Below are 72,089 nucleotides of genomic sequence, written 5' to 3' on the forward strand. Positions count from 1 at the left end.
GGACCAAGACCAGCCACGTGTTCCTGATACACACAGCACCTAGCATTAGTGTTAGCATTAGTGTTAGTGTTAGCATTAGTGTTAGTGTTAGCATTAGTGTTAGTGTTAGCATTAGTGTTAGTATTAGTGTTAGTGTTAGCATTAGTGTTAGTGTTAGCATTAGTGTTAGTGTTAGCATTAGTGTTAGTGTTAGCATGTAGCATTAGAGTTAGTGTTAGTGTTAGCATTAGTGTTATTGTTAGCATTGGTGTTAATGTTAGCATTAGTGTTAATGTTAGCATTAGTGTTAGCAATAGTAATAGTGTTAGCATTAGTGACAGTGTTCGCATTAGTGTTAACATTAGCATTAGTATTAGCGCTGGGAATGTCGTCTCAAAGCCGATGTGGGGTCAGAGGTTGATTCTCTATCAGATCATGTTGTTATCGTTACCTTTCTGTTTTTCCATAAATTTACGATGTCAGTTACCTGTGATGATTTTATTTGTTTGTTTATTTGTATTTGTTTTTCATTTTTCCTGTGACTGAATTGAAGAAAAGCCTCGTTCTGTTTAAGTGTCTTCTGTATTTTCTTGTGTTGTGAACCTAAAGTCCAATCTGGGGGGGGGGGGGGGTGTTCACTGCCACTGGGTTGGTCATGGCAGCTGTCAATCACCTGACACCTGATCAGGTCATCTGTTAAACTTTATTGATCTCATTTCACAGTTAACAGCAGCAACAAACAGAGAAAGAAGGAAAACAAACAAACAAACAAACAAACAAACAAACAAACAAACAAACACACCAGTGTAAATGAAAAATATAAAGAGAAAAATCTGAAATATGGTATTTATAGAAATATTTATGTAAATACAGAATTTGAGTTAAAACTTAAATATTATTTACATCAGAAACATTTAGATCCACTCAATGAAATTAAATTGACTTAAAAAACCTGGAAAATGTGTGAGTTTGAGTCTCATAGACTGTTATGGAGGGGGCGGGGCTTATGAGCAGTACCTGAACCAGCCACCAGTGGAGATGGAGGCGTTCGAGTCCCAGACCCGAACAGAACCGAACCCAGGCCTGGCTCTAACTGCAGGCTTTCTGCTCTTTTCCACCTTTTGCGTCTTTAAACAGATTGTAACGCCACCTGGTGGAGACAATGACGTCACGGTCCGGCGTTGCTCAGATGATTCCAGGTGAGTCCCACTGGTACCGGGTCACCTCATGGCTCTGATTCGGTTCCTCTGGGTTCAGGTCGAATCCGGTGGGTCCGGTGCGCCCTCTGCTGGAGACACCCAGTTCAGTTCAGTTCAGTTCAGTTCGGATCGGGTCTGGTCTAGTCTGGTCCAGTCTGGTCCGTGGACCGGTCCGTGGTCTGAACATCTGGACTGGGTCTGGGTCCGGGTGTCAGAGCAGGTCCTGAGAGTGATCCGGATCCAGTCAGTGTAAAAGCCCGGATCAGCGGAGCCTCCTTCAGTCCGGGATCAGCCTCCGACACACGCGCACCTCCTGCCGCCGCTGCGCATCCAGCTCCTGCAGACCCAGGTCCTCTAGACCCAGGTCCTCTAGACCCAGGTCCTCCAGACCCAGGTCCTCCAGACCCGGATCCTCTAGACCCAGGTCCTCCGGTTCCGTAAGTACTTCAGCCTCGTTTCCATCCTTATTGATCGGTCGCTGTTTGGTCCGATCGGTGAAAAACTCTGTGAAACGGATGAAGTTTGTTCGGTTTCGGTTCCGTTTGGGCTGATCTTCGGTTATTGATCAGATCTGATCGGCTTTGACCGGAATAAGACGCGTTTGTGTGGTTTCTTTTTCTTTTTTCGAATCCACTTCAGTCGGTTTCATCATGGATCCAAATGTGTGTTTGAAAACGACTTTATGTCCGATTAAAACCGACCAGGAAAAGTATTTGATTTATTATTGATTTTCATCCGATCCGGAGTGAAAAAATAAAAGTGAGATGGAGAAAACAAACAAACAAACAAACAAACAAAACAAACAAACAAACAAACAAACAAACAAAAAAAACCAAACAAATAAAAAACCCAATAAAAACAGCTGATGAATCCAGTTCAGTTCAGCACATGGGAATGTTTGAATGTGTTTATTACACAGGTTCAGTAGTGGATCTGGTCCAGGTCTGGTTCCAGGTCCTGTGGTTCTGATCTGGTCCAGTTCAGGTCCTGGTCCAGTTCAGGTTCCTGGTCCTGTGGTTCTGATCTGGTCCAGTTCAGGTCCTGGTCCAGTTCAGGTCCTGGTCCTGTGGTTCTGATCTGGTCCAGTTCAGGTCCTGGTCCAGTTCAGGTCCTGGTCCTGTGGTTCTGATCTGGTCCAGTTCAGGTCCTGGTCCTGTGGTTCTGATCTGGTCCAGTTCAGGTCCTGGTCCTGTGGTTCTGAATCACACACTCATGTTGGTTTTAGAACAGGAACATGTTTCATCCATTAAAGGGTTTATTTTCTCTGCAACTGATGAAAATGAGAATGAATGAAAAACAAGAGAAAAATGAAAGTAGATCAAGTCAGAGAAATACACAACACACAACAACACACAACAAAACACAATACATGTGTTGTGTGTTATGTTGCGTGTTGCATGTTTTGTTGTGTGTTGTTGTGTGTGTTGTGTGTTGTTGTGTGTTGTTGTGTGTGTTGTGTGTTGTTGTGTGTTGTGTGTGTGTGTTGTTGCATGTTGCGTTGCCGGTTGCTCAGTGTGCACAGTTCCATCCACGCCCCCCTCTGTGTGACCCGCCCCTCTGTCCCCTCTGTCTCCATGGTAACGCTGTCATCAGCTGATCATCGCTCCTCATTAATCTGGAACGTCCCCCTCTGTGACCCGCCCCCCTCTGTGTGACCCGCCCCTCTGTCCCCTCTGTCTCCGTGGTTACGCTGTCATCAGCTGCTCATTAATCTGGGACGTCCTGCTCATTTCCAGGTTAATCTGACTCTAATCCTCTGCTGCAGATTTACTTCCTGTCATGGACACGCCCTTCTACCACGACGACTCCGGCTCCGGCTACGTCCCGGACTACCGACCGTTACCCCGGCAACAAGATGCTGATGACTAAGAAGACCGCCGGCGGCCACCACTTCCCTGGCGGGGGTGGGGCGGGGGGCGGAGCCTCAGGAGGGGGGAGGAACCCCGGCGGCTCCCTGATGGCGGCCCCGGCAGCGTCCTCGTCCGACGTGAACCTGCTGAAGCTGACGACCCCCGACCTGGAGCACCTCATCATCCACTCCAACCAGGGCCCCGCCCCGGCTCCGCCCCCACCTTCATCTACCGCGGTCAGGCCACCAATGAGCAGGAGGGTTTCGCCGACGGCTTCGTCAAAGCGCTCGCCGACCTGCACAAGCAGAACCAGCTGGTGGGCGGCGGCCACGTGTCACCGCAGCCGCCCTCGTCCTATCAGAGGGGCCTGATGGGCGGAGACATGCCGGTCTACACCAACCTCAGCAGCTACAGCCCCGCCCAGATGGGGTACGCGGGGGGGCAGCTGGGGTACGGCGCTGGAGGAGCAGGGGGAGGGGGCGGAGCTCCTCGCCTCGATGCCCCACAGACTGTCCCCGAGGTGCCCCACCCACCTGGAGACCCCGCCTCCCCGCCCTCGCTGTCGCCCATCGACTTGGAGACGCAGGAGCGAATCAAAGCCGAGCGCAAGAAGCTGCGCAACCGCATCGCCGCTTCCAAGTGTCGCAAACGGAAACTGGAGCGGATCTCCCGTCTGGAGGAGAAGGTGAGTCTAGACTCCGCCCACAGACACGCCCACACCTCAGAAACCCACAGACCTCATAAGTCCACAGAGTCCGGTTTAGGAGGATCCAGGTCACCTGGTCCAGATGACCAGGAAGTGGAGTAAGTTTAGAGTCACTTTGAATCTACAGTCCCACCAGTCACTAACCAGTCACTAACCAAACACTAACCAGTCACTAACCAAACACTAACCAGTCACTAACCAAACACTAACCAGTCACTAACCAAACACTAACCAGTCACTAACCAGTCACTAACCAGTCACTAACCAAACACTAACGAGTCCCTAACCAAACACTAACCAAACACTAACGAGTCCCTAACCAAACACTAACCAGTCACTAACCAAACACTAACCAGTCACTAACGAGCCCCTAACCAAACACTAACCAAACGCTAACCAGTCACTAACCAAACACTAACCAGTCATTAACCAAACACTAACCAGTCATTAACCAGTCACTAACCAAACACTAACCAGTCACTAACCAAACACTAACCAGTCATTAACCAGTCACTAACCAAACACTAACCAGTCATTAACCAGTCATTAACCAGTCACTAACCAAACACTAACCAGTCACTAACCAAACACTAACCAAACGCTAACCAGTCACTAACCAAACACTAACCAGTCATTAACCAGTCACTAACCAAACACTAACCAGTCATTAACCAGTCACTAACCAAACACTAACCAGTCACTAACCAAACACTAACCAGTCACTAACCAGTCACTAACCAAACACTAACCAGTCACTAATCAAACACTAGCCAGTCACTAACTAGTCACTAACCAAACACTAACCAGTCACTAACCAAACACTAACCAGTCACTAACCAAACACTAGCCAGTCACTAACTAGTCACTAACCAAACACTAACCAGTCACTAACCAGTCACTAACCAAACACTAACCAGTCGTCACTAACCAAACACTAACCAGTCACTAACCAGTCACTAACCAAACACTAGCCAGTCACTAACTAGTCACTAACCAAACACTAACCAGTCACTAACCAAACACTAACCAGTCACTAACCAAACACTAACCAGTCACTAACTAGTCACTAACCAAACACTAACCAGTCACTAACTAGTCACTAACCAAACACTAACCAGTCACTAACCAGTCACTAACCAAACCAGTCACTAACCAGTCACTAACCAGTCACTAACCAAACACTAACCAGTCACTAACCAAACACTAACCAGTCACTAACTAGTCACTAACCAAACACTAACCAGTCACTAACTAGTCACTAACTAGTCACTAACCAAACACTAACCAGTCACTAACCAGTCACTAACCAAACCAGTCACTAACCAGTCACTAACCAGTCACTAACCAAACCAGTCACTAACCAGTCACTAACCAAACACTAACCAGTCACTAACCAGTTCCTGATCCTCTGAAGCTTTAATGTCTGCTCATGTTTTACTGTGATTCCAGGAGACGATCTGAGCATGTGCAACCTGTCACTAATCCTTCCTGTTTGTGTGTGTGTTTGTGTGTATTTGTTTGTTTGTGTATTTGTGTGTGTGTGTGTACAGGTCAAAGTCCTGAAGTCTCAGAATTGCGAACTTTCGTCCACCGCCTCCGTCCTTCGTGAACAGGTGGCTTCGCTCAAACAGAAGGTCATGAGTCATGTGACCAACGGTTGCCAGATCGCCGTTGGCTCCAAGGCTGGAGGGGGCGGGGCCAGAGGAGGTGAGGGCGGAGACTCCAGCTGCTGAGAAGGCGGGGTTAGTAGGTGGAGGCGTGTCTTGCGGAGCTTGGAGTTTGGCTGCGGAGAGCGAATCAGCTGCTTGGGTTCAACCGCGACGGCCAGAGCTCCGCCCACAAAGAACGCTGTCAATCACACAATGGAGAAGGGCGGGTCTTCGTCCAGAGAGGCGGAGCCGAGGCCCAGGAGGAAACAGGAGTTTATTTTGAGACGTTCCACGTGGAGTCTTTTGATCCTGAAAGATGGATTTAGCATCGGAACGACCGAATCACAGCTCGGCTCCGATTGTTTCCTTCAGCGTTTTTTTCTTTTTCACGGAAATAGTTTGAAACGTTAGCGTCATGTTCCGCTTCGATAGTTTTACTGTGTGTTTCTGCTGTTGTTGAGCTTTTAATACTTTACATACGTTTTGGTGGAGATCGGAAACTAAACCCACGACTTCCTGACGCCCAACTCACACTGTTTCAGTTTTTATGGTGTTCTTTTTTTTTGGCTTTTTTTTTCAATTTTAATCCGATTTTATTTAAATCGGGGACAATGTCGTACAAGTCGACATTTTCCGCTCGGTTTTGTCGGAGTTTGGATTTTTTTTCTCAAACTTTCACATGGCGTGTGGGCGTGGTTTTTATTTGATTTCAAACACAAACTTTGAACGCTCAGATTTATTTGAACATCCCGATTGTTTTTTGTCAGATTTGCGAAGTTCGTGTTGGACGTCGTTTGTGTTGTTCACGTGTTTGTTTGAACTGAAGAATCGGAGCCTGGATTGAAGAACAGACGTGATCGGATCAGTCCGACAGCGAAGAAAACGTCCCCGTGCTTCGTATTCATGACGTCTGTTTAACGACGCTGACTGTTTAATCGACCAATCACAGAGAAGGATGTGTTGTTGCCGGGTAAAGAACATTATTCCATATATGGAAAGTGTTTTCAGCTTCTTTCCTTTAAATGTTCTTTTATTGATGATGCGATCGATGGCTTTCAGCTGAATTCTTTCCAGTTTAACGTCACATTTTTTCTTGTGTAATTTAATGGTCTTATTGATGTTTCCACACGAACATCTGATGCATGACTTTATCTGTTTATATCAAATATTTCAGGGTTTTTTTCTTGTAAATAAACAACTTTAATCTCAGAGAATATTTGAATTTTTTTTGTTGTTGTAGATTTTTCTGGTGTATTTATTACTTTACTGTCAGATACTTGTATGTTTTTTCCTGTACTTTTGTGATTTTCTTCTGGATTCTCCGTTTAATCTGAGATGTTTTCGTTTTTCTTTGAACTTCGTTGATGTCAATTAAAAGAGTCATCTAATCTGTACGAACAATGAGCTGTCTGCGAACATCTGTTCACACTGCGACAAATACCACGAACTGAGGCTTAGGGGTAGGGCTTTAGGGTTGAGGTGTGGGTCCAGGTTGACTCCGTAGGCTCTCATCGTGGTCCTTCTTTAGTTTCTTGTTGACTTTGTGAATGTGTGGCTGATGTTGAACCTGGTGGAAATCCACTGTTTGTTCATTATTTATTGTTTACTGTTTATTGTTTACTGTTTGTCCCAAACACTGTGTTCCCTTTGAATCCAAAACATGATCAATAAAGCATTCCATAGTATATATTCAATGGTTTTGTGTATTTACTTGGTTTTACTTCATTTTTCTTTGTATTTCCTGTGTTTTCTTCCATGTTTTTGTGTATTTTGTAGGTTTTATTCCATTTTTTTCTTTCATTTCTGGGTTTTATTCCATTTTTTTTGCTTTAGTTTCTGGGTTTTATTCCATTTTTTTCCTTTAGTTTCTGCGTTTTATTCCATTTTTTTCCTTTAGTTTCTGCGTTTTATTCCATTTTTTTCCTTTAGTTTCTGGGTTTTATTCCATTTTTTCCCTTTAGTTTCTGGGTTTTATTCCATTGTTTTCTGTATTTTTGGGGTTTTCCTCATGTTTCTTTGTATTTCGTCTGTTTTATTCCATTTTTTTTGCATTTCCTTGTTTTTCCTGCACGTTTTTGTGCATTTCTCTGCTTTTCCTTCATGTTTTTTTGTGTTTTATTGGTGTTTAGGATCGTGTTCGTCCCCAGTTTTCGCCGTTCCACATGAACTGACCCACTTTGCCGTCGGTGAACGCTGAAGGAGGAGCGGCTGTGTTCCATTTCTGGTGACTAATACCCTCCGCCCACACAGCGCTGCCTTCGTGTGCTCGTGTTTCTGATTCTCTGATGATCCAGTTTGTTAAAAATAAAGACGTGTGTAGTGACGGTGAACATCATGTTTTCAGACTTTAACAGAAAACTGACGCCGTCTTCAGCCCGTGGTCCAACGTTCACTTCAGCTCAAACATCTGCACTTTAAAACTGAAAACAGGAGGTAAAGGTCTGTTTGGGTTCAGGACCAGACCTGGGTCCGAACCAGACCTGGGTCCGAACCAGACCTGAACACCAGAACTTTTAAAGAGCCACAGAGCAGCGGACTCACAGCTGATTGAATCTGATCAGGGATTGGTGATTCCAGCTGTCAATCACCATCTGAACAACCCCTGGGATCAGATTAAACCTCATCCACAGATAAACCCAGATCCTCTGAGACCAGGACCTACCGGATCCTCTGAGACCAGGACCCACCAGATCCCCTGAGACCAGGACCTACCGGATCATCTGAGACCAGGACCTACCGGATCCTCTGAGACCAGGACCCACCAGATCCCCTGAGACCAGGACCTACCGGATCATCTGAGACCAGGACCTACCGGATCCTCTGAGACTAGGACCCAGACCAGACTGATCCTGATCCAGAACATACAGAATAAAAAAAACTTCAGATCCAAACAAACCTAAAATGAACCAAACTGTTCCGACTCCTTCAGTTTATTCTCGTGTATTTTGTCGTTGAACAGTTTTCTGGTATTTTTAGGTTTTTTTTTAGTTTTTTTTAGATTCGTTGTGTTCGAGTCGGTTCGTTGTGATGTTTCTCCTGTTTTTGTTTTTTTTTTCCAGTTTCTGTTTCAGCTTCAGGTCATGAATGTAAATCAGAGTCAGTTCATGGCCGACCTCTAAGCCCCGCCCCTCGCCCACAGGGAGGCCAAGAGGACCAATCAGACAGCTGCATTCAGCCTCATTAAATATTCATCAGACTCATCTGAGGCGGGGAGGGGGCGGGGTCACACGGGTCACGGCGCAAAAAACCTGAACTGACTGAACTGAAGCGAAGGGTTTATGTGGACCAGGGTTCATGTGGACCAGGGTTCATGTGGACCAGGGTTCATGTGGACCAGGGTTCATGTGGACCAGGGTTTATGTGGAGCAGGGTTTATGTGGACCAGGGTTCATGTGGACGAGGTCAGAATTTACAGAAAAACTGGACACAGTGTGTTTTTTTTTTACATTTTGGGATGCGATGCCCCCCCCCCCCCCCCCCCCCCCACACACACACACACACACACACACACACACACACACACCAGAGCTGAACTGGACCTGACTGTGTTTGAGTCCAACAGAACCAGGATTTACAGCCAGACCTGTAAGACCTGGACCTGGACCTAGAGTTGGACCTGGATCCTGACCCACACCTGGACCTACAACTAGACCTAGACCTAGACCTGAACCTAGACCTGGAGTTAGAGCTGGATGTAGTCCTGGATCTGGACCTAGGCCTAGACCTAGACCCAGACCTAGATCTTGACCTAAATGATGGACCTGGACCTAGACCTGGACCTAGACCTGGAGTTAGAACTGGATGTAGTCCTGGATTTTGACCTAGACCCAGACTTAGACCTGGATTGGGACTGAAACCTAGACCTGGAACTTGACCTAAGCCTAGACCTCAACCTGGAACTAGACCTTGATCTGGATCTAGATCTAGACCTGGCTTTTGTAGATGCCACTGACCCTATTGACCCCATTGACCACACTGACCCCTGATGACCCCAATGACCCCCTTGGTCTTTTCGTCCTCGTCTGTCCTCTGATTGGTCCTCTGTCCTGATCCAGACCTTGTGCTTTCAGTTATCAGCTGGGCTCTGATTGGCCGCCGTCCTCCCTCCTTCGCTGCGTTGCTGTTGTTGTGTTGCTGTTGTTGCATTGCTGTTGTTGTGTTGCTGTTGTTGCATTGCTGTTGTTGCATTGCTGTTGTTGCGTTGCTGTTGTTGCATATTAGGCGTCCACAGACTGAAAGTTTTCGGCTGGGCTTTGTTGTGCTGTTTGGGTTTGATGTCTCCATGGCAACAGTGAGTCGACAACACAAACAGAGAGAAGATGAAGAACCAAACAGGACAGAACCAACACACACGCACGCACGCACGCACACACACACACACACACACACACACGCACACACACACACACACACACACACACATACACGCACACACATGCACACACATACATACGGGGGGGGGGGAGTGTTTCATTGGCTGTGAGTTCGGTGGAGGGTGAGTCAGATGCTCCGCCCACAGATGCTGAGTCACCGTGCGTGATGTACCTGACTGAAATGTCAGGAAAGTGAGAATGTGAGTGGCTCACAGCTCCGCCTCCTCCTCCTCCGCCTCCTCCTCCTCTGATTGGACGTCCAGGTTTCAGCACAAACACTTGATGATCTGAAACTAAGTGCGTTCCCTCGGATCAAACCTCAGCAGAACCAACAGAACGCCTTTGATCAGAAACTCACACATGAAAACCCAGAGGAACGACATTCAGACGACAGCTGACACCAACCACGAAACCACCAAGAAACCAATCCACTAAAGGAGGAGGAACAACAGAAACCCTCCCTGTCTTCTGATTGGCCGGTTTCCACACAGTCTTCCTAGCCCCGCCCCTATCATCTACCATCACTGTAAACCAAACAGCAGAAGAACCAGACTGTGTCAAACTGTACGACCTGAAAGACTGGTTTATGACTTTAAATCAGTCACATGTTCCAGAAAAATCATCACATTCAGTCATGAACGATTCCGAACCAATTCATGAACGATTCAGAACTGATTCGGTGACTGGACTCTACTCGGCCGCTCTTTTGTGTTCGGTTCACTACCTCGGCTCGGTCCGTCCGTCTTGTCTTGTGATCCAGTCTTAGGTGTTGCCGTGGAGACGACCCGCTACACGGTGCGTCCCACAGCGCTTCCACTTCCGACCAAATGAGCGACTCTGACCAGGTCATGTGACAATAAACTGAATATGAACACAGAGCTGCTGAACTGATTCAACTCGTCCACTTAAATGAATTGATTCTTTTGAAGGATTCGTTGGTGAACCCCACATGTCCTGTGGTCCGCACAGACGGGGGGGTCAGAGGTCACCGCTCACATCACTTCCTGCAGGCGTTTGGTTGGTTTGCCTCTAAACAAACAGATGCACAATTGCATTATGGGATGTGTTCTGAGGTCAATGACATTTAAAGTCAGAGGGGTCCATCGCCACGGTTACACCGACAAACACACAGAGGTCAAAGGTCGTTTATCGCAGACAGACACTGGGTCGGTCTTGTTGAATCTGTCATTTCTTAAAGACGAGTTGTGGGTCCGAATCCTTCAGACGTAGAGATGGTCTTCTGTCTGGAGGTCAGAGGTCGTGTGCTGGGCTGTGATTGGTCACTGCAGCTGAGGACGATATTTAGTGTTCATGATCCGCAGGATTCAAACGTCTTTGGACCAAATAAACTCAGTTCATTCGACCGTTTGAAAATTCAAGGTTTAAAGTAAAAAAAAAAAAAAAAAAAACTGAAGAGAAACGAGTGCGAAGTCGAACGGAAAAACAATCAATAATTTAAGAAAAAAAAAAAAGACATTTGTTCTGGAAACAAAACAGTTCAAGGAGTTTGAGCATCATGACATCCGACAGTGGGAGCGCTTCTGGACCAGTGGACCTGGGTTTACTGGTTTTATGGTTTTACTGGTTTTTGTTTTTTTCTTTTGCAGGTTTTACTGTTTTCCTGGTTTTTCCGTTTTTCCTTTTGCCGGTTTGCTGTGCTTCCGTTGTCAGATTAAAGGTGCAGAACCGTCAGATTCCAACTCAAAGGAACGCTTCCATCTGCTTTAATTCCTTCCTCCTCCGCCTTCTTTTCCTCAAACTGTCTCCGTTTAAATCATCTGTCTCTTCCAGCTCCATGAATTATAGATGAGCGGTGCGGAGGATTAATTATAGCGCCGCTAAAACCCGCGACTAATGTGACACTAATGCTAATGACAGACGCTCAAACCGCAGATCTACACGGTGCAGACGGAGCTTCCAGTTCAGAACGATTTTACTGAAACTAGAGGAAGAACATGGCCAACAGAAAGAACACTACATATCCCATCAGCCCATGCACCTGATTAATAATAATAATAATAATAATAATAATAATGATAATAATAATAATGCTGGACCTGCCTAGTGGACCCCCCAGGCCCACCCTGGGCCCACTCCCCTATGAGACCACCAGACTGGTCCAGACCATTTGATCTGGTTCAGTCAGTTCCTCTGGTTTTCAAACCATCACACCAGTGAAAAAGTTAAAACCCATTCAATAAAAGTACGATCAAAAAGTGTCATCGTGGTCCTGTCACCATGGAAACGGGACACCGTCCTCAGACAAAGGAGACGTCGGTGTCCCCTCCTGCTCACAGCTTCACAGTCCATGACCGTCCTCAGACATGTCAGATTGGACTTGTTCTAGAACCTGTCCCTGGATGGACTCAGGTATACTGGCCTGTCTTCTGTAACCAGTGGACATGTCTTCTAAAACCAGTGGACGTGTCTTCTGTAACCAGTGGACATGTCTTCTAAAACCAGTGGACATGTCTTCTAAAACCAGTGGACATGTCTTCTAAAACCAGTGGACATGTCTTCTAAAACCATTGGACATGTCTTCTGTAACAAGTGGACATGTCTTCTAAAACCAGTGGACATGTCTTCTAAAACCAGTGGACATGTCTTCTGTAACCAGTGGACATGTCTTCTAAAACCAGTGGACATGTCTTCTGTAACCAGTGGACATGTCTTCTAAAACCAGTGGACATGTCTTCTAAAACCAGTGGACATATCTTCTGTAACTAGTGGACATGTCTTCTGTAACCAGTGGACATGTCTTCTAAAACCAGTGGACGTGTCTTCTAAAACCAGTGGACGTGTCTTCTGTAACCAGTGGACATGTCTTCTGTAACCAGTGGACATGTCTTCTAAAACCAGCGGACATATCTTCTGTAACCAGTGGACATGTCTTCTGTAACCAGTGGACATGTCTTCTAAAACCAGTGGACATGTCTTCTGTAACTAGTGGACATGTCTTCTGTAACCAGTGGACATGTCTTCTATAACCAGCGGACATATCTTCTGTAACCAGTGGACATGTCTTCTGTAACCAGTGGACATGTCTTCTAAAACCAGTGGACATGTCTTCTGTAACCAGTGGACATGTCTTCTAAAACCAGTGGACATGTCTTCTGTAACCAGTGGACATGTCTTCTGTAACCAGTGGACATGTCTTCTAAAACCAGTGGACGTGTCTTCTGTAACCAGTGGACATGTCTTCTAAAACCAGTGGACATGTCTTCTAAAACCAGTGGACATGTCTTCTAAAACCAGTGGACATGTCTTCTAAAACCAGTGGACATGTCTTCTGTAACCAGTGGACATGTCTCCTAAAACCAGTGGACATGTCTTCTAAAACCAGTGGACGTGTCTTCTGTAACCAGTGGACATGTCTTCTAAAACCAGTGGACATGTCTTCTAAAACCAGTGGACGTGTCTTCTGTAACCAGTGGACATGTCTTCTAAAACCAGTGGACATGTCTTCTAAAACCAGTGGACGTGTCTTCTGTAACCAGTGGACATGTCTTCTAAAACCAGTGGACATGTCTTCTAAAACCAGTGGACATGTCTTCTAAAACCAGTGGACATGTCTTCTGTAACAAGTGGACATGTCTTCTAAAACCAGTGGACATGTCTTCTAAAACCAGTGGACATGTCTTCTAAAACCAGTGGACATGTCTTCTGTAACCAGTGGACATGTCTCCTAAAACCAGTGGACGTGTCTTCTGTAACCAGTGGACATGTCTTCTAAAACCAGTGGACATGTCTTCTAAAACCAGTGGACGTGTCTTCTGTAACCAGTGGACATGTCTTCTAAAACCAGTGGACATGTCTTCTGTAACTAGTGGACATGTCTTCTGTAACCAGCGGACATGTCTTCTAAAACCAGTGGACGTGTCTTCTAAAACCTGTGGACGTGTCTTCTGTAACCAGTGGACATGTCTTCTGTAACCAGGGGACATGTCTTCTAAAACCAGCGGACATATCTTCTGTAACCAGTGGACATGTCTTCTGTAACCAGTGGACATGTCTTCTGTAACCAGTGGACATGTCTTCTAAAACCAGCGGACATATCTTCTGTAACCAGTGGACATGTCTTCTGTAACCAGTGGACATGTCTTCTGTAACCAGTGGACATGTCTTCTAAAACCAGTGGACATGTCTTCTGTAACTAGTGGACATGTCTTCTGTAACCAGTGGACATGTCTTCTAAAACCAGTGGACATGTCTTCTGTAACCAGTGGACATGTCTTCTGTAACCAGTGGACATGTCTTCTAAAACCAGTGGACGTGTCTTCTGTAACCAGTGGACATGTCTTCTGTAACCAGTGGACATGTCTTCTAAAACCAGTGGACATGTCTTCTGTAACCAGTGGACATGTCTTCTAAAACCAGTGGACGTGTCTTCTGTAACCAGTGGACATGTCTTCTGTAACCAGTGGACATGTCTTCTAAAACCAGTGGACATGTCTTCTAAAACCAGTGGACGTGTCTTCTGTAACCAGTGGACATGTCTTCTGTAACCAGTGGACATGTCTTCTGTAACCAGTGGACGTGTCTTCTGTAACCAGTGGACGTGTCTTCTGTAACCAGTGGACATGTCTTCTAAAACCAGTGGACGTGTCTTCTGTAACCAGTGGACATGTCTTCTGTAACCAGTGGACGTGTCTTCTGTAACCAGTGGACATGTCTTCTGTAACCAGTGGACGTGTCTTCTGTAACCAGTGGACATGTCTTCTGTCTCTGACATGTTCAGCTGGAGGAGAAAACCACCCACATGTCCACCGGCGTCCTCTGCCTGTGGACAGACTGAGGGTCATTCCAGTCCTGTGGTTTTCGGTCCCATTTGTAGTCCCAAAGCCCTGAAGGCACAGATCTCCCATGATGCACCTGTGAGTCATCCACTGAACCCTGTCCTGCTGACTTCAGTCAGAGCAGGTTCCTCTGCCTTTGAACATTGAACAGAAGATCTGCTGCTAAACGGAACAATTAAAGACACCTTCCACAGGACTGAGGGAGGACGTATGGGCGTGTCTATGTCCTCAGAGCCAATCAGATGTTGTCATTTGTCCTGTTCCAATCATGTTGTTGTCCCAGATCCAATCATGGACACTGTCCCATGAACTCATTGTCCTCTTGTGTCCACAGTTCTGTGATCATATATGGAGTATACCCCCCCCCCCTCGCCCCCCCTCGCCCCCCCGTCCACACCACACCCACATTATGTCAGTCCACTACAGTTTACTCTGGTTTGGTCCTTTGGTCACATGACACCGGCGTTGTCGGGGCCTGAAACGGTATTTTTGTCGAAAGGGTCCCAGCTCCGCCCCCCTGGTGTTGGCGTATGGATAGGACCAACACCACTGTATGGAAACCATGACGACCATAGGACCATGTGACCAGAAGAAGAAAACCTGGACCTCTGCTGTCCAGGTGAGTATATTAAACACACTCTAACCCTGTGGTGTCCAGGTGAGTATATTAAACACACTTTAACCCTCTGCTGTCCAGGTGAGTATATTAAACACACTTTAACCCTGTGGTGTCCAGGTGAGTATATTAAACACACTTTAACCCTCTGCTGTCCAGGTGAGTATATTAAACACACTCTAACCCTGTGGTGTCCAGGTGAGTATATTAAACACACTTTAACCCTCTGCTGTCCAGGTGAGTATATTAAACACACTCTAACCCTGTGGTGTCCAGGTGAGTATATTAAACACACTTTAACCCTGTGGTGTCCAGGTGAGTATATTAAACACACTTTAACCCTGTGGTGTCCAGGTGAGTATATTAAACACACTTTAACCCTCTGCTGTCCAGGTGAGTATATTAAACACACTCTAACCCTGTGGTGTCCAGGTGAGTATATTAAACACACTTTAACCCTGTGGTGTCCAGGTGAGTATATTAAACACACTTTAACCCTGTGCTGTCCAGGTGAGTATATTAAACACACTTTAACCCTGTGGTGTCCAGGTGAGTATATTAAACACACTTTAACCCTCTGCTGTCCAGGTGAGTATATTAAACACACTTTAACCCTGTGGTGTCCAGGTGAGTATATTAAACACACTTTAACCCTCTGGTGTCCAGGTGAGTATATTAAACACACTTTAACCCTCTGGTGTCCAGGTGAGTATATTAAACACACTTTAACCCTCTGCTGTCCAGGTGAGTATATTAAACACACTTTAACCCTCTGGTGTCCAGGTGAGTATATTAAACACACTTTAATCCTCAAGTGTCCAGGTGAGTATATTAAACACACTTTAACCCTCTGCTGTCCAGGTGAGTATATTAAACACACTTTAACCCTCTGCTGTCCAGGTGAGTATATTAAACACACTTTGACCCTCGGGTGTCCAGGTGAGTATATTAAACACACTTTAACCCTTTGCTGTCCAGGTGAGTATATTAAACACACTTTAACCCTCTGCTGTCCAGGTGAGTATATTAAACACACTTTAACCCTCGGGTGTCCAGGTGAGTATATTAAACACACTTTAACCCTCGGGTGTCCAGGTGAGTATATTAAACACACGTTAACCCTCTGCTGTCCAGGTGAGTATATTAAACACACTTTAATCCTCAAGTGTCCAGGTGAGTATATTAAACACACTTTAACCCTCTGCTGTCCAGGTGAGTATATTAAACACACTTTAACCCTCTGCTGTCCAGGTGAGTATATTAAACACACTTTGACCCTCGGGTGTCCAGGTGAGTATATTAAACACACTTTAACCCTTTGCTGTCCAGGTGAGTATATTAAACACACTTTAACCCTCTGCTGTCCAGGTGAGTATATTAAACACACTTTAACCCTCGGGTGTCCAGGTGAGTATTAAACACACTTTAACCCTCGGGTGTCCAGGTGAGTATATTAAACACACGTTAACCCTCTGCTGTCCAGGTGAGTATATTAAACACACTTTAACCCTGTGCTGTCCAGGTGAGTATATTAAACACACTTTAACCCTCTGCTGTCCAGGTGAGTATATTAAACACACTTTAACCCTCGGGTGTCCAGGTGAGTATATTAAACACACTTTAACCCTCGGGTGTCCAGGTGAGTATATTAAACACACTTTAACCCTCGGGTGTCCAGGTGAGTATATTAAACACACTTTAACCCTGTGCTGTCCAGGTGAGTATATTAAACACACTTTAACCCTCTGCTGTCCAGGTGAGTATATTAAACACACTTTAACCCTCAGGTGTCCAGGTGAGTATATTAAACACACTTTAACCCTCTGCTGTCCAGGTGAGTATATTAAACACACTTTAACCCTGTGCTGTCCAGGTGAGTATATTAAACACACTTTAACCCTGTGGTGTCCAGGTGAGTATATTAAACACACTTTAACCCTGTGCTGTCCAGGTGAGTATATTAAACACACTTTAACCCTGTGGTGTCCAGGTGAGTATATTAAACACACTCTAACCCTGTGGTGTCCAGGTGAGTATATTAAACACACTTTAACCCTGTGGTGTCCAGGTGAGTATATTAAACACACTTTAACCCTGTGCTGTCCAGGTGAGTATATTAAACACACTTTAACCCTGTGGTGTCCAGGTGAGTATATTAAACACACTTTAACCCTCTGCTGTCCAGGTGAGTATATTAAACACACTTTAACCCTGTGGTGTCCAGGTGAGTATATTAAACACACTTTAACCCTCAGGTGTCCAGGTGAGTATATTAAACACACTTTAACCCTCTGGTGTCCAGGTGAGTATATTAAACACACTTTAACCCTCTGCTGTCCAGGTGAGTATATTAAACACACTTTAACCCTCTGGTGTCCAGGTGAGTATATTAAACACACTTTAATCCTCAAGTGTCCAGGTGAGTATATTAAACACACTTTAACCCTCTGCTGTCCAGGTGAGTATATTAAACACACTTTAACCCTCTGCTGTCCAGGTGAGTATATTAAACACACTTTGACCCTCGGGTGTCCAGGTGAGTATATTAAACACACTTTAACCCTTTGCTGTCCAGGTGAGTATATTAAACACACTTTAACCCTCTGCTGTCCAGGTGAGTATATTAAACACACTTTAACCCTCGGGTGTCCAGGTGAGTATATTAAACACACTTTAACCCTCGGGTGTCCAGGTGAGTATATTAAACACACGTTAACCCTCTGCTGTCCAGGTGAGTATATTAAACACACTTTAACCCTGTGCTGTCCAGGTGAGTATATTAAACACACTTTAACCCTCTGCTGTCCAGGTGAGTATATTAAACACACTTTAACCCTCGGGTGTCCAGGTGAGTATATTAAACACACTTTAACCCTCGGGTGTCCAGGTGAGTATATTAAACACACTTTAACCCTCGGGTGTCCAGGTGAGTATATTAAACACACTTTAACCCTGTGCTGTCCAGGTGAGTATATTAAACACACTTTAACCCTCTGCTGTCCAGGTGAGTATATTAAACACACTTTAACCCTCTGCTGTCCAGGTGAGTATATTAAACACACTTTAACCCTCTGCTGTCCAGGTGAGTATATTAAACACACTTTAACCCTCTGCTGTCCAGGTGAGTATATTAAACACACTTTAACCCTGTGCTGTCCAGGTGAGTATATTAAACACACTTTAACCCTGTGGTGTCCAGGTGAGTATATTAAACACACTTTAACCCTGTGCTGTCCAGGTGAGTATATTAAACACACTTTAACCCTGTGGTGTCCAGGTGAGTATATTAAACACACTTTAACCCTCTGCTGTCCAGGTGAGTATATTAAACACACTTTAACCCTCTGCTGTCCAGGTGAGTATATTAAACACACTTTAACCCTCTGCTGTCCAGGTGAGTATATTAAACACACTTTAACCCTGTGCTGTCCAGGTGAGTATATTAAACACACTTTAACCCTGTGCTGTCCAGGTGAGTATATTAAACACACTTTAACCCTGTGCTGTCCAGGTGAGTATATTAAACACACTTTAACCCTCTGCTGTCCAGGTGAGTATATTAAACACACTTTAACCCTGTGCTGTCCAGGTGAGTATATTAAACACACTTTAACCCTCTGCTGTCCAGGTGAGTATATTAAACACACTTTACCCTTGTGGTGTCCAGGTGAGTATATTAAACACACTTTAACCCTCTGCTGTCCAGGTGAGTATATTAAACACACTTTAACCCTGTGCTGTCCAGGTGAGTATATTAAACACACTTTAACCCTGTGCTGTCCAGGTGAGTATATTAAACACACTTTAACCCTGTGCTGTCCAGGTGAGTATATTAAACACACTTTAACCCTGTGCTGTCCAGGTGAGTATATTAAACACACTTTAACCCTGTGCTGTCCAGGTGAGTATATTAAACACACTTTAACCCTGTGCTGTCCAGGTGAGTATATTAAACACACTTTAACCCTCTGGTGTCCAGGTGAGTATATTAAACACACTTTAACCCTGTGCTGTCCAGGTGAGTATATTAAACACACTTTAACCCTCTGCTGTCCAGGTGAGTATATTAAACACACTTTAACCCTCAGGTGTCCAGGTGAGTATATTAAACACACTTTAACCCTCTGCTGTCCAGGTGAGTATATTAAACACACTTTAACCCTCTGCTGTCCAGGTGAGTATATTAAACACACTTTAACCCTCTGCTGTCCAGGTGAGTATATTAAACACACTTTAACCCTGTGGTGTCCAGGTGAGTATATTAAACACACTTTAACCCTGTGCTGTCCAGGTGAGTATATTAAACACACTTTAACCCTGTGCTGTCCAGGTGAGTATATTAAACACACTTTAACCCTGTGGTGTCCAGGTGAGTATATTAAACACACTTTAACCCTCTGCTGTCCAGGTGAGTATATTAAACACACTTTAACCCTCTGCTGTCCAGGTAAGTATATTAAACACACTTTAACCCTCTGCTGTCCAGGTGAGTATATTAAACACACTTTAACCCTGTGCTGTCCAGGTGAGTATATTAAACACACTTTAACCCTGTGCTGTCCAGGTGAGTATATTAAACACACTTTAACCCTGTGCTGTCCAGGTGAGTATATTAAACACACTTTAACCCTGTGCTGTCCAGGTGAGTATATTAAACACACTTTAACCCTCTGCTGTCCAGGTGAGTATATTAAACACACTTTACCCTTGTGGTGTCCAGGTGAGTATATTAAACACACTTTAACCCTCTGCTGTCCAGGTGAGTATATTAAACACACTTTAACCCTGTGCTGTCCAGGTGAGTATATTAAACACACTTTAACCCTGTGCTGTCCAGGTGAGTATATTAAACACACTTTAACCCTGTGGTGTCCAGGTGAGTATATTAAACACACTTTAACCCTGTGCTGTCCAGGTGAGTATATTAAACACACTTTAACCCTCTGCTGTCCAGGTGAGTATATTAAACACACTTTAACCCTGTGCTGTCCAGGTGAGTATATTAAACACACTTTAACCCTGTGCTGTCCAGGTGAGTATATTAAACACACTTTAACCCTGTGCTGTCCAGGTGAGTATATTAAACACACTTTAACCCTCTGCTGTCCAGGTGAGTATATTAAACACACTTTAACCCTCTGGTGTCCAGGTGAGTATATTAAACACACTTTAACCCTGTGCTGTCCAGGTGAGTATATTAAACACACTTTAACCCTGTGCTGTCCAGGTGAGTATATTAAACACACTTTAACCCTGTGGTGTCCAGGTGAGTATATTAAACACACTTTAACCCTGTGGTGTCCAGGTGAGTATATTAAACACACTTTAACCCTCTGCTGTCCAGGTGAGTATATTAAACACACTTTAACCCTCTGCTGTCCAGGTGAGTATATTAAACACACTTTAACCCTCTGGTGTCCAGGTGAGTATATTAAACACACTTTAACCCTCTGGTGTCCAGGTGAGTATATTAAACACACTTTAACCCTCTGCTGTCCAGGTGAGTATATTAAACACACTTTAACCCTCTGGTGTCCAGGTGTGTATATTAAACACACTTTAACCCTCTGCTGTCCAGGTGAGTATATTAAACACACTTTAACCCTCTGGTGTCCAGGTGTGTATATTAAACACACTTTAACCCTCTGCTGTCCAGGTGAGTATATTAAACACACTTTAACCCTGTGCTGTCCAGGTGAGTATATTAAACACACTTTAACCCTCTACTGTCCAGGTGAGTATATTAAACACACTTTAACCCTCTGCTGTCCAGGTGAGTATATTAAACACACTTTAACCCTGTGGTGTCCAGGTGAGTATATTAAACACACTTTAACCCTGTGGTGTCCAGGTGAGTATATTAAACACACTTTAACCCTGTGGTGTCCAGGTGAGTATATTAAACACACTTTAACCCTGTGGTGTCCAGGTGAGTATATTAAACACACTTTAACCCTGTGGTGTCCAGGTGAGTATATTAAACACACTTTAACCCTCTGCTGTCCAGGTGAGTATATTAAACACACAGTTGTTCATTTGTGTCGATTGTTTAAATTCTGATCCATCCACTAAATCCATCCCATAATAAACAGTGTTAAATCCTACACTAACACCTTCTACCAGTGAGTACAAATACAGGGTGTCCCATAAGTCTCCATATGTAGGAAAAATAAACGTTTCTTGACATAAACCATTTTTATTTCTAGAATATTCTCTATATGACTGCCATTTGTCAGGAACACATTTCCATGTGTGTCCTCCACTGCTGAAGAACTAGAAAGAAGAACTATAAAGAAATCCACGTTAGAACCACAGATGTGTGGAATGGGTTATGTCTCCTATGGATGGAGACTGATGGGACACCCTGTTCACACTGACACACCGAACATTTGACCTAAACAATAAGAATACGACCCAGTGTTGGAGTGAATCCTTTGTTCTGTGAACGTCTGTTTCGTCTGTTTTTGTTGTTTTCGTGGTTATTTTTTTTCTCCCTCGGTCGTTTTCTTTCAGTTTTGTTGTTTTTCCTGTTGTTGTTTTCCTTCAGTTTCATGGTAGTTTTCCTTTGGTTGTTTTTCCAGTTTTTGTTTTTTTGTTGTTGTTTTCCTTCAGGTTTGTTGTTTTTTTTCCTGTTGTTGTTTGTCGTCGTTTTTCCGTCCGTTCCATCGTCTGTCTGATGTGGGTCAGCGTTGACCTTCCGCTCCTCCGACTCCACATCTTCTCTTTTTATCGTTGGTATTTTTAGACGCGCTGCGACGGCAGCGCTGGATGACATTAGTGTGTGTGTGTGTGTGTGTGTGTGTGTGAACGTGCGCACACTGATCAGATTTGATCACTTTACGCTCAGATGGTTTTGGCTCCTTCATCAACACGAAGCGGCAGCAGAATCTATTTATTTACAGAGTGCATTTGAACGCAGCACAACAGCTGGAGGCAACAGAGAGGAAGTGTGTGTGTGTGTGTACAAATGTGTGTGAGGGTGTGTGTGTGTGTGTGTGTGTGTGTACGAATGTGTGTGAGGGTGTATGTGTGTGTGTGTGTGTGTACGAATGTGTGTGAGTGTGTGTGTGAGTGTGTGTGTGTACGAATGTGTGTGAGGGTGTGTGTGAGTGTGTGTGTGTGTACGAATGTGTGTGAGGGTGTGTGTGTGTGTGTGTGTACGAATGTGTGTGAGGGTGTGTGTGAGTGTGTGTGTGTACGAATGTGTGTGAGGGTGTGTGTGAGTGTGTGTGTGTGTACGAATGTGTGTGAGGGTGTGTGTGTGTGTGTGTGTACGAATGTGTGTGAGGGTGTATGTGAGTGTGTGTGTGTGTGTGAGTGTGTGTGTTTGTACGAATGTGTGTGAGGGTGTGTGTGAGTGTGTGTGTGTGTACGAATGTGTGTGAGGGTGTATGTGAGTGTGTGTGTGTGTGTGAGTGTGTGTACGAATGTGTGTGTGTGTGTACGAGTGTGTGTGGGTGTGTGTGTGTGTACGAGTGTGTGTGTGAGAGGGTGTGTACAAGTGTGTGTGAGTGTGTGTGTGTGTGAGAGGGTGTGTGAGTGTGTGTGTGTGTGTGTGTGAGTTTGTGTGTGTGTACAAGTGTGTGTGTGTATGTGTGTGCATAAGTGTGTATGTAAGTGTATAAGTGTGTGTGTGTATAAGTGTGTATGTGTGTATAAGTGTGTGTGTGTGTGTGTGTGTCAGATTTCTTTAAATACTTCGTGTGTTCTGCTCTGACCACAGCTGACTGACCTGTGACAGGAGGAACCAACAAATAAACAACAGAATCTACAGGAACAACATGCATCTGTGTTTGTGTTTGGTACTGTGTAGTTTTCTGTGCACGTGTTGGGACCCGTCTATTTCCTGGGCTGCAGTGCTCTGGTCTTCGTTCAGGGTCGACACAGATGCACCCACAGACTCTTATTGTGAAAGTCCTCGTCCGTGTCATTGACCAATGAGGATCCAGGACCCGAACGCCAGGGTCCGGTCCAAAGGCCAGGGTCCGGTCCACAGGGTCCGGTCCAAAGGCCAGGGTCTGGTCCACAGGGTCCGGTCCAAAGGCCAGGGTCTGGTCCAAAGGCCAGGGTCCGGTCCACAGGGTCTGGTCCAAAGGCCAGGGTCCGGTCCAAAGGCCAGGGTCTGGTCCACAGGGTCTGGTCCAAAGGCCAGGGTCCGGTCCACAGGGTCTGGTCCAAAGGCCAGGGTCCGGTCCAAAGGCCAGGGTCTGGTCCACAGGGTCTGGTCCAAAGGCCAGGGTCCGGTCCACAGGGTCTGGTCCAAAGGCCAGGGTCCGGTCCAAAGGCCAGGGTCTGGTCCACAGGGTCTGGTCCAAAGGCCAGGGTCCGGTCCACAGGGTCTGGTCCAAAGGCCAGGGTCCGGTCCAAAGGCCAGGGTCTGGTCCACAGGGTCTGGTCCAAAGGCCAGGGTCCGGTCCACAGGGTCTGGTCCAAAGGCCAGGGTCCGGTCCAAAGGCCAGGGTCTGGTCCACAGGGTCTGGTCCAAAGGCCAGGGTCCAGTCCAAACACTAGGGTCCGGTCCAAACACCAGGGTCCGGTCCAGATACCAGGGCCCGGTCCAAAGGCCAAGATCTGGTCCAAACACCAGGGTCCGGTCCAAACACCAGGGTCCGGTCCAGATACCAGGGTCTGGTCCACAGGGTCCGGTCCGGTCCACAGGGTCCGGTCCAAACCTGAACCCTGTTTGGTTAAATGTCAGCTGGTGTTCTCATGACATCAGGCGGGAATTAAAGTGTCAGACGTGACTCAAACGTACACGAAGGAGGTGAAACCACGTCGCCATGGTTACCGCCTGTCACAGCGACGCCCTGCAACCCCCGAGGAGTGAGGTCACATGGTCTCCACCCAGCGTGCGTCACCGTGACGACAGATACACACACACAACAACAGGTTTGGATGTGGGAGCGCCGAGGTCACAGGGGCGGGGTCTGCTCTGAAGCCCCGCCCACACCGGAGCAGGTTCTGGATCATCCTGGGGGGGCCATTTAGGGTCCAACACCGAACTGTGGAGTCAGGTCCCTGTGACGGTGGTGAGATGGTCCTGGTGGTCTACGGGTCAGACCTGGTCCTGGTGGTCTACGGGTCAGACCTGGTCCTGGTGGTCTACGGGTCAGACCTGGTCCTGGTGGGTCTACGGGTCAGACCTGGTCCTGGTGGTCTACGGGTCAGACCTGGTCTGTGGTTCTGGTTCAGTCCATTCAGCCTCTAAAAGATGTGATTCATCCAGACACAGACGACCAAGAGAAAGAACAGACCAGAACAGACCAGAACAGAACAGACCAGAACAGACCAGAACAGAACAGACCAGAACAGACCAGAACAGACCACAACAGACCAGACCAGAACAGAACAGACCACAACAGACCAGACCAGAACAGACCAGAACAGACCAGACCAGAACAGAACAGACCACAACAGAACAGAACAGACCACAACAGACCAGACCAGAACAGAACAGACCAGACCAGAACAGAACAGAACAGACCACAACAGACCAGACCAGAACAGACCAGAACAGACCAGACCAGAACAGAACAGAACAGACCACAACAGACCAGAACAGAACAGACCAGAACAGACCAGACCAGAACAGACCAGACCAGACCAGACCAGACCAGAACAGACCAGAACAGACCAGAACAGAACAGACCAGAACAGACCACAACAGACCAGAACAGAACAGACCACAACAGAACAGAACAGACCAGAACAGAACAGACCAGAACAGACCAGAACAGAACAGACCAGACCAGAACAGAACAGACCAGACCAGAACAGACCAGACCAGACCAGACCAGACCAGAACAGACCAGAACAGAACAGACCAGAACAGACCAGAACAGACCAGAACAGACCACAACAGACCAGAACAGAACAGACCACAACAGAACAGACCAGAACAGACCAGAACAGAACAGACCAGAACAGAACAGAACAGACCAGAACAGAACAGACCAGAACAGAACAGAACAGAACAGAACAGAACAGAACAGACCAGACCAGACCAGAACAGAACAGACCAGACCAGACCAGAATAGACCAGACCAGAACAGACCAGACCAGAACAGACCAGACCAGAACAGAACAGACCAGAACAGACCAGACCAGAACAGACCAGAACAGAACAGACCAGAACAGAACAGAACAGACCAGACCAGAACAGACCAGACCAGACCAGACCAGACCAGACCAGAACAGACCAGAACAGAACAGAACAGACCAGACCAGACCAGAACAGACCAGACAAGACCAGAACAGACCAGAACAGAACAGAACAGAACAGACCAGAACAGACCACAACAGACCAGACCAGAACAGACCAGAACAGACCAGAACAGACCAGACCAGAACAGACCAGACCAGAACAGAACAGACCAGACCAGACCAGAACAGACCAGACCAGAACAGACCAGAACAGAACAGACCAGAACAGACCAGAACAGACCAGACCAGAACAGACCAGACCAGACCAGAACAGACCAGACCAGAACAGACCAGAACAGACCAGAACAGACCAGACCAGAACAGACCAGAACAGAACAGACCAGAACAGAACAGAACAGAACAGACCAGAACAGACCAGACCAGAACAGAACAGACCAGAACAGACCAGAACAGAACAGACCAGAACAGACCAGAACAGACCAGACCCTCCCCTGGTGTTTTGAACCTGGACTCCGTGGACGTTCTGTCGTCTGTTTTCATCAGATTCTGATCAAAGCTGTTCTTTCATCTGTTCATGTTCCTATTGATCAGGTTCTAAAGCTGAAGAACCACCAGGACGAAAGGAACATGTGAGGGAACAGTAAAGAGGACCAGAACCTGGAGCTGAAGAAAAGAAAACACAACCTCAAATACACACTGACCTCAAATACACACACACACACACACACACACACAGTGTCCACATTAGTCCTGTATAATCGTATATCCTCTCTCCTTATAGTTTATATTTTGTATTCAGTTGTTCTAAGTGTACATAAACTCCTGTATATACTTTGTATATGTTCTATATGTTCTATATTTTCTACAGAACCTGCTTCTATAACCACAGGTTTTTCAGTCTGAGTGTTCTTCTGTTTCATATAAACTGACTGAAGGGGTTAAAGGTCAACAGTTGGGAGTCGAACCATCGCTCTGCTGCCTTGCTCTGCAGTCGTCTCCTCTCTCCAGTGGGATTTGAACCGACAGCCGTGCCCCGGGGGCGGAGCTGAGTGTATCTGAGGAGGCGGATTATTGGCTCACAGTCCAGACGCCGTCACTGATCTGAGCGTCGCTGACGGGCGGATTATTCCACCGCTGCACACGCTCATTTACATACAGCCTCAGCCGCACCGACGCCGCAGGCCACGCCTCCACTTCCTGTGGGAGGAGCCAACGGCACCACAACGTTTGGATGGAATCTGGGTCACAGCGCATCCACTGAAGACCTGGACCCAGAACTGGACCCGGACCTGGATCTGAACCTGGATCTCAACCTGGACCTGTACCTGGACCTGGACCTGGATATGGATCTGAACCTGGACTTGGATCTAGATCTGAACCTAGATCTAGACCTAGCCCTGGTCCTAGTCTTGGTCCTGGTCTTGGCCCTGGTCCAGGTCCTGGTCTTGGTCCTGGTCTGGGTCCTGGTCCAGGTCCTGGTCCTGGTCTTGGTCCTGGCCCTGGTCTTGGTCCTGGTCCTGGTCTTGGCCCTGGTCCAGGTCCTGGTCCTGGTCTTGGCCCTGGTCTTGGTCCTGGTCTTGGCCCTGGTCCAGGTCCTGGTCCTGGCCCTGGTCCTAGTCTTGGTCCTGGTCTTGGCCCTGGTCCGGGTCCTGGTCTTGGTCCTGGTCTTGGTCTTGGTCCTGGTCTTGGTCCTGGTCTGGCTCCTGGTCTTGGTCCTGGTCTTGGCCCTGGTCCAGGTCCTGGTCCTGGTCTTGGTCCTGGCCCTGGTCTTGGTCCTGGTCCTGGTCTTGGTCCTGGTCCTGGTCTTGGTCCTGGTCTTGGCCCTGGTCTTGGTCCTGGTCTTGGTCCTGGTCCGGGTCCTGGTCTTGGTCCTGGTCTTGGTCCTGGTCTGGGTCCTGGTCTTGGTCCTGGTCTTGGTCCTGGTCTTGGTCTTGGCCCTGGTCCAGGTCCTGGTCCTGGTCCTGGCCCTGGTCTTGGTCCTGGCCCTGGTCTTGGTCCTGGTCTTGGCCCTGGTCCTGGTCTTGGTCCTGGCCCTGGTCTTGGTCCTGGTCTTGGCCCTGGTCCTGGTCCAGGTCCTGGTCCTGGTCTTGGCCCTGGTCCAGGTCCTGGTCCTGGTCTTGGCCCTGGTCCAGGTCCTGGTCTTGGTCCTGGTCCAGGTCCACCAGTCCTAGTATACTGACTGCAGACCCATCGCTGTAAAAACCCCACCTGATAAAACCCAAACAGACTGAAGTCCAGGATCAGACACAAATCGCTGCAGAAACTGAAAAAAACACAAATGAATCCCAGCGTAAACTGGTCCCTGACCTCCAGGGTCAAAGCCAAACCCAGACTGAACCTGAACAACACCTCTGTGCTCCGGACGGACCTGCAGCCCCAGTGCACGCCGGGAGGCGCTCGGTCAGACGGTCGGCACGGCGACCTTGACGCCGCGCCCGGAGGCGGAGCTTCAGACGGCCGTGTTTGGACAGACGGCGTTCTTCAGGGCAGACGTCAGGACGATCACCTACAACACCGGCTGACCTTTGACCTCTGGATGTCATGGACACAGTGAGGGCTCCACCCCCTGGTGGGCGGAGCCAGAACTGCAGGACAAAGGCTCTAATGTTGGGTTCATGAAACCGATACAATATATAAAAGAAAAAAGAAGGTAAAAAAGAAGGTGAATATAGAAAAGAAGAAAGAAGAGAAACATAAAAAAGAAAAGAAAAAAAAAGATAAATATACAGAAAAAAAAGAAAACATCATGTCACCTGAACACACTGTGTACCTGAACACATCATGTCACCTGAACACACTGTGTACCTGAACACATCATGTCACCTGAACACACTGTGTACCTGAACACATCATGTCACCTGAACACACTGTGTACCTGAACACATCATGTCACCTGAACACACTGTGTACCTGAACACATCATGTCACCTGAACACACTGTGTACCTGAACAAGCCTCTGATTGGATAAAAACATCCACAGTTCAAGGACAGTTCCAGAATGTTGGTGTCGACTGTGACAAAGGTTTTGACCTGTTGTTATTTTGAGGTTTGGAGCCAGTGAACACTGATGCGTTCACAGACCTGATGCGTTCACGGACCTGATGCGTTCACAGACCTGGTCGTGCATTAGTTCATAGAAACTGAAACATGGATGAAAACTGATGAAAAAAGGAACTGAAAGAATCCACAGTTTCAGACACAGACCAGCAGCACCACCTGGTGGACACACACAGAAATACACACACACAGAAGTACACACACACAGAAATACACACACACAGAAATACACACACACAGCAGCACCACTGAAGGCAAACCATACTACTACTGATACTACTAATACTACTAATACTACTAGTGATACTACTAATACTAGTGATACTACTAATACTACTAGTGATACTACTAATACTACTAATACTACTAGTGATACTACTAATACTACTAGTGATACTACTGATACTACTAATACTAGTGATACTACTAATACTACTGATACTACTAATACTACTAGTGATACTACTAATACTACTAATACTACTGATACTACTAATACTACTAGTGATACTACTGATACTACTAATGCTAGTGATACTACTAATACTACTGATACTACTAGTGATACTACTAATACTACTGATACTACTAATACTACTAGTGATACTACTAATACTACTAATACTACTGATACTACTAATACTACTAGTGATACTACTAATACTACTAATACTACTGATACTACTAATACTACTAGTGATACTACTGATACTACTAATACTAGTGATACTACTAATACTACTGATACTACTAATACTACTAGTGATACTACTAATACTACTGATACTACTAATACTACTAGTGATACTACTAATACTACCGATACTACTAATACTACTAGTGATACTACTGATACTACTAATACTAGTGATACTACTAATACTACTAGTGATACTACTACTACTACTGGTACTACTAATACTACTAGTGATACTACTGATACTAGTGATACTACTAATACTAGTGATACTACTACTACTACTACTACTACTGGTACTACTAATACTACTAGTGATACTACTGATACTACAAATACTAGTGATACTACTAATACTACTAGTGATACTACTACTACTACTACTACTGGTACTACTAATACTACTAGTGATACTAGTAATACTACTACTGATACTATTAATACTACTACTGATGCTACTAATACTACTAGTGATACTACTAGTACTACTACTGATACTGCCACTACTACTACTCTATAATATCAGTACAGTACATCCAGTACTTCCAGTAGACTAGCTCAGAGTTCTGGGTAATTCACCCCTTGGCCCCTCCCCCTTGGCCCCTCCCTCTTGGCCCTCCACATGAAGGGGTAGAGGTGTCCCTATTCTCCATGAGTCAGAGGGGAGGGGCTAAGGGGGAGGGGCTGTTTGACCCTCCAAACAGAGACATTTCAGGACCAAACTACAAACCACTGCCACTTACAACTGTGTTTAAAGGGGGAGGGGCCAAGGGGGAGGGGTAAGGGGGAGGGATCAAGGGTGAATTGGGATTGGGCCACACACTCGTCTGCTGTTTTTAATAACGGCGTTAACGTTGGTTTCCATGTTTTCATTAGTTTTCTGAAACTCTCTGAACTCCAGCTGAATTTCAGTTCAACTGTGGATGATGGAAATTTAAACTGATTCAACTGTGAGTCTATTCAACACAGAAGAACAGTGGAAATAAAACCAGACTCTTTATTTAAAAGGAAGAACACCACAGTTTGAAAATATTCAAAATACAAACATCCCAACGGAATCATATAAAAGAGAAAACGCTTCAACTTCAAATCCCTGGTAGAAACCACAGACACACGTTCAACAGGAAACAGAATGTGGAAGAAAGTTCACAAACTGGATTAAACGGACACGTCTGTCTGAGGGCGGCTCCCGGTGGTCGTCGCCGGTACCACGCCTTCACGTCGTCTCGGAGTGAATGGTCTCGATGATCTTCTTCTTCAGTCTTTTGACTTTGTCCGGCGGCGTCTCGTTCAGACACTCCTCCACGTACTTCAGGAAGCCGGCGTGCGGCGACGGCGTCTGATTCTGACACAACGTCCTTATCAGTTCCAGTGCCTCGACGGCGGTGGGCGGAGCTGGCTGAGACGGCCTCTTTTGCGCCGACGCTCTGCCGGCGACGGACGAGGAGGCGGAAGGCGACGAGGACGGGGAGCAGGGCTGGGAGTCGGGGGGCGTGGCCGAGGGCGGGGCGGCGAAGGCGCCGCTTTGAGGGGCGCGGCTGTCCGGGCAGAGGAGGCGGAGCTGTTCGTGCTGCTCGTCCTCGTCGCAGGAGTCGCAGAGGAACATGAGGTCGCGGTAGTGTCTCCACCGCGGCAGGTAGAAGTCCTCCGAACCACACGTCTTATTGGAGCTCGCCGCTCTGTGTTCGCGCCGGAAAATGGTCCGAAGATTCCGGAATTTGGTTTTGATGTCATCGACTGAAGGCGGAGGAAAGAACGGGTTAGACGCGGAGGAGGGGTTTACCTGGGGGCGGGGTTTGTGTGGGTGTGTCTTACCTGTGAAAGGCACCGGTTGGTTCTCGGACAGCAGAGCGCTCAGCGTCTCCAGCAGACTCCGCCTCAACAGACGGTTACTGTACCGCTCCGACCGCAGGTTCCACAGACAGCCGTGTTCTGGAAAACAGGACACGCCTTCACTTCAACCAACCAAACACCCACTGACGTGACCCCGCCCACCTGGTTCGTCAGGTTGCAATTTCATTTCTTAAGATCCCCATTAGCAAGTGAATCATCCGTCGCTGTTCTTCCTGGGGTCTCCTGTACATTATATTAAAATTTACATTAATCATACACCATTCACTCACACACACACACACACACACACACACACACACACACACACACACAGGACATATCCAACAGCCAAATGCAATAAAAATAAATAAACAAACAAAATCAGGACTATTCATTGGTACTCCTTCACCAACCAACACATGTCTGATACAAATCATGAGACATCTTTCTATATTATCGATACTCCTTCCATTTCATATCTGCTGTGTAAACAAAAAAGTTTTAATTTCCTTTGGAAACATTTTCTATTATTTTCCAACAACACAAACCCTGACAGCCCATTCCATTCAACCATGGCCTCATAAAAAAACGTTCTCTGGAACTGTTGGTTGTGTCTAAAGGCAGAGCACACCGTGGTTACCTGGTTTATCTTCTACAATAATTATGATGATCAGCAAAAAATGACAGTTTTCTGTGAGTAGTTTCTGGAGTTTGTGTTCCTATAATGTTACGAATAAATGATAATAAAGAATATTTCAATCTAGATGCTACAGTTAACCATGTCAAACTGTTGTGCACTGTGGTTCTATTAGTTCTGTTTGTTCAACCCAAAAGTATTCATGCCGCTTTATTCTGTGCGACTTTGTGTAAATTATTTTCATTAGTATTTGACCAGAACACTGAAGCAGAATCCATGTGAGATCAGACTAATGACTGAACTAACCGCTTGGTCAACCACTGGGGAACACATTTCTTACAGTGTCTAATTATTCCTCTACTCCGACCCAGTTTTTGCAATATACTATTTATTTGGCCGTTCCACGACACGTCGTAAAAGGTCAGACGCGTACCGGAGTAAAACCTGATGAGCTGCTCCACTTTGTCCTCCGTCCAATAGCAGCGGGATTCAGTGCTCAGAGGGGCGGGGTTTGTGGGAGGGTCCTCCGGTGGAGAGGCGGGGCCTGTCTCAGTTTTGAGTTGATCTGGAGACGCAGAGATGAAGACGTGGTATGGAGACACGGCGGCGGCGGAGGAGGTGGAGACAGCGGTGGCGGAGGAGGCGGAGACAGCGGTGGCATCAGCTCCTGAGGTTGAACCGTTGGATGCGCTGCTGTTGACGTAGGTGGAGCTGCAGTAGGTGGAGGCGGGGCTTGGGTCTGCGTCCTTCTCATCGGAGGCGTCGTCCTCATCGCAGGACTCGCAGAGGAACATCAGCTGCTGGTAGTGTTTCCATTTGGACACGTAGGGTCGGTCGGACGCTCGGCCGAACTGAACCGACTTCAGCTCCCGGTTAAAGACCGTCCGAAGGTTCTTAAACTTGGACTTTATGTCGTCGACTGGAAAACACAAACACAGCACGAATAAACATGAAAACAAACTGAATCCACACGACGAGGACGAGACGCTCCGAAACAGAAACAGAAGGAAAAAACTGAACACACGTTTGATGCATTTCAAATCCAACTTATTCAGGACTTTGGTTCTGGTCTGATCCGGTTCTGGTTCACATTACGACTGTGAAGACTAGGGCTGTTAGAAAATATCAGTTCTGCCACATGTCACGATATTTCATTTCACAATACTGCATCGATATTAAAAAGTACTGTATCAATACTTTTAGGTATTTATTCAAATGCAGATGTTGTGGAGGTTCATTTTTGTTTTCGTTTTTTCTTTATTTTATTCCCTCCGCCAGGAGGTACTGTGATCACTCTGCTTTGTGTGTGTGTGTGTGTGTGTGTGTTCATCTTTAGTGTAAAACTCTTCCATCCATCTTTCCCAGATCTTCCCCACAGATAGGCCTAGGCCCTGGGACCAACCCAGTCCATTTTGGTCCCAGTAGGACACAGTTCAAGGTCACAACATCTACAGTTTTCCATCTGTCATCATCGAGACATTTTCCAAAATTCATCCAAAATTCCAAACGACTCCGATTCTCCTCCAGTTGGATCCACCTGTAGCTTAGAACAATCTCTTGTATGTGGAACTAAATTGTCCACATCCACTGTGGAATGTGGACTCTGTGGACATTTACACTGAACACTGAAAATCCCATTTCCCACACATTTAAAATTAGAACTCAACTAATATTGATGTGAACTGAATCTAATTGGACAGACACATGACTGGGACCAGATTCAACTGTTTCTGTGTATGGAACAACCTGGAAACTGTGGAATTACCTCCGCCAAGGAGGTTCTGTTTGTGCCAGTGTTTGTCTGTTAGCAAGATAACTGAAAAAGTTATGGACGGATTTGGATGAAAATGTTCAGGAAATGTTGATACTGGGACGAGGAAGAAATGATTAAATTTTGGTGGTGGTGGTGGTGGTGGTGGGGGGGGGCACTGATCTGCCTTGGCAGAGGTCTGCGCTCTCCAAGTGCTTTTGTAGTTTATTATTATTTAACACTCTTTTATTAAATAATGGTTCTTTGAATCGTCCTAAAAGCACTTTTTTCTGTCTGAGAGGCAGATGGGAGTTCCTTTGTTTGGATTGAACTCAAATCCTGTTCTGATGTTAGTTGTGAACTAATAGAATCTGAACATTTGAACAGGATCTGAAACTGGAATGTCTGGAAAACAGAATTTCAGTTTGACCACAGTTTGAACATTTAGTGATAGAACATTAGATCCTGTTGGGATCAAATAAAAATAAGTTTAGTATTTGTGCAGATTTCTGCTGGAGTTCAATTCTTCAAGGAAATAATCATTTAAAAGAAACAGAAAAAATTGCCTTTTCCACAGTATCATGATATATCATGATATATCGTATTGTGATCCTAGTGTTGTGGTTTGTATCCTATCTTCAGATTCTTGCCCTAGTGCAGACATTTCAGATCCAGTGTGGGCGTGGCAGCGTTTACCTGAGAAGCTCACTGATTGGTCGGACAGCTGCTGCCTCAGCGTCTCCAGCAGCTTCATCCTCAGTAAACGGTTGTTGTGGTTTTCGCAGCGTTTGTTCCACAGACAGCGATGATCTGCAACCACCACAAAACACCACAAACACAGCGGCCTGTTCAGTGCGGGGTCGCACAGGTCAAAGGTCGTGTGTGTCTGCTGTGGCGTCGGCTGTGTTTTCACCTGCGTAGAAGGAGATCAGCTGACGTTCACGCTCCTCCGTCCAATAGCACTTCACCGCCACATTAAAGGTGTCGCAGGGGGCGGAGCCGGGCAGGGACGCCGAGGTGGTGTGAAGGAAGGAGGGCACGATTCCAGGGGAGGTGGGCGGGGCCTCCTCCTCCTGTGGGCGTGTCTGCGGAGACGGCGGCGGCTCGTCGTCGTCCTGCAGCAGGAACATGAGCTGCTGGTAGTGTTTCCACTGAGGCTGGAAGACGTCGCCTCCGGACGCTCGGCTGGCCGTCACCTGCTTCACCTGACGCTGGAACGTCGTCCGCAGGTTCTTAAACTTGTTCTTGATGTCGTCGACTGAGAAGAAACAAACACAGACATTATCAACCTGTGTGGGCGGTCCTTACCTGTGTGGGCGGTCCTTACCTGTGTGGGCGGTCCTTACAGGTCAAAGGTCACATGATTTTAGACAAGGTCAAGGTCATTTGACTGGGCATATTTACACTGAAAGTGTGTGGCCCTTTTCTGGAAAAAGAAATCTGGTACCTGCTGAACTGCAGAAAGGGGAGGGTACCAGATGGGTAATCTAGGATCACATGTTCTCCAGTGAAAGCCCTGAGTGCATGTCTGTGAAATAAGACTAGGGAAGAAAGAAATCAGCAAAAACATGTGATTTGACCCCTTTTTCAGTGTCAAATGACCTTGACCTTGTCTAAAATCATGTGACCTTTGACCTGTACATGATCTGAGACCTTCATAAATGACAGGAGCATCCCCCAAAACCTCTAATATGACATTTGCATGAGCAAATATGGCAGAACTAACCCACAAATGCAGGATTTTCTATTGAAAAATGGGTTTTCTGCACTCGGCTGACGGGCACCCTAAAGATGGAGGTGGGGGGGGTCTAAAACTTTTCGGATTGGGACGAAATTTATTTTTTGGGAGTTACTGATATATAAGAGATGAACTGGTCAAATTAAGAGCTGGATCAGAAAAGAAGTCCCAAAAATGAGACGCCCTACTGTGTAGGTCGTTCTTACCTGTGTGGGCGGTCCTTATCTGTGTGGGCGGTTCTTACCTGTAAAGGGTACTGCAGGGGGCGTGGCCGACAGCAGCTGTCTCAGTCGTTCCAGAGTTTTCCACCTCAGGTGTCGGTTCTTGTAGTTCTCGGAGCGGTGGTTCCACAGACAGCTGTTCTCTGAAAACCAAACAAACATCTGCTGTGAGAACACGCACACGCTTCACCTGAAACCACAGGTGTGATGACCTCCAACCAGCTGATGGGCGGGGCTTCTACTCTGGTCAGAACTGATTGGTCAGTAAGTTTGCAACAAGGAATCTGTGTATCATTCGTTCATTCATTTCATTCATTCAATTTAAACTAAAAATCAAAAAACAAAAAAACGACTCTTTCGTTGTTTTTTGATTTTTAGTTTGAAATTGAAAAACAAATAAACGAATGATACACGGATTAACAAGGACTATTTATTGGTTTCAGTTTCTTTGGTTCAGTTACTGACACCTGTGGTCAATGGAGTTATTCTGATAAAAGTTGGATTTTTCTGCAGATTAAAGTGTGTTTATCAGTTCTTAGTGTAAGTTTAGTGACAGAAAACACATTAGACTGAATTAGTTCAAAATCTGATGGACTCATGAGCACATGACAGAGGAATGATGGTGATTATTGTTATACATCAGACTGTACAACTCATCACTGAGTGGTCATGGGGGGTCTGGGTCTCGGCCTCAGCCATGACCATACTAGGACTGACCTAGTCAGACTTTAAAACCACCAAGCACCGTCTGTAGTTGGACTACACCCACTTTCCAAACCACCGTAGAACACTTAAATAACTGTGCCTCTTTATATCATTTATATATATATATATATATTTGTACTGATGTGCCTCTTAGTCAGGTCTCCCTCGAAAAAGAGATTTCATCTCAAGGGACTTCCTGGTTAAATAAATAAATAAATCATGGCTACACTTTTTATTACTTTCACTTTTTTTTTTTTTAAATCAATGCCCTGAAATGTGAATACAGTCAGAAGTCTTTCTGCACAGTACTGTACAGGAAGCACTTTTACAGTAGTTTCTTTAGCAATTGTCTCTTAGAGTGTATATACTAACCTTTTTGTCAGCCTGGTACTAACCCACTTTTGGGTTGGATGTAAACTGCTGAATACTTGAATTTCTCCCAGGGATCAAGAAAGTATCTATCTATCTATCTATCTATCTATCTATCTATCTATCTATCTATTATTATTATTATTATTATTATTATTGTTGCCACTATTACTACTATTATAACTATTATTATTAACTATTATAATTATTATTAATGTTATTGAAGTGAATGAGTTCACTTTTACTGTTTAACTCTTTCTTCCGTCTGTAGTAGATCTTTCTTTTTCAGTGTCAAACAGCTGGACTTTCATCTGCCTCTGTGTAACACTCTGTGTTAAACACTCTCAGTGTTAAACACTCTCAGTGTTAAACTAACTGCAGAATTCAAACCTTAAACTTTATTTGTTTCTTTTAGACTTTATTTATTTAACTCTTAAACTCCTTCTTTTTTCTGTTTTTTCCTCCTCTCATTAAACCGGGTTCATCCGGTACCGGTACCGGTTTAACGGCTCTGTTCTATGTTTGGTCTCCGTTGCTCGTCGCCATTGCTGTTTTCTGTTGCCGTTTCCATTAGTTGTCGGTTGCCCGTCGCCGTTGCGGCTCGTGCCGTTGCTCGTGTCGGTGAACCCGGTGTTTCGGGGCCGGTAAGTGTTTGAGTTCCAGCCCCGGTGTGTGTTGGACTCACGGTAGAAGAAGGCTATGAGGGTCCGCTCTTTGTCGTCGGTCCACGGTCCTTCCGCCGAACCCACCGGAACCACCGGAGCCGCCGCCATGTTGGCCGTTGCTGGTTTCTTCTTCTGCTCCGCTCACAGGTCACGTGCTCTGAATGCAGGGCTGTGATTGGACCGTCCGGCAGTGCCTGCATTGCCCTGTAGATGGAGCTGTTGGTCTGTTTTCACAGGTTTGGCTTCGTTTCAAAAGAATTTATTCCGTGTTAAAATAATGTATTTAACCTCCTCAGACCCAGCTATGTGGACAAGTTTCACAGCTTTATACAAAAAAAGAAAGAAAACTGTCCACCAAAAAGGACATTCCATAAAAATGTAAAAACTGCATCTGAAAAAACTGTTGCATCAGGATGTTTCCAATCCAAGCAGTGACTGAAGAAACCAAACAGAGCTGGTACTGGGCGACATGTCCTGGGTCTGAGGAAAAACACAAACCTGTCATTACTAAAACTCTCTGAGGTGATTGTTATTTTATGTAGATCTCAAATCATACAAAACAATATGTTTAAACTTACAATTGAATATGATGTAGTTAATAATGAGTAATTCATTAATTTATTCCTTGTTTAAATCAAGTCCAGCATTCAATGTTGACCTAACTCTCAAATCCATAAAAAATTTAATTTTAATGTTTTTTTTTTTTCTTACAACAGAAACCGGTTCAAGGAGTTCAATGAATATTTTAAAACAGAATCAACAATTACCGTTTTTTTTTTATTTATTTAATTTTAAATAACAGTTTGAATTGTCTGAATTCATTCATTTTTCAAACCACATACATGTTGATGAAGGTAAATTAAATTATTTTTCAATAACTGAACAAAACACTATACTGTGTATTTGTGACGTTACCTCCACCATGGAGGTTCCATTTTTGCCCGCGTTGGTTTGTCTGTCTGTCCGTGTGCCAGATAACTCAAAAAGTTATGGATGGATTTGGATTTCAGGAAATGTTGATACTGACACAAGGAACAAATGATTACATTTTGGTGATATGGGGGGGGGGGACTGATCTGCCTTGGCGGAGGTCTGCGCTCTCCGAGTGCTTTTCTAGTTTAAAACATGCATCATGTTCTTTAAAATGTCTGTTTTTGTTTCAGACTGAACTCACAGGAACCAAACCAGTGTTTGGAGAATTCCACTTTTTACAGAATGTTGGCTCATTGTTCTTCGTTTCATTCTAAACCTGTAGTTTGTCTGCAGGTTCTTTCCTGTATATTAAATATAAAACAGTGCAGTTGTTGAAAACAGTGGCCAGACCAGTGTGTGATGTATTTGACTTTTATTTCCTGTCTGCTTCAACTCCACACAAACACAGTGTATTTACATGTCAGCCCCTCCCACCTGCCCAGGCCACACCCACTATTTACACGCCTTCAGAGCACCTGACTGCCATCGCGTTCACAGACTCAACACTTTAAACATGTTTAGATATGAAGAGACTCCGCCTCCTGTCAGTGAACTGGGTCGAGTGAGCATCAGACCTGATGGGAGAGAGAGAGAATAACTCCATTTTCTGAATTTCTTCACAACAGTTTCGTTGAAAACACGCCTTCGTGGAACGGTTTTCACATTTTTCAGCTGAGAATGAAACTAGACAAATAGAATATCTGAGTCTTGTGCCATGATTTTGGAAGTTTGAGGAAATTCAAAGTGTCTTCATTGAAATATTTTCTTTAAGTATTGTCATCTGTTCTAAGTTAAACCTTTTATAATCCGGTCCAATCCGCTTTGTAAACTGAGTTTCTCAGACTGAACTGATGACGGCAGAAACAGAGAAGAGGAAGAGCAGGCCCCGCCTTGTTTGGATATGGCCACGCCCCCATGCTTTGATTGGCTGGAGGTACAAACTCCCTCTCGAAGGTCGACGCCCACAGACTTTGTGAACAAAGTAAAAGAAGAAGAAAAAGTGACTCCACTGCCAAAGGTCAGAGGTCGACAGATTGAACACGTCCAGTGTTTTTAAAGGAACATTTATATATTATACGACCCTGGTGTTAAAAAAAGAACAAAAGTAAAAAAAAAAAAAAAAGTATTTTTAATATTTATAGAGTGGACTTGAATAAACACATCCAACCTGTTTCTGTGTTCAACTGTTGACTTCAGTCCTTTTAACACCAGGGTCTGATCAGGTTCATTCATGTGGGTTCTGTTCTCACTCATGTGTGGAAATAAATCTGACAGAGCACAAATCAGATGTACTATAGAATAGAATTAATATGGCAAAGAATACATTTAGCCTTAATGTTCAATAGAATTTTACAGACTTGTAAGATTTTTTCACATTTTACAAAAACAAAAGATAATACCATTGTAAGCAGGACATTAATCTGTATGTAAATGTTCTGGATAATTATCCAAAGAAACATGATTCATTCTAATATTAATAGTCTTCATTAGTAATAAAATGATATTAACAAATATTTGGGTCATTATTTAACGTTATCTAAATGGAGTAAGGCTTTAGTTTCAGTTACACTTGGACTCTTCCATGTTCTTCGTACACGTTCGTAAACTCGAAGGCCTTTACAAACGCGTGAACAAGGACGCCGTTTGGTGAACTACACAGCCCGGCTTCGGTTTGAGTGTTTCCGTCACGTTGTTAGTGTCGGGCTGAAAAACCACCAAAGATATGAACGACATGAAGTCTAGAAGTGTGTCCATGGACTGGGACGGCAGGAGCCTGCTGAAGCAGAAGCAGAAGCAGAGTGTGTTCAAGGACTCTGCAGGCGGCTTCAGTAGGGTCCAGACACCCGCAGCTTCAGCAGGGTCCAGACACCCGCAGCTTCAGCAGGGTCCAGACACCCGCAGCTTCAGCAGGGTCCAGACACCCGCAGCTTCAGCAGGGTCCAGACACCCGCAGCTTCAGCAGGGTCCAGACACCAGGAGCTTCAGTAGGGTCCAGACACCAGGAGCTTCAGCAGGGTCCAGACACCCGCAGCTTCAGCAGGGTCCAGACACCAGCAGCTTCAGCAGGGTCCAGACACCAGGAGCTTCAGTAGGGTCCAGACACCAGGAGCTTCAGCAGGGTCCAGACACCCGCAGCTTCAGCAGGGTCCAGACACCCGCAGCTTCAGCAGGGTCCAGACACCAGGAGCTTCAGTAGGGTCCAGACACCCGCAGCTTCAGCAGGGTCCAGACACCAGGAGCTTCAGTAGGGTCCAGACACCCGCAGCTTCAGCAGGGTCCAGACACCAGGAGCTTCAGTAGGGTCCAGACACCAGGAGCTTCAGCAGGGTCCAGACACCCGCAGCTTCAGCAGGGTCCAGACACCAGCAGCTTCAGCAGGGTCCAGACACCAGCAGCTTCAGCAGGGTCCAGACACCAGCAGCTTCAGCAGGGTCCAGACACCCGCTGCTTCAGCAGGGTCCAGACACCCGCAGCTTCAGCAGGGTCCAGACACCAGCAGCTTCAGCAGGGTCCAGACACCCGCAGCTTCAGCAGGGTCCAGACACCAGCAGCTTCAGCAGGGTCCAGACACCAGGAGCTTCAGCAGGGTCCAGACACCAGGAGCTTCAGCAGGGTCCAGACACCAGCTGCTTCAGCAGGGTCCAGACACCAGCAGCTTCAGCAGGGTCCAGACACCCGCAGCTTCAGCAGGGTCCAGACACCCGCAGCTTCAGCAGGGTCCAGACACCAGGAGCTTCAGCAGGGTCCAGACACCAGCTGCTTCAGCAGGGTCCAGACACCAGCAGCTTCAGCAGGGTACAGACACCCGCAGCTTCAGCAGGGTACAGACACCCGCAGCTTCAGCAGGGTCCAGACACCCGCAGCTTCAGCAGGGTCCAGACACCAGCAGCTTCAGCAGGGTCCAGACACCAGGAGCTTCAGCAGGGTCCAGACACCAGCAGCTTCAGCAGGGTCCAGACACCAGGAGCTTCAGCAGGGTCCAGACACCCGCAGCTTCAGCAGGGTCCAGACACCAGCAGCTTCAGCAGGGTCCAGACGCCCACCGAACAAACACCACAGCACACAGGTATCAAACATGAGGACCGGGGCCCAAAACTGGCCCACCAAAGTGTCCAATCCGGCCCACGGGATGAATTAGCAAAGTGTCAGTTAGGGCATCGAACTCAAAAATAATATCATAATAACCTATAAATAATGACAACATTTTTTTTCTTTGATTTAGTGCAAAAAACATTAAATTATGACAATTTTTACATGAACAAACAATAAAATGTGAATTATCTGAACAAATATGAACCTGAAATGTCTAAAGAAAATAAAGTGCAACTTTACCAATATCCTGCCTGTTATTAAATGTTTTGTTTATTTGTAATTGTAATGTAAGTTTTAACGCACATGTGTAAATTATAAACTGAGACAGAATATTGTTAAAATTGCACTTATTTTTCTTAAGACATTTCAAGTTGTTCATATTATTCAGATTTTTAAGGAAACGTTGTAGAGGTAAACTTGATCATAATAGAATTTGACTTTTTTCACTGTTAGTAGTTTACTGGTCCGGCCCAGTTCAGATCAGATTTAGCTGAATGTGGATCTGAACTAACATGAGTTTGACAGCCCTGGACTACATAAACCTGACTGATTTATTTTATTTTTTAAATTTTAGTCAAGTTTTTAGCTTTTGTTTTAATCATCTCTTATTCCTGTTTGAATTTCCTTCTTTATTTTGGATCTTTTCTGCACTTTCCTTTCATTTAATGTTTTATTCTCTCCGAATTAAATGTCATTTCTTTGTAAAGCACTTTGAACGGTGCTCAACTAATACATAATGAATAAAAACAAACATAATTATCATTATGTCAGTTTTACATGGTCATAGTTAATCATCAAAACAGAACTAGAATTATCCAGATGTACGTTCAGTTATCTTCAGGGTTAATTTTCTTCACGACAAATGTGTTTTCTGACGAACATTTTACAGTTCCGGTCGTTGTGAATGTTCGACTGTAGATCTTAGTTTAACGCCAGCCTTTAAATTCATCCATATGATGGTGGGACATTTATTGTAGTCAATATATTAATCTTACTTTTATAATTATTTTGTTTTGTCGTCTGGGTCAGTTTCCCAGTTGTTCTAGTTTACAGATCTGTTGGTGTGGTTTTCCTAAAGTTGGGTCAGAAACGCTGTTGTTCTTTCACCGACACGTGACGGAAACGTAGATGTTTTGGAACTGGATCGGATCGGCTTCTGTTTCGGACTCCTGACGTGTTTTTACCACCTCCAGCTCCGATAAAGTGACTGATATCAAATAAAAACTGTGAGACTCCAGGTTGAAACTGAGGCTGATTCGAGGTAGAGAACATGAGGGAAAAGAAAAAAAAAAAAGGAAGAACCAGCGTCGTTTCATCACATTCAGAATCCGTCGACTCGGTGACGAATAAAAACACCAGAAAAACACAGGAAACACCGACGTCAACTGACGAAACGCACAGTATGAGTGTCTGTACAACCATGAATCCAAATAAAAACACTGCATTAAAAACCAGTGAAGGTCCAAATGCCTTCACAAGAAAAAAACAATCCACCATTTAAACCAGAATCCTTCAGATCGATCCTCAAAAATATTCTTTTTCTCTTCAAGTGATTTTTTTTGTGGGTTTTCCCCAGTACTGGCCACGCCCCCTCTCATCAACCCACCCACTTATCAATCTCTTTGCTCCGCCCATTCTTTAAAGAAGCATCCTGATTGGTTGAAGTGGGAGACGCCTCTCAGCTGTGAAGCAAAGGGATGATGTGACTGGTGCTCGTCACTGTCAATCACAGCCTTCTAGCAATCGAAGAACAGTTAGTCCCGCCCCCTTGGCAAAATGAAAACATCCAACTGGTTCTTTGTCATAAAGGTAACACTGGCCCCTCCCTCAGCGGCCTGTCCACCTATCAATCACACGATGCTGTCCTGCAGCAGCGGCTCAAAGTCCTCGTCGCTGGCAGTGGGCGGGGTCTCCTCATCGCTGCCTGGGAGTGGCGTGTTGATGTGAATGCCAGCCAATGAGGACAGAGACTCCTTACTGTCTGGGCGGGGCTTGTCGCTGAGCGACAGCTGAGAGGCGGAGGAAGAGGAGGAGGAGGGTTTCTCTGGAATGAAGAGAGCGACGAGGAAGGCCACGACCACGGTACACGCCCCCAACAGGAAGGGCGGGCCTGGGATGAGCGCCCGCTACGACAGGGACACAAAGGTCAAAGGTCACCACAGGGTTTACACATGGTTCGCCTACAGCGGGTCTGAACACTGAGCCGGGTCCATGGTGGACCTGGATCTGACCGGGGTTAGATCCAGGTCCGACCTGGATTGAACCAGGACTGGACCTGGGTCAGACCCAGATCTGATCCAGATTGGACCCAGGTCTGAGGCGTTCCGGTTCCGTACCTCAGTGGGCCCGTGCAGGGGCAGCGGGTCGATGCTGTACTGGTCCTGGATCGGGTCCATGGTGTTGAGTTCCACGTTGAACAGGAAGAAGACGAAGCCGTAGAGCGCCGGACCCAGACCATTACAGAGACCGCGGATCCCCGTGATCATCCCCTGGACCACACCTGAGGACAGAGGTCAGAGGTCATGCCCATGCGCTGCTGTGTTTACTCATGGGGGAAGGGGGTGGAGCTAAGGGGGCGTGGTTGGACTCACCCTGTTTGTCAGGATCGGCCGACTGCGACACCAGAGCAGAGACTGCTGGGAAGGTGATGGACGACATGGCCGCCACGGCGCCGGCCGCCCACATCATCCTGAAAACACAGAGCGGGCTGTCAGCCAATCAGAACGCAGAACGGCGGTTAGAACGCAAGAACCTGAGGGGGGCGGGTCCTCACCAGGGCTCAGATCCGAAGCCGTACCAGGCCAGCTGGAGGATCTGGAAGCCCAGACCCAGCAGGACCGTGTTCTTATTTCCCAGAGTTCTCATGAGCAGCGTCAGGAACAGCGTCTGACAAGACACAAGGGGGCGTTAGCACACGGGTCTGGGATCGGTTCTGTCTATTTACTGTCCAGTCACTTTAACCAAGAACAAAACCACAAGGACGATGTCAGAGCAGAACATCAGCCCAGTGGTCATGTGACCTGTGGTTCTGGTCTATAAACAGGACGGGGTCACAGGTCTATTGGACCAAACAGGACCATTTACTTGGGTCGGTCTGTGGTTTAAGATCCAGTTTCATGAAGAACTGAGACTGAATCTGAACTGAACTGGATCCATCTGGACTTTATACCCACCAGACCCACAGAACCGCATACTGGACCCACAGAACCACATACCAGGCCCACAGAACCACATAGTTTCAATACGTTACTGCCATTCAGAGCAGGTTCTGGTTCTGGTTCAGGTTGGTTTTACCTGAGCTACGATGGACAGGATTCCAACGACACCGATGAAAACAGCGATGGTTGTCGAGGAGAAATTGATGACCTGAGGAGACAGAGACGGTTAAAGGAAAGGAGACGAGGAGATAAGGACACAGACTCAGACCAGGGTCAGACCCAGACCCAGACTGGGGTCACACCCAAACCCAGACCAAGGTCAGACCCAGACCCAGACTGGGGTCACACCCAAACCCAGACCAAGGTCAGACCCAGACCCAGACTGGGGTCACACCCAAACCCAGACCTAGACCTAGACCCAGACCCAGACCAGGGTCAGACCCAGACCAGGGTCAGACCCAGAGCGGTGGCCTTACCTGTCTCAGGTAGAGGAAGAAGCTGGAGTACTGTCCGGCCTCGGGCAGGTAGGACAGGAACACAGTGATACAGATGAGCAGGACCGTGGAGTCCTGACCCACCTTCCTCAGAGACTGGAGGACAGAGACAGAGAGACCTGGGTCAGGTCCGGTTCAGGTTCATCCATAGAACCCGTCCTCGGATCAGATCTCTATGTTTACATGATATAGTTCCACTCTTTAAATGGGTTCTGTGCATCACTTGGACCTTTTAAACTGACTGTCCTTGTTTTGTGGTTTATTGTTACTTTGATTTAGTGTGAACTTTGCTGAATATTGGGCTTGAACTGATGTGGAACACACTCATAAAGGTACAAATGATGCACAGAACCCGTTAAAAAGGTCCAAATGATGCACAGAACCCGTTCAGAACTCATTCAACTGATTTTTGTGTCGACGTCAGTGAATATTTCAGATCAACTGTTTGTAGAAAATGTCCAACAGTGACTTTAAATCTAGACGTGACAAATACTTCAATTAAAGGACTGAACTACTGGACACAGGTCAAAGGTCACTGAAGCATTGTCTGGGTAAAGGTCAAAGGTCACTGAAGTGTTGTCTGGGTAAATGTTAAAGGTCACTGTAGCATTGTCTGGGTAAAGGTCAAAGGTCACTGAAGCATTCTCTGGGTAAAGGTCAAAGGTCACTCACAGCGAAGGGGTCGGCCTGCTCCCAGGTGAACGGTGCCCCCCAGGTGTTCAGCCTCATCTTATCTGGCAGCGACTCGGGCACCGCCAGCAGGATGAAGCAGATGTCTGCCAGGGCGATGAGCGTGGCCACCAGGACCACCAGGTTGTCCCCATACCACGCAGACAGGTACGCCCCGATGGCCGGGCTGGTCACCAGGCTGGCAGCGAAGGTGGCAGACACCTGAGGACCACAGAGAACAGCAGCTTAGAACAGTCCAGGAACCACACCTGCAGGGCCCAGGTCCAGGCTCTGGTTGAGGTCCAGGCCTTGGTCCTGATCCAAGCCCTGGTCCTGGTCCTGACCTAAGCCCTGGTACAGACCCAGGTCCTGGTTCTGACCCTGGTCTGGGTCCTGGTTTCTGACCCTGGTCCAGGTCCAGGCCCTAGTCCTGGTGCCTGTACATATACAGTGATCCCTTATTTTTCGCGGTTAATGGGGACCGGCGCCCCCGCGAAAATCGAAAATCCGCGAACTGGAGCCGGAGCCCCCCGAGCCTATCCTAGACCTAGGTACATGTATGTATGTATCTAGAAATAGTATATAAGTACTGCAAATGTAATAATTATGAAATAAATGAGATATATATAAAAGAAAACAATGATTAGTACATGTATACATGCATATATATAGATTGGATACATGTACGTACTGTAAAACATCTGAAAGAAAAGAATGTAGAAAGTAAACAAAACACACACGTGCATATGTACTAACAGCTGATACGTACTCTCTCCTCTCTTCATTCGTGACGCTTATCCATCGTATACGTACACACGAACACACGCACATCTACTCCCAGCTCTGTTTTCCTCTCATACGCACAAGAAACGAATCAGTTCTCTCTCTCTCTCTCTCTGGTCTCAAGCATCAACACACACAAACACACGTACATGCATGAACTGACATTTCTACATTCTCTCTCTCTCTCTCTCTCTCTCTCTCTCTCTCTCTCTCTCTCTCTCTCTCTCTCTCTCTCTCTCTCTCTCTCTCTCTCTCTCTCTCTCTCTCTCTCTCTCTCTCTCTCTCTCTCTCTCTCTCTCTGGCAGCTGCGGCCTCTCATCTGCTGTGGGGTGGATTTTCGCGGAATTTCCGCGATTTTTTCTTGATTTTTTATTTTTTGGTGAATATTTCTGAAAAATCCGCGAATAACTAAAACCGCGGAACTTAAAGCGCGAATTGGCAAGGGATCACTGTACGGGCATGGGGGGCGGGGCTCACCAGGCCGTAGGCGGTGCTCCGCTCCCGTTCCTCGGTCACATCGGCCACGTATGCGAAGATGACGGAGAAGGTGACAGAGAAGGCTCCAGACATGGAGATCATGGCGAAGTACCACCTGGAGGACAGAGGACGTGACATCAGCGAGGGGGCGAAGCCACACTCCTCTGTTGTGCATTGTGTGTTTAAACCTGTTTAATGTGGGTCATGTGACCTTTATCTTTATTTCCTGGTAAATGAACTGGTGTTGGTCTGTGGTTTGTGTTTGTGTTCCGTTTGTTCGGATCAGAGTCGTCGTTTCCTGTCGTTTGGATGCTTTTCTGTAAATCTGTCGTGGTTTGGTCCAGGTTTATTCACATGGACACAGACAGAAAACCACCAGAGGAGACGGAACCGACGGAACCGACCAGTTCACACGCACCATGGGAGTAAACATGGAGGGTTCCACCAATCAGAGCTCAGCACACAGCCCCGCCCACAAGAATGACCAGAATCTGAAAAGGTTGAAGGTCACATGTTCTTTTACTGACTCTGTAAAGGTTAAAGGTCATGTGTCCTTATGTAGACTCTGTAAAGGTTAAAGGTCATGTGTCCTTATGTAGACTCTGTAAAGGTTAAAGGTCATGTGACCTTTTATTGACTCTGTAAAGGTTAAAGGTCATGTGTCCTTATGTAGACTCTGTAAAGGTTAAAGGTCATGTGACCTTTTATTGACTCTGTAAAGGTTAAAGGTCATGTGTCCTTATGTAGACTCTGTAAAGGTTAAAGGTCATGTGACCTTTTATTGACTCTGTAAAGGTTAAAGGTTATGTGTCCTTTTACTGACTGAAGGTTAAGGGTCTGATGTGTGTGCGTGTATGTTTGTGTGTGTGTCATGTGATGGGTCGGGTCGGTACCAGGGGCTGAGTCTCATCAGGGGGATGGGGGCGCAAGTGAAGAAGACGGTGACCAACAGGAAGGAGCGCCGCCCCCACACATCAGACAACGCACCAATCAGAGGAGCCGACATGAAGGACAGCAGCCCCTGAAGGAACAGAACCAACAGAACCGGGTCAGAGGCACTCATGAACAGAACCAGACACAGTTTAAAGACATGACAGAACTACTGGTGAAATAGTTCACCAGTTTAACACTAATACATTATGAACAGATGCACAGACATAAACCCCGCCCCCTTCACCAGCAACCTCAGAGGAATGAGGTCGACAGACATAAACCCCACCCCCCTCTCAAGAATGTCCAACTACAAGAGTTGACAACGTCACAGTTTCAGAACCTTTGATAAATATCAGTTGCGACACTTCCGTAGACTCCCACTGTAAAAAATGTCAGACCAAATATGGACGTCCTTCCTGGTTCTGGAGGCGGGGTCAATAGTTCCTCCATTCAGTGCTCCACCATCTGAACCAATTCATTCGTATTTGTGCTGATCTACCAACTCCAGCTCTAAGGTGATCAGATATGGTCATCTTTGCACTGGTCCAGTGTATTTCCTGTATTAGTGACATTTCTGTTGTAAATTCTGTTTTATTTGGTCTGTGTTTGTGTTTGGATCCATTTACATCTGATCCAACTGTTCTGTTAGATTTTCAGCTGTAGTCCTGTAGTTCCACAGTTGGACTGGTCCAGCTGTTCATAGAACCACTAGAACTACAATGATGGAGGTTCACATGGAACCACTAGAACTACAGTGATGGAGGTTCTAAGGTAAGGGACCGTTAGTCCAAATGTGGTTCTGTGCGTTGGATTGGAGTTGTTCTGTTGAACCTGCTGGTGTTGGCTTCAGTTTGTCAGCTGAGGTCATGTGATCATTAGGACAGTTAGTCGAGCTGAGCTCTGATCAATAAAAGTTCATTCCAGTTCTTATTCATGAGTTAAAGAAGACAAATTTCTGTCGCTGCGTTTGGAAGATCCCACTCATCTTAGAAGAATTCTGTTCAGTTTGAGTTTGATAATGTTGAGTTTTGAATGAGTTTATGGACCGTGCTAATGCTAACATGCTAAGTTACCCTGCATGCTATCCTGTGGTAAATGCCTTATTGTGTGTGTGCTAACGCTAACATGCTAAGTTAGCCTGTATGCTATCCTGTGGTAAATGCCTTATTGTGTGTGTGCTAACGCTAACATGCTAAGTTAGCCTGTATGCTATCCTGTGCTTAATACCTTATTGTGTGTGTGCTAATGCTAACATGCTAAGTTAGCCTGTATGCTATCCTGTGGTAAATGCCTTATTGTGTGTGTGCTAACGCTAACATGCTAAGTTTGCCTGTATGCTATCCTGTGGTAAATGCTTTATTGTTTGTGTGCTAACACTAGCATGCTAAGTTAGCCTGTATGCTATCCTGTGGTTAATTCCTTATTGTGTGTGTGCTAATGCTAACATGCTAAGTTAGCCTGTATGCTATCCTGTGGTTAATTCCTTATTTTGTGTGTGCTAACGCTAACATGCTAAGTTAGCCTGTATGCTATCCTGTGGTAAATGCTTTATTGTTTGTGTGCTAACGCTAACATGCTAAGTTAGCCTGTATGCTATCCTGTGGTTAATGCCTTATTGTGTGTGTGCTAATGCTAACATTATAAGTTAGCCTGTATGCTATCCTGTGGTTAATGCCTTATTGTGTGTGTGCTAATGCTAACATTATAAGTTAGCCTGTATGCTATCCTGTGGTAAATGCTTTATTGTTTGTGTGCTAACGCTAACATGCTAAGTTAGCCTGTATGCTATCCTGTGGTTAATGCCTTATTGTGTGTGTGCTAATGCTAACATTATAAGTTAGCCTGTATGCTATCCTGTGGTTAATGCCTTATTGTGTGTGTGCTAATGCTAACATTATAAGTTAGCCTGTATGCTATCCTGTGGTAAATGTTTTATTGTTTGTGTGCTAACGCTAACATGCTAAGTTAGCCTGTATGCTATCCTGTGGTTAATGCCTTATTGTGTGTGTGCTAATGCTAACTTATAAGTTAGCCTGTATGCTATCCTGTGGTTAGTGCCTTATTGTGTGTGTGATCAGAGCAGAGCTTGGCAGACACACAGTGTTCACAGATAAACACTGTTTTCTGATTGGACCACCGTCCTCCAATAGGAAAACTCAAATGGTCTGTTGTCTATCTCCGTACCAGTCCAGTCCAATGACAGAATGAATGAACTGGTAAAGTTAGCACCACTCATGGAAATAGCCTATCCAATTTAACACCCACCTTTCAGTTTCCACCGTAAAAAAGTCAGTTTAGTTTGTTTGGAACTGTTCAGACGTACATGAACCATGTGGTCACCAGAGTGGCGCCATCAAAGCGTGTTGTAACTCTCTTTATAAGGCTCTGACCAGTTTGAGAAAAACAAATGGATCAAACATTATTTATGTCCCACTGACTGTGATGTGCCAAAGGGGGCGGGGCTTAATATCTACTGTCACCAACTGACAAACGGCCTTTTGGACGGTCCTGTATTTTCGATATTTAATTCACTGATCATTAAAGTGTACAGAGTACAGACAGACACAGTTCTGCTTCTGGTGAACCTTGGTGCTTTTAGTGAACCGGCTGATGTTCGCACCAGTTTAAATGAAACCAAAGTGGGAGGAACCTAGAATATGACACGCCTACCGATGATGTCACCATTTACCAGGAAGAACCAACTGAATCAAATGTTCCGGTGCTGAACCAGTTTGTTTCTGATGTGAACGCGTCGGCTGGTTCAAACCGAGGTTCAGGGACCAGAACCAGAACTGGACCGACCAGTGACAGCAGAGGGTCATGTGACAGACGACGGTACCTTGACTCCCTGGATGAGGCCGTTCATCAGGAACGTGTGCTGAGGAAACGTTTCATGTAAAACCTGAAAAGACAAAAGACAGCCATGTTACTGTGACTGCACCGGTGCGGTCTAAAGCCTGGACACCAGTGCAGTCTAAAGCCTGGACACTGGGTGTGGTCTAAAGCCTGGACACTGGGTGTGGTCTAAACCCTGGACACCAGTGCCATCTAAAGCCTGGACACCGGTGCAGTCTAAGCCCTGGACACCAGTGCAGTCCAAACCCTGGACAACGGTGCGGTCTAAACCCTGGAAACCATTGCAGTCTAAACCCTGAACACTGGTGCCATCTAAAGCCTGGACACTGGTGCAGTCTAAACTCTGGACACTGGTGCCGTCCAAACCCTGGACAACGGTGCCATTTAAAGCCTGGACACCGGTGCACTCTAAACCCTGGACACCGGTGCCATTCAAACACTGGACATCGGTGCCATCCGAACCCTGGACACTGGTGTTGTCTAAACCCTGGACACTGGTGTCATCTAAAGCCTGAACGCTGGTGTCGTCTAAAGCCTGAACATCGGTGCAGTCTAAAGCCTGAACACCAGTGCAGTCTAAACCTTGAACACCGGTGCAGTCTAAAGCCTGGACACCAGTGTCGTCTAAAGCCTGAACACCGGCCTGTCTGCAGTACTGACCGTGAGCATGGGCGTGGTCAGCAGACCCCAAGCAAAGAACTCCAGGAAGATGACGACCACTGCGTGGTAGACGCTGGGCCGCCCCACGCCCTGCTGCAGCTGTGAACGACAGGAACAACAACAACGCCATCAGGATGCGACACATCAAAGAGTAAAACATCTGGAACAAGAGTCAAACTGAACTGGTTTAATTATTGACCTGATCATCGTAAAACCCCGTTTCACCTTCTATCAAATGTTCTGAAACACAAATAACTGTTCAGCTTCCTCAGGATGAAAAACCTGCCTTTAGACGTAATAATAATGAATGTAATGAAATAGCAAATGAAATAATGAGTGCATGTGTACGGACAGAATCACTGACTGTGGAATTCATCTATATTTAATATTAATTTTAACTCTGTAACTGAACCTTTTGGTCACTTTCATTGGTTTCAAGTCTCTGATAATCATTGAAAACTTATTAACCCTCCGGTGTCCAGGTGAGTATATTAAACACACTTTAACCCTCTGGTGTCCAGGTGAGTATATTAAACACACTTTAACCCTCTGCTGTCCAGGTGAGTATATTAAACACACTTTAACCCTCCGGTGTCCAGGTGAGTATATTAAACACACTTTAACCCTCTGCTGTCCAGGTGAGTATATTAAACACACTTTAACCCTCTGCTGTCCAGGTGAGTATATTAAACACACTTTAACCCTCTGCTGTCCAGGTGAGTATATTAAACACACTTTAACCCTCCATTGTCCAGGTGAGTATATTAAACACACTTTAACCCTCCGGTGTCCAGGTGAGTATTATAAACACACTTTAACCCTCTGCTGTCCAGGTGAGTATTATAAACACACTTTAACCCTCTGCTGTCCAGGTGAGTATATTAAACACACTTTAACCCTCCATTGTCCAGGTGAGTATATTAAACACACTTTAACCCTCCGGTGTCCAGGTGAGTATATTAAACACACTTTAACCCTCTGCTGTCCAGGTGAGTATATTAAACACACTTTAACCCTCTGGTGTCCAGGTGAGTATATTAAACACACTTTAACCCTCTGCTGTCCAGGTGAGTATATTAAACACACTTTAACCCTCCATTGTCCAGGTGAGTATATTAAACACACTTTAACCCTCCGGTGTCCAGGTGAGTATATTAAACACACTTTAACCCTCTGCTGTCCAGGTGAGTATATTAAACACACTTTAACCCTCTGGTGTCCAGGTGAGTATATTAAACACACTTTAACCCTCCGGTGTCCAGGTGAGTATATTAAACACACTTTAACCCTCTGGTGTCCAGGTGAGTATATTAAACACACTTTAACCCTCTGCTGTCCAGGTGAGTATATTAAACACACTTCCTGTTCTTAAAGATCAGATTATCTGAATTCAACAGTTGTTCATTTGTGTCTGATTTGTTTAAATTCTGATCCATCCACTACATCCATCCCATAATAAACTGTTAAATTCCTATACTAACATCCTTCGACCAAGTGAGCAAAAATACACACTGACACATTTAACATTTGCCCAAAAATAATGAGAATATGACCCAGAGTTGGAGTGAATCACTGACAGATGACAGGATGAAACTACATCTGTGTAAGATAATGAAATGTTTCAGGTTTTTTTTGTGTCCAATAACAAACCTGTCATTTAAAGAGTTAAAATACATCAGTTATTGAGTATTTGGTATTTTTGTTTATGGCTCAAGTTGATGAAATACATGTTTGTTTGTTTTTTGTAAGTTAAAAACAAACTGTATAAAACCATTGTGACGCTGGTACTCCTCTGTGCATATTATGGGCTGTAGGCGATTGATTAACCCAGTGGTTTCCATCCTTTTTTTACTCCTGACTCCATTTTAACATCACAATTTCTGGCAACCCCAGACATTCAAAACAGAGACATTTTAATTTGCTAAAATTAATTTGTTTTTGATCACGTAATAGTTTGCTATACTATGCTGCAAATAAATGTTAATTTTACACATTTAGGTTATATAATGTAAATTTTTATTAGTAAGTTTTAATTTTTTAAATTTGTTTTATCAATGACTATAAATCTCAGGCGATCCCATTTGAATTCCAGGCGATCCTACGTTGGGTCCAGACCCTAAGGTTAAAAAACACAGCATTAACTGTTCCCAGTCTCCTTTTTCAGTTGTGTGGTACAGTCTGTTCTTTCTCAAAACTGATCAAATGTTGCAGCACAAACATGTGAAACCAGTGTTCAAAGGGTTAAACTGTAAATGAGGAGGACAGAGGGTCTTATTTAGAGGTTCACCTGGGGTCTGGATCCATCAGCAGCACCAAGGTTTGCACTGGAATAACGTCGATCCTTTTACAGTGAAACCTTGCCACTTTAGTAAATGGGTTTTTTTTTGTCTTTTTTTTAAATCAATTACTAGAAATTTCAGGCGGTCCCATTTGAATTCCAGGCGACCCCACGTGGGGTCCCGACCCCAAGGTTGAAAAACACTGGATTAATCCAATCAAAATAATCAGAAGGAAAATAAAACACACAAATGTGTTTAGAGGTCACTGTTCCCAACATTCAAACTGATTTAGTGCATTTTACAACATGAGAACAGGGTGTGTTTGAAGGCTGAAGCCGCTGTGGAACATATGCTGGTTTATTAGAGGAGTGTGAGTCACAGATGAGCGTCCAGGAAATAGACGGGTCCCGTTCCAGCGCCTGGATGATCCACTGACACAGATTCAGACCTGAACTCATTTCTATCTTTACTCGTTCTTCTGACACACATTGAAACCCAGACGACGTCCTCATAACCAGAGTCGCATTAGCAAAACACCTCCATTACCCACAATGCACGTCTGTGACACCTGAGAACAGAGGGATACACTTTGACAGCCGACACCGAAGGAAACACGACAGATTAAAGCCTCAAACGTCCACAGCTGTGAATGTGTTCCAACGACACCATCATCTACATTTAACCCAAAGTTCATTCATCAGACACTGTTACACCATCCTCTACATTCTGACGTTTTGTCAGTTTAAATCCTGTATTTCCTATATTTAATTTATTGATCGTGCGGATGTTCATTAAAGCTCAGAGTTCATTCAAAGGTTATTTTATTAAAACACAGAAAACTGAAGAAAACTGAACATAACACCAGTGTCGACAACCATATTTTGTTCATTTTTATTCATTATATTTGTTTTTTGTTGCCTATTTTATTATGTTTACTTCAATTTTGTTCAGTTTGTGGCTTATTCTGTTGTTGTTGTTTTTTTGTTTTTTTTTTATTTTCAATTCATTTTGTTAATTTTATTGATTACTTTGGCTGTTTTTGTTGATTTCATTACTTACTTATTCCATGTTGTTTTATTTTGTATGTATTATCGTTCATTTTAGTTCATTATGTTATTTAGGATTTTGTAAATTTTTGTATTTGTTTTTGTTCATTTTATTTATTTGTTAAAACCAAATGTCCGTTGTCATTTATTATTCTACATGGGTTTTACTGGTGAATCTGTGAATTTACTCTGAGCTTTAATGAACATCTACACGATCAATAAATTAAATATCGGAAAATGGACATGCGTGGTTTACATTAATATATATATATATACATATACATACATATGTATATATATATTTATATATATACAGGGTGGGGAAGCAAAATGTACAATATTTTGAGGCAGGGATTGAAAGACAGTGTATGACCAATTAGTTTATTGAAAGTCATGAGAATTTATTTGCCACAAGAAAATGTCCATAATAGAAAATGTTTTTATTCTGTGTGTCCTCCTTCTTTCTCAATAACTGCCTTCACACGCTTCCTGAAACTTGCGCAAGTGTTCCTCAAATATTCGGGTGACAACTTCTCCCATTCTTCTTTAATAGTATCTTTAAGAAAGTCGACATTGCTGTGTGATGTTCTATTGGTAGCATGTTCTAAAACGCCCCAAATAGCAGAATCCAGAGGGTTTAGATCTGGGCTAGAAGGTGGACATAAACATGATTCCCAAAAATTGCTAAAGTTGGATTTGCACAAATCTTGTATTTTTCTAGCTGTGTGGGCTGGAGCACCATCCTGTGTCCATACATAATTTCCATCTGGGTAGTTTGCTTTAAGCCATGGCAGTACCTGGTATCTGGATGGATTTGGTTGGATCCTTTAGGATTTTGGATTTGAGAGCTTTAATAAAAGCTTTGGTACGTTTTTTGTTGCTTCCTCCACTTCCAGACTTTCTGGTAATAGTTTTGCTCATAGTCATTCTCTTCTTTCCATTATAAACAGTCTTTATGGACACTCCAACTATTTTGGAAATCTCCTTTGGTGTGACGAGTGCATTCAGCAAATCACACACTCTTTGACGTTTGCTTTCCTGATTACTCATATGGGCAAAAGTCTCTGAAAAGGTATGGATAATAGTGTTAGGTATGATTATGACATCAGTATATGTTTGGGTTCAAAACAACTGACGTAGTGTCTGCTGAGAAAAAACAACTATATGTTCAGTGTACATTTGGCTTCCCCACCCTGTATATATATATATATATATATATATATATATATATATATATATTATATATATATATATATATATATATGTTTGTTTATTTATTTATACAGTACAGGCCAAAAGTTTGGACACACCTTCTCATTCTTCACATTTTCTTTATTTTCATGACTATTTTCATTGTAGATTCTCACTGAAGGCATCAAAACTATGAATGAACACATGTGGAATTATGTACTTAACAAAAAAGTGTGAAATAACTGAAAACATCTCTTATATTCTAGTTTCTTCAAAGTATCCACCCTTAGCTCTGATGACTGCTTTGCACACTCTTGGCATTCTCTTGATGAGCTTCCAGAGGTAGTCACCTGAAATGGTTTCCTAACAGTCTTGAAGAAGTTCCCACAGATGCTTAGCACTTGTTGGTCCTTTTGCCTTCACTCTGTGGTCCAGCTCACCCCAAACCATCTCAATTGGGTTCAGGTCCGGTGACTGTGGAGGCCAGGTCATCTGGCGCAGCACTCCATCACTCTCCTTCTTGGTCAGATATCCCTCACACAGCCTGGAGGTGTGTTTGGGGTCATTGTCCTGTTGAAACATAAATGATGGTCCAACTAAACGCAGACCGGATGGAATGGCATGTCACTTCAGGATGCTGTGGTAGCCATGCTGATTCAGGTTGCCTTCAATCTTGAATAAATCCCCAACAGCGTCACCAGCAAAGCACCCCCACACCATCACACCTCCCCCTCCATGCTTCACGGTGGGAACCAGGCATGTAGCATCCATCCGTTCACCTTTTCTGCGTCGCACAAAGACACGGCGGTTGGATCCAAAGATCTGAAATTTGGACTCATCAGACCAAAGCACAGATTTCCACTATCTAATGTCCATTCCTTGGGTTTCTTGGCCCAAATAAATCTCTTCTGTTTGTTGCCTCTCCTGAGCAGTGGTTTCCTAGCAGCTGTTTGACCATGAAGGCCTGATTCACGCAGTCTCCTCTTAACAGTTGTTGTAGAGATGTGTCTGCTGCTAGAGCTCTGTGTGGTATTCATCTGGTCTCTAATCTGAGCTGCTGTTAATTTGCGATTTCTGAGGCTGGTGACTCAGATGAACTTATCTTCAGCATCAGAGGTGACTCTTGGTCTTCCTTTCCTGGGGCGGTCCTCATGTGAGCCAGTTTCGTTGGAGCGCTTGATGGTTTTTGCGACTGCACTTGGGGACACATTCAAAGTTTTTGAAATGTTCTAGACTGACTGACCTTCATTTCTTAAAGTAATGATGGCCACTCGTTTGTCTTTACTTAGCTGATTGGTCCTCGCCATAATATGCATTCTAACAGTTGTCCAATAGGGCTGTCAGCTGTGCATCAACCTGACTTCTGCACAACACAACTGATGGTCCCAACCCCATCAATAAGGCAAGAAATTCCACTAAGTAACCCTGACAAGGCACAGCTATGAAGTGGAAACCATTTCAGGTGACTACCTCTGGAAGCTCATCAAGAGAATGCCAAGAGTGTGCAAGGCAGTCATCAGAGCTAAGGGTGGATACTTTGAAGAAACTAGAATATAAGAGATGTTTTCAGTTATTTCACACTTTTTTGGTAAGTACATAATTCCACATGTGTTCATTCATAGTTTTGATGCCTTCAGTGAGAATCTACAATGAAAATAGTCATGAAAATAAAGAAAATGCGAAGAATGAGAAGGTGTGTCCAAACTTTTGGCCTGAACTGTACATACATATATACGTGTGTGTTTGTGTGTGTGTATATATATACACACACACACACAGTAACGAAATAAACCAAATGAATAAAAAATAAACACAATTCTAAATAATTTGAAAAATGAGCAAAAAAAAGATTAAAATGAAATAATTTTTTTTAATACGCAACAAAATAAACAAACTCAGTCAAAGTCATCTATTACATGAACAAAAACCAATAAAATGAACAAAAATTAATTATAAAATTATAAAATACAAAAAAGCATGGAGAAAATCCATTGCAAAATGAACAAAAAACAGCCAAAGTAATCAATAAAATTAATAAAATGACTTTTAAAAAATTCATTTATCAGACACTGTTACACCATCCTCTACATTCTGCCATTTTTTTTCAGTTTAAATCCTGTATTTCCTTTATTTAATTTATTGATTGTGCAGATGTTCATTAAAGCTCAGAGTTCATTCAAAGGTTATTTTATTAACACACAGAAAACTGAAGAAAAAGATACTATAACGGTCAAATCGATCATTAACTGAATACAAAACCAGTGTCTACAACCATATTTTGTTCATTTTTAGTCATTATATTTGTTTTTTGTTGCATATTTTATTATTTTTTCTTCTTCAATTTTGTTCAGTTTGTGGCTTATTTTGTTGTTGTTTATGATTTTTTCATGTTCTAAATTCACTTTGTTAATTTTATTGATTACTTTTGTTCATTTTGCTGTGGATTTTCTACATGCTACTTTGTATTTTATAATCTTTTAAATTAATTTTTGTTCATTTCATTTGTTTTTGTTCATGTAATTGATGACTTTGGCTGTGTTTATTTTGTTGCTTATTTAAATTTTTTAAATTCATTTTAGTCTTTTTTTGCTCCTTTTTCCCATTATTTAGAATTGTGTTTACTTTTATTCATTTGGTTTATTTCTTTACTATATATATGTGTATACATAAATGTAAACCAAGCATGTCCATTTTCCAATATTTAATTTATTGATCTTGTAGATGTTTATTAAAGCTCAGAGTTAATTCACAGATTCATCAGTAAAACCCATGTAGAATAATAAATGACAGCGGACATTTGGTTTATAACAAATAAATAAAATGAACAAAAAGAAATACAGAAATTTTCAAAATCCTAAATAACATAATGAACCAAAATGAACGATAATACGTACAAAATAAACAACATCGAGTAAATAAGTGATGAAATCAACAAAAACAGCCAAAGTAATCAATAAAATTAACCAGAGCTGAAACGATTAATCGACTCGAAGTGATCAAAAAAAACCCCAAATCATTCAACCACAATTCTCCTGAATCAAAGCTTTGTTTCCTTCATTTCTCTGCTGTTGAACATTGGTTCCACTGTTGTGTTTCACATGGACGCTTATTGTGACGCACAAAGAAGCTTCAATTCAGGAAAACTGCAATAGAATATTTCCCTTCAATCAATCTGAGTCGATTAATCAAATGGGGAATTTTTGCATTTGCTTCAAACACCTAATCAATCAATCGTTTCAGCTCTAAAATTAACAAAATTAATTGAAAATAAAAAAAATTAGCAACATCAAAATAAGCCACAAACTGAACAAAATTGAGGAAAAAAAAATACCTGTAATTAAATTGGCAATAAAAACAAATAAAATGAATAAAAAAATGAACAAAATATGGTTGTAGACACAGGTTTTATATTCAATTAATGATCGATTTGATTGAAAACATCCCTTTTTCTTCAGTTTTCTGTGTTTTGATAAAATAACCTCTGACTTTACTCTGAGCTTTAATGAACCTCTGCATCAGGGGTATCAAACTCATTTTTGTTCAGGGGCCACATTCAGCTAAATTTGATCTGAAATGGGCCGCGCCAGTAAAATAATAACATGATAATATATAAATAATGCAACTCCAAAATGTTCCTCCATGTTTTATTGTGAAAAAAAATTAATTAAACTATGAAAATGTTTGCATCTACAAACTATCCTTTCAAACAATGTGAATAACATGAACAAACTGAAAAAATAAGTGTACTTTTAACCATATTCTGCTTCAGTTTATCATTTCCACATGTTCATTATAACTTACAGATCACAGCGGGTCTACAAATACACACAACATTTAATAACAGACAGAATATTGTTAAAATTGTACTTCTCTTAAAACATTTCAGGTTTTTCACATTTTTTGTAAAATTATACTGTGTTTTAATGTAAATACATGAAAATATTTACATTTACAAAGAGAGAAATTTGGAGTTGTGAGTATTTATAGGTTATTATGATCGTATTTTACTGGTCTGACCCACTTGAGATTGAATTAGTCCGGATGAAGAAACTTAACTAAAAGGATTGTTTCATATCTTAGTGTCATTTTTACATTTCACACCTTCAACCCAAGGGACAGACTGGACCCTTTAGCGGGCCGGATTTGGGCCCCGGGCCACATGTTTGACACCTGTGATCTACACGAACCATGAATTAAATACAGAAAAGACAGGATTTAAACTGAAAAATGGAAAATACAGAAGAAAATAGTAGAATACATGGAGAGAAATGACCTGATAAAGACAAGAAAAACCATTTGGAAGGGGTGAGAAAATATGGTTTTGGATCTTTTAGAGTTAAAGATGTTAAAGATGAACATAGAACTGTGTGTGTGTGTGTGTGTGTTGATGCTGGTTGTTAAAATGGAGTCTGTCTCAGTGGATTCAGGTTATGTAACAGATAATGGATCCGTCCAGACCCCCCCCCCCCCCCTTCACTAAGCCACATTAAACACATTCGGCCATTTTGGACTCTTCTTCTTCTTCATCTGTCACATTTAAAACACAAACAGCTATGACGTCATCTCTGCCCCTCCGGTCCGGCTCCGTTTCACCGAACCACCGAACCCGTCCTCCAGTGAAACGGCCGCGGCTCCAGCTGACGTTAAGCCCCCGGTACCTGGGAACAGGTGCCGTGGGGGGGGGGGGGTCATTAAAGCCGAACCGGAGGATAAAATGGCGCCGGCAGAACTCACCCCAGCTCCGTCCTTCATGATGATCTTCTTGACCAGAACCACCCGGCCCGGTCCGGCTGACGGCGGCTCCCCGGACATGTCCTCACACCGGCCCCGGCTCACGAAGCATCCATGGCGGGTGGAGATCCGCCGTTCGGCCGGTGCTGCTTCCAGGGTTCGTCCTGCTGTAGCCCCGGACAGGCTAACCCCGAACCGACAGACACACGGGCGAGTCCCACACGGTCCAGTCCCGGTAAATACGATCCGGTCCGTCCGTCCGAGCTCCGACCGCAACACCGACGGCGGAAAGTCACACCGAACAACCGGGGATGGGGGCTTCCGGTCCGGGGACGCGTTTCAAAATAAGAGCCGAGTATGAGCCCGAGTGAAAGGGAGGAAATGAGTCCAGAGGAAGAGGATTTCCACTCCAACAGGTCCAGGTGCACACCTGCCAAGTTCTGGGTCTGAAAAGAAGGGACGTTTTGGGTGCCCACAGCGAGCCGTCCCACCGCCCCAACCAAGCACAGTGTCCTTTACATTTGGACACGGATGGACACGGATGGACACGGATGGAAACGGATGGACACAGATGGACACAGATGGAAACGGATGGACACAGATGGACACGGATGGAAACGGATGGAAACGGATGGACACAGATGGACACAGATGGAAACGGATGGACACGGATGGACACGGATGGAAACGGATGGACACGGATGGACACAGATGGAAACGGATGGACACAGATGGACACAGATGGAAACGGATGGACACAGATGGACACAGATGGAAACGGATGGACACGGATGGACACAGATGGAAACGGATGGACACAGATGGACACGGATGGAAACGGATGGACACGGATGGACACGGATGGAAACGGATGGACACAGATGGACACAGATGGAAACGGATGGACACGGATGGACACAGATGGAAACGGATGGACACGGATGGACACGGATGGACACAGATGGACACGGATTAACACAGATGGACACGGATGGACACGGATTAACACAGATGGACACGGATGGACACAGATGGAAACGGATGGACACAGATGGAAACGGATGGACACAGATGGACACAGATGGAAACGGATGGACACAGATGGACACGGATGGACACAGATGGACACAGATGGAAACGGATGGACACAGATGGACAAGAACTCCAAAACACTAGTGATGGGACTGTTGGTTCTTTGAAGGGAGTCGTTTAATCAGGAGTCGTTCACTGAAAAGAGCCGTTCTACAGACTGGCTCTGTTGTGTTTTTTGCATTATTTTGAAACACCAGTGTTTTCATGACTAAATAGGCTCCATGTGATGATTGACATTCCATTTTAAAGGTGTTTCATTGGCGTGGCAGTAAATATTATCTTACCGTAAAAAGAATCATTAGTTCAAATGTGTGGAATAAATCCATGACATGAGAGGTGACATTAGACAAATGATGGAACTGGACCAAAAACATCACGGTACATTATGTGGACTAGTCTGTAGAATAAAAATGAAGAAGAAAAGAAAACATTTTCTGATGAAAGAACATTTTTCTTTGGCTCATTACTCACAGGTGCTCACTCACTTATTCTCAAACTTTTCTCCGCCTCCTCCAGTCTTCCAGCTCCGCCTCCTCCAGTATGCTCACCTCACGCTTCAAACTGTTGTTTTTTTTTTTTACTTCTTTCCATTAGACATGCACAGTGCACTCTTTTTTTCTGCTGGAACATTCTCCTCTTGCCCAATCCCTCCCCAGTGACACTAAATTGACAGGCAATCGGACACTCCCTCCCTAAAAAGAAAAAAAAAATATGAACAGCTCTTTACAAAGACTCGGTTCCTATTGTTCATTTCAAAGACCCGTTCAAAAGATTCGATTCATTCGTGAACGTCACATTACTACAAAATACCACCTTGTCAACCAAATGTACAAATTCCAATGAGGTGATCAGAATGTGATTGGCTTCCCGTTGTTGACACTAAAATGCTCTGAACATTTCTATGTTGTGATGCAGCCTACATGAAAACACAGAGGGGCACTGAAGCACATATATTTATTTACTTTACATATTTAATTACTTTACATATATTCATTTCAAATTGAATGTTTTTAAGTTAGAAATGTTCATTTTATTTTCAGTCCACATTTTCTTCTAATGTGCTCTTAATGTGCTCTGTTCACTCATGTGGCTCTGGCATGAACTCATGACATACTGTACAGATGAGTGTCAGACTTTGCATCCTTTAAGACTTTTCTGGAAGGAGTGTATTCGTGGGCGGGGCCAGAGTGGTTCATTTGACAGGACAGTAAAGCCCAAACAGTGCTGCTGTCTAATGCCCTTCTGTTCTCAGTACCAGACTGAACCCCCTTTCAGAACTGGCATTACTGTGGGGAATACAGAGTCTGGACAGCTGACTGAACCTCACATCCTTCCCCTTCAGGTCCCACGGTCTGTCCATGTGACCTTCTGGAGGTCATTAGAGGATATTAGATAACGTCCCGTCATAATAACATTGAAAGACATTTTCTGTTGTTTGGACGAATGGATTGTTTGGCCTGTTTGAAAGTAGTTTGCTCAAAAGTGAATCTCTATACCTGATAAATCTTTTAATTTTACTGTCAAAATTTCACATTCATTGTTGTAAATACTCAGTTAAAAAGCTATGCTTTACTGCATTCTATAATAATTTCCAACAATACATTCTCTCAATTAAATACTCTAACAAGTGAAAGGCACTCAAACCTGTTCAGATCTGTCCTTCCCCTCATATATTCACCTGAACTCTGACAGCCCTAGTATCAGTTAGCATACTTCTGTCTCTTTTTCCTGTCTTTCCTATCCTCTTTTTCTTCTGTCCTTTCTTTCTATACATGATTATAATTAAGCACTTATATAATGTCTTTTATTGTAAATGTTTTTCTTTTGTATATTTGATATGAAAAAAAGAAGCTATTTTATAATGCTGTGTGTATGTGACTATGTGTGTGTGTGTATTTGTGTATATGTATTTGTGTATGTGACTGTATGTGTGTATGTATTTGTGTATGGGACTATATGTGTGTATGTATTTGTGTATGTGACTGTATGTGTGTATGTATGTGTGTATTTGTGTATGAATGTGTGTATGTATGTGTGTATGTGACTGTATGTGTGTGTGTATGTGACTGTATGTATGTGTGTATGTGACTGTATGTGTGTATATATGTGTATGTGACTGTATGTGTGTATGTATTTGTGTATGTGAATGTATGTGTGTATATATGTGACTGTATGTGTGTATATTTGTGTATGTGACTGTATGTGTGTGTGTATGTGACTGTATGTGTGTACAGGTTTGTAGGGGTGTGTTTATAGATAATCCCAGTCTTCTGTTGTATATCAAGTGATTCGGCACTAACAGTCTGAGGACTGGAATCAGGGGTCGGACTGGAGAAGCACTGGCTTCTTCCTACTCCCTTTCAGGCACAACAATTGTTCTTTTTTTTTTCTATTATTTGATTTTTTATTTGTGTATTATTTATTACTATTATTCTTATTATTCCATATGTTTTGTATAATGTCTGTGTCTGAAATAAACTAAACTAAACTATTTTTGTATTGTAAACTGTGCTGTTCTAAAAAAACAAAAACAGCTCATGTTCCGTCAGGTCGTTATCTAATGGGCTGGGCCGAAGCACACATAATATTCATATTCATATCCTACTTCACTGACTCAACTTTCCTGTCATGAGTTGCGTTGTCTTGGTTTTTCCTGCGGAGTATTTTTGTGAGATAACGGAGTCCGGGAACATATCAGCAACACACTTGTTAAAGTCATCCAAAAAGTGAAAGGGTCGTAGTTTTTCGCACACAGCATTACCATTTTAACTTCTGCATTTGTGACGTCATATCCTTTCTTCCTCAGTGTCATAAACTAAAATCACAGAAAACACACCTGGCAGAATGCACCCCATCACACTGCTGTAGAAACGGAAACATGCGGTCCCATTTTTCCAGATTTTTACAAGATTTCTTTTTTTCTTTTTTCTTTTTTTTTTTTTTTTTGCCGGACTGCCTTCTCCATCACATCCATCCATCTTTCACCTACAATGTGTTTTTGGTTTTCCCGCCATCGGCACTACTAGTCTCGCGACACCTCAGACCTAGGCTACTGCAATTGGCAGTTCTCGCGAGACTAGTGACAGCGCTCAGCCAGGAGAGACAGAAGAATGGATTTCATTATTATTTTGTTATAATAGGGAGATTTACGGGATAATATTAATACGGGAGGACAGCGGGAAGGGGGGGGGGGGTAAAATACGGTAGTTTCCAGGTGAAAACGGGAGACTTGACAGGTATGTACAAGAGACAAACAAGAGGAAAAAAGAGGATATCATACAGTTAGTTTAATGACGTTTATGTACATAACCAAGCTAGCTGTTAGCATGAATGGACTAGAGCTGGTGGTCAGGGTTTCATCCTCGGACAGATGGACACCGCGGGTCCAATGTTTATTTAAGTAGACGTTTTATTTTGAAAAACAAGCTAACTTCCGTTTGCGTTGGCGTTTTGATGGAGATTGACGGCTGAGTGGGTCACGTGTCGGTGGATGTGGTTGCGTTTGAATAAAACATGATCAGATCTGACGGAGATGGAGAAAGAACACGTGAGCAGCAGCACACCACTGCCTTCATCTGCATCATCTGCATCTGCATCATAGGCTGGAGTATGTTGAACATTATTATTATTATTATTATTATTATTATTAGAATGAGGACATTTTGACATTTTGTGAATAAGATTCTTGCAGTTCTCTACAGTTCAAATAAATGTGTGTGTGTGTGTGTGTATATGGGACTAAACCTGTAAAACATGTGTAATATCTGTATGAATGTGAAAAAACACGTTCATCAAACACATGCATCTGTTTACAATTAATTTAAAAAACACAAGGGTCAACATACATGTACGTATTCATACACACCTGTAACTATTAAAACACACATGTAAGTATTAATACACACATGTAAGTATTAAAACACACACATGTAAGTTTTAAAACACACACGTAACTATTAAAACACACATGTAAGTATTAAAACAAACATGTAAGTATTAATACACACATGTAAGTATTAAAACAAAGATGTAAGTATTAATACACACATGTAAGTATTAATACACATATGTAAGTATTAAAACACACACATGTAAGTATTAAAACACACATGTATGTACTAAAACACACACATGTAAGTGTTAATACACACATGTAAGTATTAAAACAAACATGTAAGTATTAATACACACATGTAAGTATTAAAACACACACATGTAAGTATTAATACACACATGTAAGTATTAAAACAAAGATGTAAGTATTAATACACACATGTAAGTATTAATACACATATGTAAGAATGAAAACACACACATGTAAGTATTAAAACACCCATGTATGCATTAATACACACATGTAAGTATTAAAACACACATGTAAGTATTAAAACACACACGTAACTATTAAAACTCACATGTAAGTATTAAAACAAACATGTAAGTATTAATACACACATGTAAGTATTAAAACAAAGATGTAAGTATTAATACACACGTAAGTATTAATACACATATGTAAGTATTAAAACACACATGTAAGTATTAAAACACACATGTATGCATTAATACACACATGTAAGTATTAAAACACACACATGTAAGTATTAATACACACATGTAAGTATTAATACACACATGTAAGTATTAAAACAAACATGTAAGTATTAATACACACATGTAAGTATTAATACACACATGTAAGTATTAAAACAAACATGTAAGTGTTAAAACACACACATGTAAGTATGTCTCTCTGTCTCTCTCTCTCTCTCTCTCTCTCTCTCTCTCTCTCACCCACAGCTCCCTCTGGTGGACATTCTAATTCAAAGCCTAACATCCCCTGCGCTGCAGTGTTTGATGTGTTGCTAGGCAACAGTGTGAGTGTCTGTGAGGTGAAACTGAGGACGGTTGGACGGTTGGACCGAGGACAGCAGATAGAAGACACCTGAGCAGGTAGGAGTCCCACCTGGACACTGTTTAGAACCATTCAAGGTCCATTTAGTGGACGTTTAAACCTGGACAGGAGGAAGGACTGTCCAACACCTGGACATCTAGTCCCCTCTAAAAGAGTCCTGTCCCCCTGTGGACACAGCTGTTAAGAGTCCTGTCCCCCTGTGGACATAGCTGTTAAAGAGTCCTGTCCCCCTGTGGACACAGCTGTGAAACAATCCTGTCCCCCTGTGGACACAGCTGTTAAAGAGTCCTGTCCCCCTGTGGACATAGCTGTTAAAGAGTCCTGTCCCCCTGTGGACACAGCTGTGAAACAATCCTGTCCTCCTGTGGACACAGCTGTTAAAGAGTCCTGTCCCCCTGTGGACACAGCTGTGAAACAATCCTGTCCCCCTGTGGACACAGCTGTAAAACAGTCCTGTCCCCCTGTGGACACAGCTGTAAAACAGTCCTGTCCCCCTGTGGACACAGCTGTGAAACAGTCCTGTCTCCCTGTGGACAAAGCTGTAGTTCTATGGTTCTGTGGTTTTGCAGTTCTGTGGGTGTTCATCATGGATTGACCTACTGACAGATTTACTGTAAACTTTCACATCTGTTTTTTTTTTTTTTTTTTTTAATGACAGTTCACACATTGATGATGCAATGACGCACAGACAACTCTGACCAATCAGAGTCTGCAGTGTTTACACATCTGTCACATTTTAGTTTCTCTTCATCTTTTGGAACCTCGGTTGAGGAAGTACTAAAAAACTCATACTGGGTACCAGATTCCAGGTCCTTTTACGTAATGGAAATGAGTCGGTACCACGTTGTGGAAACGCAGCAGTAGTGAACCTTCTAAACTTGGTCCTGGATGAGTCCCACCTTCCTCAGGTGGTCGACTGGACCGCAGCGCCTCTAAACTTGGTTCTGACACACCTTCAGGAGGTCCAGGCCTTGTGGACCCCAGTGCCTCTAAACCTGGTTCTGACACACCTTCAGGAGGTCCAGGTCTTGGTCCAGCTCAGTCCCGTTGGTTTCTACCTCCAGTCCCACAGACCTCAGAGTGGTTCTGAAGTTGGTGGCGGTTTTCAACAGGTGGCAGCAGGTGCAGGTGGATGGTCTTTGGTCAACCCCAGGGCTCCGTCCTCTCCCCTCTTTTTTTGGTTCCACACTGAAGCCATCATGACAAACCCCACATTCTTAGGTTGACAGATGAACCGGGTCTTGAGTCAGTCCTCAGCAGTAACGGGTCCTGGTCTAATCCTGAGGGACCACTCCTCTTGGACGTCACTGTGGTGAACGCAGCAGATCTGCATCGGTTTAAGGAGAAACCCCTCGTCCATGTGTTCTGATGAACAGAGTGTTGGACCTGGTTCTGGATCTGGGTTCTGGGATCGGCTCATGTGTTCTTACCAGACTCTTTGCAGTTTTAGTGTTTTTAGGGTTGCCGGTTTTTAAATCTGATGATACAGGTTCCGATGTAGAACAGCAGAATCACTGCTGGGTTTAGTGAAGGTGTGTTGGAACCCAATGATCTTTCTGACCTGTACAGAACCGGGTCAGTGCCAAAGCCTGATGAGTCCAGGATAATCCGGGTCATCCCTTATGTGTCTGTTTTGGTTGTTGGATGATGTTTGGTTGGTGTTTGTGTCAACGATGGTAACGATCCTGTCAACGTCCGCTGACGGATAGTGTTTGTGTCTGCAGGAGAGACAGAGGATGGCGTTGGCCAGTGGACACTGGGTGGACAAGGAGGTGAAGGGCGGAGCTCCAAGTCCAAGGTGAGTTTGACACCTGAACACAAGAGTTTTTCACCTGAACACTAGAGTTTGACACCTGAACACTAGAGTTTGACACCTGAACACTAGAGTTTGACACCTGAACACAAGATTTTTACACCTGAAACACAAGAGTTTGACACCTGAACACTAGAGTTTTACACTTGAACACTAGAGTTTGACACCTGAACACAAGAGTTTTACACTTGAACACTAGAGTTTTACACCTGAACACAGGAGTTTTACACCTGAACACTAGAGTTTTACACTTGAACAGAAGAGTTTTACACATGAACACAAGAGTTTAACACCTGAACACTAGAGTTTTAGATCTGAACATTAGAGTTTGACACCTGAACACTAGAGTTTGACACTTGAACACAAGAGTTTAACACCTGAACACTAAAGTTTTACACCTGAACACCTGAGTTTTACATCTGAACACAAGAGTTTAACACCTGAACACTAGAGTTTGACAACTGAACACAGGAGTTTTACACCTGAACATTAGAGTTTTACACCCATTTTACACCGCTGGTCATTACTGTTCACTTACAGTTCCTTGGTGGTCATTATTGTTCATTTACGGTTCCTCTGTCTTCTTCTACAGATATGGCCATGCTTTAGCGGTGGCAGGAAAAGTGGCCTTTCTGTTTGGAGGAGCCTCCAGCATCATCCAACAGGTCAGTCTGAAGGTTTTACATCTGAAGTTCCATCACCATGATATCAACACTTTACCTGAAGTTACCAACCCAAAAACATGTGTGTGTTCTTCTTTTAACCACAGAACAACAGCTGTGTTTACTTCAATGACCTCTACGTGTTGACAGGTAACAGGTTGAACATGTGATGCTCCGGTCATACCGTGTAGGCTGACATATATGTGTGTTTGTAGTTGACGCTGAAGATGTGATGTGGGAGGAGATTCCTCAGAATGGAGCAGTTCCATCAGCCAGAGAAGGACACAGTCTGTGGTAAAATACTGAATGGTTCATTCATATCTACCTGCTGTTAGCTCCTGTCCCAGATTGTTCAATCATTGGGTGGGTTAAGCTAATGCTAACTGTTAGCCCACCACTGCCTACTGTCTAATTACATGAGTGTTATAGCTGTAGTGGACGTTCATGTCCTGGTGGTTAATGGACGTTAGCTTGTACTACTTCACTGATCTTACAGACTTTATTTTATTTTATTTTTTGTCACTTTAACTCAGTGTTCGATCTTTTTTTTTTGTCATTTTAACTCAGTGTTTGATCCTTTTCTACACATCTGTGCCTGCTGTGAGTGTCATTTATTTCTTGGTGAGGCGTCCTGAATGCCTTTTTAAATGTGTCCTTGTGTTTGTTTTTCCTCAGTATTGTCGAAGGGAAGCTGTATCTGTTTGGTGGACTGTCACACCCTGATGCCACCGAATGTCTGCCTGACGTTTACAGCTTCGACATCGGTGACACTTCATTTGTACATTTCATTTATTTCAGTTAATGAAAATGTTTTTTAAATTCTAGTTTTGGTCATTTCGTTAGTTTTCATTAACGATAATAACCTTGGTTGGTATTAATCATTTTCCTCATGTAGTTCAATGTTCAGAGTCTGAACTCATATGATTACTCTGCGTCTCTCAAACAAACACTCTCATGGTGACAGGTTCATCATTCTGCTAAAATAAATGGGTCATATCCTACACAGGAAATTTCCCTGAGTAAAATTTACTCAAATTGAAGAAAATTTTACTCTACTCAGATAACATTTGGTCTCTCTCTAAAAAGAGTGAAAGTTACTCTTTTGTTAGCACTCTGGAAACTCAATATAGAGCCAGATATACTCAGTATACAGCCAAATGTACTCAATATAGAGTCAAATGTACTCAATATACAGTCAAATTTACTCAATATACAGTCAAATTTACTCAATATACAGCCAAATTTACTCAATATAGAGTCAAATTTACTCAATATACAGCCAAATTTACTCAATATAGAGCCAAATTTACTCAATATACAGACATATTTACTCAATATAGAGCCAAATTTATTAATATAGAGTCAAATTTACTAAATATACAGCCAAATTTACTAAATATACAGCCAAATTTACTAAATATACAGCCAAATGTACTCAATATAGAGCCAAATTTACTCAATATACAGACAAATGTACTCAATATAGAGCCAAATTTATTAATATAGAGTCAAATTTACTAAATATACAGCCAAATTTACTAAATATACAGACAAATGTACTCAATATAGAGCCAAATTTACTCAATATACAGCCAAATTTACTCAATATAGAGTCAAATTTACTCAATATACGGACAAATTTACTCAATATAGAGTCAAATTTACTCAATATACAGCCAAGTTTACTCAATATAGAGTCAAATTTACTCAATATACAGCCAAATTTGCTCAATATAGTCAAATTTGCTCAATATAGAGTCAAATTTACTCAATATAGAGTCAACTTTACGCAATATAGTCAAATTTACTCAATATAGAGTCAAATTTACTCAATATACAGCCAAATTTATTCAATATAGACTCAAATTTACTCAATATAGAGTCAAATTTACACTTTTTGAGGAAATATTTTTGACTCTGGAAAAAGTACGCCATAGTTTTTCCTTTGGCCTGTTTTCAAGGAAATGTTTAGAGACAGTGAGACTCTAAGGCTCCGCCCACAGCAGGTCTTAAAACACACCTCACAGTTTTTGGTCAAATCCAATTTTTTTGTGTGTTCATTTATATTCCACATTAAATGCGACTTCTTTTTTTTTTTTTTAAATTAACTTTCTTTGCTGGAAGTAATTTCAGGCAGTGGTGGCAGCATGACAGTGCAATGTGATAAAAAGGACTTCCATTCTTTCATTTTTCTTTTTATCCCTCCCACAATCCCACCCTATCCGAAAGAAGGTGATTCATTGATATGTGATCAGTACAGAATAGATACAACAATTTTCTAATGAAGAAAAATCAGTAGCTAAAATAAAACAGAAAGAGAAAAAAAAAAGAAAAAAGAAATTAAATGCGACTTCTATCAGTTTTGAGTCTGAACTGAATGTGACCCTGAAGTGACCCACATGTACTACAGAGGTCCTGAAGTGACCCACATGCACTACAGAGGTCCTGAAGTGACCCACATGCACTAAAGAGGTCCTGAAGTGACCCACATGCACTGAAGAGGTCCTGATGGAATACTAAAAAATCAGATTTGGGCCACATTTACCTGCCGTTTGAACAGAGCCTTAGTTTAGACATGAACGCCGACACAGCAGTAGAGTCTCACAGACTGGATTCACAGCATCGGCCATTATCCATCAGCCATTATCCACACGTTTTCATTAGACTCTCATATATTGATGTTTCTCCTCAGTGTCTCTCACCTGGGGTTGCCTAGCAACCAGGGGCGTGGCCCTCCGGACTCTCAGACACAGCTCGGTTGCCGTGGGAGACAACATCTACGTGTATGGCGGCCATGTTGGAGGGAATCCCACCGACGACCTACTGGTCTTCAACACAGGTGAACACATGACGGACCAGTGTGGGTTCATGGGTCCAGTTCACGTGGGTCCAGTTCACATGGGTCCATTTCACATGGGTCCAGTCCCCATGGGTCCAGTTCACATGGACGGTTCTGGACAGTGGCGGCTGCTCGTCTTTCAGACAGGGGAAGCTCATTGTCGGCTTACATCAAAAAAAATTGTCCAGTTACTGAAACATAAATTTGGCCCTCTGTTCCTTTTTAAGAAAATGCTCAGTGACCTTATGGTACCAAGTAGGTGTGTTTTCCAGGGACTTGATACCTAGTTCACTCAGACCTAGCCAACAGTATGATTGGTTTAACTGTCTACAAAACGATATTAAACTGAAAAAGAAATTATTAAATTATGGAACTGAAACAAGAAAACGTTGAAATTATGTTAAATTGTAACAAGTTAGCC

At 43.9% G+C, this 72,089-nt stretch overlaps 3 protein-coding genes and 1 pseudogene across 5 annotated transcripts in view; 2 read left to right on the forward strand and 2 right to left on the reverse strand.

The window, feature by feature from the left end:
* The first annotated feature begins 1,331 nt into the window (after positions 1–1,331).
* LOC115415820 (transcription factor jun-D-like) lies at positions 1,332–6,381 on the forward strand (annotated as a pseudogene).
* A 23,593-nt stretch (positions 6,382–29,974) lies between these two features.
* Positions 29,975–37,204, reverse strand: LOC115415806 (uncharacterized). 2 transcript variants are annotated; one of them, XM_030129443.1, is made up of 8 exons: positions 37,026–37,204; positions 35,290–35,409; positions 34,221–34,565; positions 34,004–34,117; positions 32,206–32,476; positions 31,991–32,172; positions 30,903–31,019; positions 29,975–30,824 (listed from the first exon to the last, which is right to left on the reverse strand). In XM_030129443.1, exons 1-8 carry the CDS (start codon positions 37,111–37,113, stop codon positions 30,304–30,306), a joined length of 1,758 nt encoding a protein of 585 aa, XP_029985303.1. In that variant the 5' UTR covers positions 37,114–37,204; the 3' UTR covers positions 29,975–30,303. The 2 variants fall into 2 exon arrangements, with proteins under 2 accessions (XP_029985303.1, XP_029985302.1); XM_030129442.1 differs by having other exon boundaries at positions 31,991–32,476; positions 37,026–37,203.
* A 4,938-nt stretch (positions 37,205–42,142) lies between these two features.
* Positions 42,143–60,650, reverse strand: LOC115415811 (hippocampus abundant transcript 1 protein-like). Its single transcript, XM_030129449.1, has 12 exons — positions 60,351–60,650; positions 51,101–51,199; positions 50,424–50,486; positions 47,545–47,672; positions 46,652–46,766; positions 45,395–45,613; positions 44,705–44,818; positions 44,365–44,436; positions 43,844–43,956; positions 43,662–43,759; positions 43,407–43,570; positions 42,143–43,196 (listed from the first exon to the last, which is right to left on the reverse strand). Exons 1-12 carry the CDS (start codon positions 60,426–60,428, stop codon positions 42,921–42,923), a joined length of 1,539 nt encoding a protein of 512 aa, XP_029985309.1. The 5' UTR covers positions 60,429–60,650; the 3' UTR covers positions 42,143–42,920.
* A 4,143-nt stretch (positions 60,651–64,793) lies between these two features.
* The window catches only part of LOC115415808 (tip elongation aberrant protein 1), a 15,957-nt gene continuing 8,661 nt past the window's right edge, over positions 64,794–72,089 (forward strand). The window contains exons 1-8 of one of the 2 annotated variants that reach the window (XM_030129447.1): positions 64,794–65,046; positions 66,240–66,392; positions 68,079–68,152; positions 68,760–68,832; positions 68,937–68,979; positions 69,045–69,123; positions 69,505–69,593; positions 71,522–71,668. In XM_030129447.1, the coding sequence (XP_029985307.1) occupies positions 68,091–68,152; positions 68,760–68,832; positions 68,937–68,979; positions 69,045–69,123; positions 69,505–69,593; positions 71,522–71,668 (493 nt within the window). In that variant the 5' untranslated portion in view covers positions 64,794–65,046; positions 66,240–66,392; positions 68,079–68,090. Of the gene's footprint in view, positions 65,047–66,221; positions 66,393–68,078; positions 68,153–68,759; positions 68,833–68,936; positions 68,980–69,044; positions 69,124–69,504; positions 69,594–71,521; positions 71,669–72,089 lie in introns of those variants that run through there. The other variant, XM_030129446.1, reaches the window with a different exon arrangement.

This window comes from Sphaeramia orbicularis, unplaced genomic scaffold (genome assembly GCF_902148855.1).
Source record: "Sphaeramia orbicularis unplaced genomic scaffold, fSphaOr1.1, whole genome shotgun sequence".
Classification (NCBI taxonomy): domain Eukaryota; kingdom Metazoa; phylum Chordata; class Actinopteri; order Kurtiformes; family Apogonidae; genus Sphaeramia; species Sphaeramia orbicularis.

Excerpts from the sequence above, each read along its gene's own strand:
- LOC115415806 (XM_030129442.1), bottom strand. The coding sequence starts at position 37,113 with ATGGCGGCGGCTCCGGTGGTTCCGGTGGGTTCGGCGGAAGGACCGTGG. Across the intron at positions 32,477-34,003 it reads CCAATCAGTGAGCTTCTCAG|TCGACGACATAAAGTCCAAG; the intron begins GTAAACGCTGCC and ends TGTGTTTTCCAG. Across the intron at positions 30,825-30,902 it reads CCAACCGGTGCCTTTCACAG|TCGATGACATCAAAACCAAA; the intron begins GTAAGACACACC and ends CTCCGCCTTCAG.
- LOC115415811 (XM_030129449.1), bottom strand. The coding sequence starts at position 60,428 with ATGTCCGGGGAGCCGCCGTCAGCCGGACCGGGCCGGGTGGTTCTGGTC. Across the intron at positions 44,437-44,704 it reads TCTTCCTCTACCTGAGACAG|GTCATCAATTTCTCCTCGAC; the intron begins GTAAGGCCACCG and ends CTGTCTCCTCAG. Across the intron at positions 43,957-44,364 it reads TCCTGTCCATCGTAGCTCAG|ACGCTGTTCCTGACGCTGCT; the intron begins GTAAAACCAACC and ends GTGTCTTGTCAG.